We start from the raw sequence: 72,089 nt of genomic DNA on the forward strand, positions 1-72,089 counted from the left end.
TCCTATATGCAATATTTTGATCAGCAGTCCTACAGTGCACCACCAGCTCCTATCAGTGCACCGCCGCTTTAGAGTTTTTGGGGTGGTCATTCAGGTCGTCAGGGTTAGCAGTCTCAGCAGCCGAGGGCTTGTTACACTTGTGGTGACATGGGTTACATTGCTAGGTTTTGCCCTTGAGCATCGAGCAGCTCCCAGCATCAGGGTTCCCATTCCATGGTTCAGGCACCGAGTGTTCCACAACCCGCCCAGCTAGCTAGAGGTGGGGGTAGAGGTGCTAGAGGTGGAGGTAGAGGTATTAGAGGTGGAGCTCAGGTCGCTAGAGGTAGGGTCCAGCCAGCAGCAGGTCATCCCCGAGATGTAGTCCAGGGTTGTGGAGCCCAGCCCCGATGTTATGCTCTTCCAGCCATGCCCGAGGCTGAGGCTTCCGATGCAGTTATTATAGGTACTGTTCTGGTTTGTAGCAGAGATGCTTCAGTTTTATTTGATCCAGGAGCTACATACTCCTGCGTGTCATCTTATTTTGCACTGTATCTGGTAATGTCTAGTGATTCTTTGAGTGTTCATGTTTATGTGTCCACACCGATGGGTGATTCTATTATGGTAGATCGAGTCCATCGTTCTTGTATAGTTATGATTGGGGGTCTTGAGACTTGTGTAGATTTGTTTCTTCTGGACATAGTTGATTTCGATGTCATATTGGGGATGGACTAGTTATTACCTTATCATGCTATCTTGGACTGTCATGCCAAGACTGTGACCTTAGCCTTAACGGGTTTACCTCGTTTAGAGTGGAGAAGGACTCCTGGTCATTCTACCCACAGTTAGGGGTGTTCATAAAAATTAGAATACCTGAACCAAACCGAAACCAAACCAAACCAACCAAAAAAACTGATACATTTTGGTTTGGTTTTGGTTTTGAAATTTAAAAATCGATCAAATTTGGTTTGGTTTTGGTTTTAATTAAAAAAACCGAACCAAACCGAATATAGGAGTAGTTATTTTAAATTTATTATTATACCTATATATATGTATACTTTTATATAAAGTTTTGAAAATTTTATAGTAAATATTAATCATTTGCACTTTTAGTACAGTTCTTTACCTTTACATTCTAGTTTAATTGGTAGTTTTCTTTTGTTAAGTGAAAGAATCTATTTCATGTTAAAAATAATATATTTTTAATTGAATCCTTAAATTATTCATCACTATTTTATTCAATTATCATCAATATATCTTGGTAAATAATAGATTTCTCAAAGGGCAATTGATTTGATAGTGTTGTTGAAAATGTGGTTGCCGAAATGTATGTTTGGTAGTGTATGTCTTATATTTAAGAAAAAACTTACAAATAACCAAAAAATCGAAAAACCGACATAAACCGAATCTAGAAAAAAATGACTTAATTGGTTTGGTTTGGTTCTAATATTTGAAAAACCGACTTACTTGGTTTGCTTTCTTTTTAGGGAGAAACTGATCCAAACCGAACCATGAACACCCCTACCCGCAGTATTATCTCTTATATGAAGGCTTGGCGTACGGTCGAGAAGGGGTGTTTGGCCTATGTTCGTGATTCTAGTGCTGAGATTCCTTCTATTGATTCTGTGCCCGTTGTTCATGAGTTTCCTGAGGTATTCCCTTTAGATCTGCCGGGTATGCCACCTGACGGGGATATTGATTTTTGCATTGATTTGGCTCCGAGCACTCAGCCCATTTCTATCTCGTCGTATCGTATGACCCTTCCTGAGTTGAAAGAGTTGAAGGAGCGGTTGCAAGACTTGCTTGAAAAATGTTTCATTAGACCTAGTGTTTCGTCTTGGAGTTCGCCAGTGTTGTTTGATAAGAAGAAGGACGGATCGATGAGAATGTGTATTGATTACTGGCAGTTAAACAAGGTTATAATCAAGAATAAGTCTCCATTGCTGAGGATTGATGATTTGTTTGATCAGCTTCAGGGTGCCAAGGTATTCTCGAAGATCGATTTGAGATCCAGCTACCATCAGTTGAGGATTAGGGCATCTGATGTCCCTAAGACCGCTTTCCGCACTTAGTACGGGCATTATGAGTTCTTGGTGAAGTCATTCGGGTTGACAAATGCCCCAGTAGCTTTTATGGATTTGATGAACCGAGTGTTCAGGCCTAACTTGGATTCGTTCGTGATAGTCTTCATTGATGATATTTTGATCTATTCCCGTAGTCGGGATGAGCACGAGCAGCATTTTAGAGTGGTTCTTCAAACTTTGAGGGATAGTCAGTTGTATGCTAAGTTTTCAAAGTGTGAGTTTAGGCTGAGTTCAGTTGCATTCCTGGGTCATGTTGTATTAGCAGAGGGTATTCAGGTTGATCCGAAGAAGATTGAGGCAGTCAAGAACTGGCCTAGACCAGCATCAGCTACAGAGATCCGGAGTTTCTTGGGATTGGTAGGCTACTATTGTCGGCTTATGAAGGGGTTTTCATCTATCGCAGTCCCAATGACCAGGTTGACCCAGAAGGGTGCCCAGTTCAGATGGTCGGACGAGTGTGAGGTGAGCTTTCAGAAGCTCAAGACAGCTCTGACTATGACACCGGTGTTGGTTTTGCCCACAGGTTCAGGGCTTACACAGTTTATTGTGATGCATCTCGTATTGGACTTGGTGCGGTGTTGATGCAGGATGGCAAGGTCATTGCCTATGCTTCACGGTAGTTGAAGATTCATGAGAAGAACTATCTGGTTCATGATTTGGAGTTAGCAGTCATTATTCACGCGTTGAAGACTTAGAGGCATTATCTGTATGGCATGGCATGTGAGGTGTTCACGGATCACAAGAGTCTGCATTATTTTTCAAGCGGAAGGAGCTAAATATGAGGTGGAGAATGTGGTTGGAGATATTAAAGGACTATGATATCACCATCATATACCATCCAGGAAAGGCCAATATGGTGGTCGATGCTTTGAGTAGGAAGTCAGCCAGTATGGGCAGTCTTGCTTATATTCCCTTCAGTGAGAGATAGCTTGCTTTGGATGTTTAGGCTTTGGCCAATCAGTTCGTGAGGTTGGATGTTTTGGAGCCCAGCCATGTGTTAGCTTGCACAATCGCTCGCTCTTCTTTATTGGAGCGTATCCGTGATCGGCAGTATGATGATCCTCATTTGTGTGTCCTTAGAGACACGGTGCAACACGGAGGTGCCAAGCAGGTTACCTTAGGTAATTATGGAGTTTTGAGATTTCGGGGTCGAGTTCGTATGCCTAATATGGATGAACTCCGAGAGTTGATTTTAGAGGAGGCCCATAATTCCTAGTACTCTATTCATCCGGGCACCGCTAAGATGTATCAGGATTTACGGCAGAATTATTGGTGGAGAAGAATGAAGAAGGATATCGTTGCATATGTGGCTCGTTGTTTGAACTGTGAGCAGGTTAAGTACGAGCATCAGAGGCCTGGTGATTTGTTTTAGAGGATTGAGCTTCCCGAGTGAAAGTGGAAGTGGATCATTATGGACTTCGTTGTTGGACTCCCACGAACTCAGAGGAAGTTCGACGTAGTTTGGGTTATTGTTGATAGGCTGACCAAGTGAGCACATTTCATTCCTGTGGCAGTCTCCTACTCTTCAAAGAGGTTAGCTAAGATCTATATCTGGGAGATTGTTCATCTTCATGGTATGCTCGAGTCTATCATTTCGGATCGAGGTACGTAGTTTACCTCCCATTTCTGGAGAGCAGTTCAGTGAGAGTTGGGCACACGAGTTTAGTTGAGCATAGCATTTCATCCTCAGACAGACAGGAAGTCCGAGCAAACTATTCAAATTTTAGAGGATATGCTTCGAGCTTGTGTCATTGACTTTGGAGGCTCGTGGGATTAGTTTTTGCCTTTAGCAGAGTTTGCCTACAACAATAGCTACCAGTGGAGTATCCAGATGGCTCCGTATGAGGCTTTGTATGGTAGGCGGTGTCGGTCACCGTTGGATAGTTTGAGCTGGGGGAGGCTCGGTTGTTGGGTATGGATCTAGTTCAGGTTGCCTTGGACAAGGTCAGGATTATTCAGGATAGGCTTCGTACAGCTCAGTCCAGGCAAAAGAGTTATGCTGACCGTAAGGTTTGTGATTTGGCATTCATGGTCGGTGAGCAGGTATTGCTTCGAGTGTCACCTATGAAGGGCGTGATGAGATTTGGGAAGAAGGGCAAGCTTAGCCCTAGGTTCATTGGCCTGTTTGAGATTCTTGATCGAGTGGGAAAGGTGGCTTACAGACTTGCATTGCCGCCGAGCTTATCTATCGTTCATCCAGTGTTTCATGTGTCAATGCTTCGGAAATATGACGACAATTCATCCCACGTGTTAGATTTCAACACTGTCTAGTTGGACAAGGACTTGTCTTATGAGGAGGAGCAGGTAGTTATTCTAGACCGACAGGTTCGTCAGTTGAGATCGAAGAGTTTTCCTTCTGTTTGTGTTCAGTGGAGAGGTCAGCCTGCTGAGGCATTGACCTGGGAGTCTGAGTCCGATATGCGGAGCCGTTATCCCCATCTTTTTCACTACTCAGGTACTTTATTCTTCTGTCCATTCGAGGACGAACGGTTGTTTTAGAGGTGGAGGATGTGATGACCTTTTAAAAGTAAATTCTATGTTCTGAGGCTTTAAAAACCTCTTTAGTCATCATCTCGATTTGTGTGCGCAGTCCGGGTGCGTATCCGGAAAGCCATTTTGTGAAAATCTGTGAAAAATGATGAATTTTGCCTTTAAAATGAGTTTAAGTTGACTTCGGTCAATATTTTGGGTAAACGGTCCCGAACCCATGATTTGACGGTCCCGAGGGTCCGTAGGAAAATATGGGACTTGGGCGTATGCCCGAAGTCGAATTCCGAGGTCCCAAGCCGAGAAATGAAGTTTTAAAGAAAATTATTTTCTGGAATTATTTATGAGTATTGGAAATGAAATGTGTTTAAAACATGATGGTATCGGGCCCATATTTTGGTTCCGGTGCCCGGTGTAGGTCTTATATGTGATTCAGGATAAGTCTGTGAAATTTGGTAAGAAACGGATTTGAAATGACGTGAATCGGATCGTTTTTGAGAAAATTGGAAAATTTGAAGTTCTTAAGAAATTTCATGATTTTGATGTTAAATTCATAGTTGTTGATGTTATTTTAGTGATTTGAATGCACGAGCGAGTCCGTATGATGTTTTTAGGTTGGTGTGCATATTTCGTTTGGAGCCCCGAGGGCTCGGATGAGTTTTGGATAGGCCACGAGATGGATTTTGGACTTGGAGAATTGCAGGTTTTCAGCTGTTTCAGTGCAGGCCTGCAGGCTTCGTATTTGCGAAGCCTGGCTTGCAAATGCGAGGGCCATGTTGCAAATGCGAAATGTAGCCCAGGCCATCCTACCTCGCAATTGCGAGGATTCTATCGCAAATGCGATCCCCCCTGTTTTAGTCAGTCGTCGCAAATGCAACAGTTGTTCGCAATTCCCAACACGCAAATGCGAGAACTTTTTCGCAAATGCGAACTTAGCAGAAGTCTGGGTTCACAATTGCGAACCCTGGTCGCTAATGCGACATCTGCAACCTGCAATTTTATAACTTAACCGAAAATCTTTCATTTTTCACACTCTTTCAATACTAAAACACTCTTGGGCGATTTTTCAAAGACAACTCTTCTTCCAAATAGATTATAAGTCAATTTTAACTCGTTTCCTTCAATTGTTAACATCTTTTCACATGATTTCAACTCAAAATCAATGATTTTCATAGGGGAAATTGGGTGTTTTGGGTAGAACCTAGGTTTTTCAAAAATTGGGGATTTGGACCTCGATTTTAGGTCTGATTTCAAAACAAATTATATATTTGGGTTCGTGGGGGAATGAATAATCGGATTTTGGTTTGAACCTCGGGTTTTGACCATGTGGGCCCGGGGGCGATTTTTGACTTTTTGGGTAAAACTTTAGAAAACTCATTTTCATGCATTAGAATTGATTCATTTAGCATTTATTGATGTAATTAAGTAACTTGTGGCTAGATACAAGAGAATTGGTGGTGGAATCAAGAGGTGAAGTGATAGTAGAGGCTTGAATTGTGTTCGTGGCATCGAGGTAAGTGTTTGGTCTAACCTTAACTTGAGGGATTAGGAGTCGAGCCCTATTTGCTATGTGGTATTTGTCGAGTACGGCGTATAGGCATGGTGACGAGTATCTATACGTTGGTGTCAAGCATGCTCGTGAATCTTATATTGTGATTATTATGCCTTTGTTGTATTATTCATGCTTTGATGATGATTTCTATAATTGGGCAAAGTTCGTGGAAGTGATTTTGACATTTGAACATTGAGGAGCGTTGGCTCGAGTTGTACAATGAAATATGAAAGTATAAGTGGAAATTGAACCTTTTAGAGCATTGGCTCAAAGTTGTGAAATGAGTTGTGAAGTAAAAGTGAAAAAGAGAAGAGAATCATTATATTAACTCCCTTGTTAGGATATTATTGCTTTTGATGTTATCTCCCTTGTCGGGATGTTGATGGTTCTTTCGATATTGTTCCCTTGACGGGACTTGATTGTTGAACTATTGTTCCCTTGTCGGGATTCTTATTGTAATTTCATTTATTCCCTTGCCTTATTGTTTGTGATTGTTGTTTGGGTGAGGAAGAGTGTTAAAGCACGAAGGGTGATGCCGTGTATGATTTGTGAGGAAAAAGTGTAAAGTACGAAGGGTGATGCCGTGTCGCACAATGTACCATTTTGTGCTGATTATATTGATTATATGGTGAGGACGAGAGTAAAAGCACAAAGGGTGATGCCGTGCACATTTTCATTACTTGATTGTTTTGGTGAGGATGAGAGTAAAAGCACGAAGAGTGATGTCGTGCACTTATTGATTTTTGGTTCTTTGTTGATATCCGAGATATGTTGTTTCTTTCAATTACCTATTATCTTTCTATTCTAGATTGATAGGTCCCCTGCAGCATGTTACCCCTCCCATACTTGACTGTATATTACTGTTCTTCTTTTTCGCTGTATATAGTTGAATTGCACAGGTTTATTTGGTAGTTTGGTCATAGCTTCATCACTACTTCGCCGAGGTTAGGCTAGACACTTACCAACATATGGGGTTGGTTGTGCTGATACTACACTCCACACTGTGTGCAGATCCCGGAGCAACAACATTTGGTCTGTAGATTGGGTGGCTGCCTTCAGTCCACGCGGAGATCCAAGGTAGTCCTGCAGGCGTCCGCAGGCCCTAGCGTCTCCCTCTATCCCTTTACTCCTGTTTCATTTCCTTAATTCAAAATAGTGTATCTTTTATCTTTAAGACTTTGTATGTAGCATTCTTAGATCGTCTGTGAAATTGTGACACCAGTTCTGGGTGGTTGAGGCTCGAACATTTGTATTAGACACATATTTCAGATAGTTTACTGTATTTCTTCCGCTTATTGTAAATTTCCGTTGTCTACACGTTATTGCTCTATGATTGTTAAGGAATCTAAAATTGGTAAAAGGTAATTGATTCAAACAGTCGGCTTGTCTAGCTCGCCTGAGTAGGCGCCATCACGACCCCCGAGGGTGGAAAATCCAGATCGTGACAAAAGAGTACTAAGGTTTAGATCCAAAGGAATGAAGCACATTAGTCTGACTTTGTTGACCAGTAAAACCTCTGATTCAGTGGATATCAAACAATACACCAATGAAAATGTAGCAGACCATCAATAAGAAGTCAAATTGTATTGCAGAGGTAATAACTTAATAGTCTATATTGTATTTTTTTTGTAACACATAAAAGAGGTACCAATAAGAAGCAAAAATTAGCACCCACCATTAACTTTGTATTAATCAAACAAATAGAAGGTTGAGAGCCATACCTGACCCGACTACTTGTGCATCTAACCATGTATGCAAGTAAGAAAGACTTCTCCACCCCAACAGTCCACGATACAGCTGCAAGCTCTCATTTTTTAATCCCAAAGTTTATATTTTTTAATGCTTTTTCAGTACTATTTTCATCATCCCAGCAAAAAGCTCAATCTTTCACATCCATAGCAATTGTACCCCATAACTTTTCAGTTTTTCCATAGCTTTATTCACTAAATCCTTACTCATCATAGATCCATTAAAGTATGGTTGAATTTGATCCACAAGTTCATCCCACAAAGTTGTTGAAATCATATACTCATGTATGTTTCATGGTAATAGTTCAATTTTATTAAATATAAAAAGTCATATACAAAAGTGTAGGAAGTTATATTGTTAATGTATAGTTTCTATTACAAAGTTTAGTGCATACACTTCTGGTTGTGTTTATAATCTGCAGAATAGTTTCCCTGTGAATACAATTCTTATCTCAAAACTTTAGTCCAGGCAGAACAAAAGAGCTAACTCTAACTGAATGACTTGCATAGTTAAAAGTAATATCATGAATATCAGAAAGATCGGTTCATATGTACATATTGTCTCTTCCACATGCAAATACGCAAATTATTATTACTGAAAGTAACAAACAAATCTGGCAAAAGAAATTGAAGATACTGTTTTGATATTCTAAAGAGAGGAAGACGAAGAAAACTGCAGCAACAAATGGTAAGTTAATGCTAAATCTATATGTAAAGCAAATTCATTATATTGGAGGGCATAAGAAGCTTCATTTCAAACATACAGGCCTCAATGACATATTATCAAAGAAAGATGTACAATCATGCGTTAGAGATACATAAAGTTAATGTTTAAGTAATTCTACATAAACCATAAGAATCACTAAATTTTGTGCCAAGGTATAAACTCCATACCTTTGAAGAAAAGGAGAGCAAGGTAGCAGCGTAACTGTTTAAATTAAATGAGCAGAGCACCTGGCAAAATAAGGTTTGTGAATGAAAAAGACGACGCGAATTGAAATTAGTATTTCAATTATCTTTTAGAAAAAGAAGAGACAAAATATCTAGCTATATTATAATAAGGATATGATATCATAAGTACACACACAAAGTAGATATCCAATCACCTTTGAAAGCTTACGATGAACATCATCTCCAGTACTACTGCCAAATTTGAAGCAGTGGCTTAAGCAGTCCAACAGTTGATTTGGAGCAGCAGTCTGAATCTCAGATTCCAACAACATAGCATGTGCTACAAATTCAGCATATTGCTCCCTAGCTTGAAAAATAAAGCTATGATGCATCTCCGGGAGCTCCTTTTTGGCTTCAGCAATTGCAAGTTGAATCTCTAGATTATAGAAGTTAGTCAAATGTTGATCTTTTATTACCTTCAAGACCAATAAAGTTATATCTTGGATATGCACCTTATGATTGAGACTAATACACAATAACTTAATGTCATTATGTTCTGTTGCAGCTCTTTCCATATCACCTTGCAGAGTATATTTGTCGTGTCATGAGGGTGTCTCCTTTCAGGCACTACTGCGACATGATTTTTGAAGTCATGAAAAATGGTATAGCCTCCTATGATGTTAGTTCAGAATTGACTATTGAGGGTGTATTTTCTTTGGTCGAAACTTTAAGTATAGAGTCTGATGCGGATATACTGTATATCATACTTAAATATGTCCAACTTATGCAGCCCAAGTTGCTATTGCATTACAATTATAGAAGGAAAGCAAGGAGTTGTATAGATTAAGGCCATCAACATACCTTCAATGATGATTGAAATTTTTTCCCTTACTGTCATTTGCATCTAATTCGTCTGCAAAACAAAATAAATTGTTGACTATACAAACACATATCATTGTTAAAAAAGTAAAACATTCGATCTTTGTCAATACTCTATGACCAGACATCAAATTTCTTCATACTATCTCAGAAAATAAGAATGTCACTCTTTCAAATCGATATTACAAAACTAAAAAAATGCAGAAAATAAGAAAACCAAAACGAATTGCATTTACTTACTCGTTTCGAATAGAATGTCGAAAAATCCAACTTATAATCTGTTGCAATTGACATAACTGAACAGTAAATGGAAAAAGAATTTTTTTTTTGATTATAACCAAAATAGTAACGATTTTAGACCTGAGAATATTTATGCTTAACAAACGGAAAAATCGAAGCTTTCGCTTATTATTAATCGATTATCTGAAGATTTCACAATACATGAGATCTTTGTCAATATTGTATGAGAATATCTCGTCTTGTATAATAAAAGTCCATATAGTACTGGAGAAAATTATATAAATAAAATCAAATAATGAGATTGAAGAGATGAAATTCAATTATGTGAAGATGCATAATTATATAGGAAAAAAAAAACACAAAAATAGACAGTTAGTGATTCCTACTTTGAAAAATCTTCAAGAAGTAGCATCTGTTATGAGAACCAACAATTTGGCTGCTTAATGTCTAACAATTGGATACTTATTGACATCTTTAACAGATCTGGATAGTGCATCGATAGCGTTTTTAGTATGTAATTGACCCAATACATAATACACTTCTTGCTTTAGTAAAACAATCTTTGAAGTTACTGATTCTTTAATTACGAAAATTCTTCGTGTCCACCATTGTTCTAATGTGAAAAAAGAGCAGCATAACATTCATACATGCACCGTTCTTCACTCAAAAGAAATACTTCAGAGAAACGGAAGTTTAAAAATATGAGAAAGTTAAATATGTTACCTTCGAATCCTGTAAAGTCAATTCAATTGAATACGGTATTTCCGGCTTAAAGTGATCCGGCATTACCCATATTCAAACGCCTCTAACTTTGAGTTCCATTGCATCGAGTTACCTGAAATTTGTTTGATATCATGAAGTTGTGTAAGCATATTTGTAAAGCAATTGTAATCAGACTAATATACTGAGTAGATAAAATATGAAGTTGAAAAGCCTTTGAAAATATAAAGCGCTTAAATCAATCAGTTATGGAGGTGTAGATAAAATAGGGATTTTTGGTTGGAAGCTCACGTTTGGGAGCACAATCAGTCGTGGGATAAAATCCGACTGTTTTCCTCCTTTTTTTTTTAACTTTTATGTATAAAAAAAATAATTGCAAATTTGAGTGGGCAGTTGTTAAAGAAAAACGGCCAACTTCAAACATGACCGATTTTTTTTAAAAAATTGTTTTCCTCCTTTTTTTGTTAACTTTTATTTATAAAAATATAATTGCAAATATAAGAGGGTAGTTGTTGAGTAAAAATGGCCAACTAAGAAAGTGGGAGGATTTTTTTTATAACAGCCAACCAAAAAAAGGGGAAGGAATTCTCTTTTTAATAGGCAAGTCTAATAATCTAATATCTAATAATAATAATAATAATAATAATAATGAGATTAACTGCAAAAACACAATCGTGGGAGGATTGAAAGTTTTTGAAATTTGATAAATTTAACTTTATTTTCTTGATTTGTAGTTTGAATTTGAAACTCCAACTATCTTGGAGAGTTGTCCTAATTTTTGACATATGTTACAATTGTGGCTATTCCACTTGGCAGCCTAACATAGTTTTTTTTATTTATATTCTATGTAAATAGATAGATTTACGGTTGCGTTAAACATGTGTGACTACATATCAATACTCTCGTGCTTCTATTTCTGTTGAAGGTGGGTTGGGTTGATTTATTCTAAATTTTATGTATAAAAATATATATTGGGTGTATGTGAACATTGACATGTACGCAAATATATCGCTTTTTGTAAGTTTTACGTATAGAACTTTGAAAGAGACGATTGCTTGTGATATATTGAAAGACGACACACGGATAAATTAATATGAGAAAACATAGGGTTTTATGTTCATGCTCTTATCTACTATCGTCTTTTTACCAATTTTAATATAATAATTTGAAAGATATCTACTTGCAATAAATTTTATCCTTTAATTATCATAAAACTTTGTTAATAAGTTGGTTTCAATTATATATTAATATTCTTTTATTTCAAGGAACTAATTATTATTGAACTTATTACGTTAATAAAAAATAATTTACGCAATTAAAAGTGTATTACTTTTGGTACATGTTTAATATTTAGCACAAGATAACTCGTGCATCGCACGAACATAGAGACTAATATTATTATAAAATTGGAAAGCCCTTAGTTAAAAAGTTAAATTACTTAAATGCCCTTTTAAATATCCTGAATATTCTTACTTATAATTTTTTTTTTAAAAAAAACCTTATCCGAAAAGGTGCCTTCTTTTTTCCCCCAAAACAGGTGTCATTTAAGAAATGACTTTGGCTTCTTTAAAAATGAAACAAAGTAAAAAACTGGAAAAGGCTAAAAATTTGAGAAAAGGATAAATGTAGTATATGGCCGAAGAGAGGACATGCCACTTCACCTTCTTAATTTTCAGATTTCATATTTTTCAAAGTTTTTGAAACGGTACAACACAACGGCTAAAAACCAATAATGCAGGCTAAATTCATTTGCAAGTCTTGAGTATTGTTCCAACCAAATTAAAGAAATAATGGTCCTACGAGATTGTGGTATTCTTTGAGGCTTAGAAGTTTTGAAAATCATATTGTTTCCATACAACATGACAAATGGCATAGAGATCCAAAATTAAGGATGAATAATTTTGTGAAGAAAATTAAGTCAGCAAGCATGTGTGTGCGCGCAGTACTTTTCTTCTTTTCACTCCTTTATCTTTTGACTTCTTCCCTTAAAAATATAGAGATAAGAAAGCAAGTAAACGGAGGAGTGACGTATCAAATATTTTTCTTCGATCGGTAAGTTAATGTCCTCCCTATACAATGGTGCAAATTCTTCTCTCTTTTTGCATGCTAGTAGCTTTGTATTATTATTATTGAGTATTTTTCGTTTTGTGATAATAAAACTCTTATTTTCTTGTGCCTTACATATATATTGGTTTAGTTTAGTATCTATTACCATAATATTAAGTTTTTGGTTTAGTTTCTTTCCTTGGTTTATTTTGGATATTAAAAAAGAGAAACTATAATGATTTATGTGGGGTATTTTTTTCATGCATTTGTTAAAGAATAAAATTATCATTTTGTATTAAATATATTTACGAATTTAAAATATACAAATTATAAAAAGGCAATATGAAAAAGTTACAAACTATAGAAAGATATGCTCAACTTTTATTATTTTCTAAGGGTAAAGGCATGATAAAACGCCTTAATTAATAGTATGTAGTATAGCTTACTAGACAATTCTTACTTCAGGAGAGTTTCTGTAACTATATTTGTTTATTATTCTAGAAACAAAATGTACTTTAGTAAAAGATAAAGTTAAGTTATTACGAAGAGAACTCAATGTATAGTTTTACGAAGGTGCCTATAAGTGACTGAAATTTAGAATATATGAGTGATCCTCAAATTAAAGAAATCATAATAAAATTTTAAAAATAATTTAAAAGTGAATTGATTAGCAAGCTATTATATTATATTTTAGTGCAGAAATCTAAATAATATTAAAGCACTTACTATTTTAAGTGAAAATACAATAGTAAAAAAAAAATAATATGAAAGAAAAAATAGAAAAGAAATAGGCAGAGTATTTTTGTAATATATTTTTCTTAAAAATATCTTTAGAAAATACAAAAAATTAAAATATTTTATGCATCAAACAGAGCATATTTTTAAAAAGTCCAAATTTAAATAATAATTAATTATATATAGACACACACAAACTTAAACATTTATAAAAATTAATTGAAAGAATAAATTCTAATATGATATTAACATGTTTTTCATATTTTCACTGCTTCTCGGTTAATATTAACACAGTCCTTTCAAAATTCATCAATTGGAAGAAATTCAATAAGAATTATAGACTCTTGCCTCCATAAAAATACAATATTCAAATGCATGGTTGTGTGTTTCCACAGAGAAAGAAAATTCTCTTCAAAATATAAAAAGAGTAGACTAATCAAGATGTAACAGTTAGACTTTATTTTGCAATAATGCTTTATTCTTCAATATATTGGAATCACTTCCTATAGATTAAAAAAAGGACAATTTGTATTTTATGCATGTTGATTGTGAGAAAAAAAAAGACATCTTTCAGTTAGCTGACCATTTGTGTATTTATGAATAAATACTTTTTCAAGAAAATTTACACAAAAACTTGAACAATTTTAAGTTGAATATACCGATTGAGATTTGAGATGATTGAGGACATATCCGGTAGAGTTTCTTCCTTTATTAGACCGGATAAGTAAGAAGCAACAATTATTATTTTCTTGTACTTACATACTTTTGTTTTTAACTTTTACTTTATAACTCAAACAGAACTTTTAATATTATATTTATGTGATTGTTTAAAAATATAATACTTATTGAGATAGAGTACACGCGCAACACGTGTGCTGAAAAACTAGTTAAAAATTAAATGTGTATGCTTCACTTTCATTCATTCCGATAATATTTAAATTTCTTCCTTAATCCACTATGATATCTTATTATCAATCTCTTCCTAAATAAACAAAAACAAAAAGAATCAGCTAACAATTTGTCCTGAAAAATGTTTGTTAAAAATCACATTCATATTAACTTCGCTAGTTCACCAATTAGGAAGTCCAAAATGACGAATGCAATAAGTCCAGGGAGTAAATAACAATTATCCAAAAATGACAGCTCCCTCTATAAAAACCTAGTGCCCCCTTTCCTCCATTAGCTTTTGGTAACTCTTTAATTCTCCCGCTCTTCGACACAGTTCTTCGCACTCAAGTCTCCTTCTTCGAACTCGCAAACTCTCAGTCTCTGTAAGTATGTCATGTTAACCGTATTCACTTTACAAATCTCGTGTATTAAGTCTGTATTTTTCTCCGTGTACATAATTTGTAAGTTTAATGTTTAAAAAATTTGGTGTCAATTTCTTGTTTATGGGGAGGGTTTATGCTTTGTTTATGTGTTTAAGGAAGATGTTTTTTGTTCTGGAAAGATATGGTTCTAGAAGGTTCTGGAATTGCAGGTTTTGTCAATTAGGGATTTAAAACACCAGGGTTTTGGAGGTCGTAGTTGAAGTAAGAGAGTTTTCGGAGCTTTGGGTTAAGTTTTTTTTTTTGTGGGGGGTGGGGGGGATGTGGGGTATCTCAAGGTAATAGGGTTTTGTATTTTTGCAGTTTCTGGACTTAGTTCTTTGGTAACTGGAAATCAATGGTTTCCAGTCGATAATGTACCCGTCTCATCACTCTTCCCCACTTAAATGCCAGATTTAGTTCACCATTATGATTCCAACTTGTGAAGTGGCGAGATGCAGTAATACCTTTGCTGTTGAACCGCAGCCTTGGGGCTTCTGGACTTAGTAATAGAGGATGATTTGATCAAATAAATAAGTTGTAATGTGTAAGATGTTATTGGGTTTTGTGACTTTACACTTCAGTAAGCTATTGGGGGTTTTACTCTTTCTTTTTTTCTGTTGATAAAATCCAATCTAGGGATCTTACTTGAGCAGGCAAGGCGCGTGTTTGAGATTTTCTTGGGTCAGTGATGCCTTTATGGAATGACGTTGATAAGGCTGTTCTTTTAAGGCAAAAAGGAGTAATTATTTAAACTTAAACTTAAACATAAGTTTATTCTTTTGCTATAGTTTTGGTGTGGTTAGTCTATTGTTAATGATGGTACATGCTGTGTTAGACGTGCTTATACTTCTGCACAACTTGTTGTAAACCTATGTAGCACTTTCTTAGTGATTTTGTTCATCAATAATACTTTAACTTTATCAAAAAAGAAAAAGAAAAAGGTTGAATTTTGTGTGTTCGATGCTTTGGGGTTGGTGATGTCAGCATGGAGTTCAATTTATTGGTCATTCCCAATCCTTTTCTGTGACCCTACAGGGTCTGTTCTTGCATTTTGCCTAATCTTTTACCTTGTCACTGTTTTCCAGTTTTAATCTTCTAGTTTCTTGAAAATCTTTATGGAAAGAATATTAGAAAGGGTGCCTTTTCTTCTATCTCTCATTTTTTTCCGGGTGAGCATAGGGTACTGACTTCACGAAGATAAAACTGTTATGTCCCAGCTTCAGTACGGGTCAAATGCAGGAGGACATCAGGGTTCAATAGTTTATTTGATCAATCGGCTGTACTCTGGGTATTTTTCTAAATGTTTTATTTGTTTTTTCTTCCAGAAAATGGCTGACGAAAATTTTGAGCAACCTGAGATGGGTAACTTGCATGACACAGAAAACGTGGATAATAGGGACGGTGCTCAATTCAACAATAATTTGAATGGCACAGATAATGGCCATGGCTCTGATCATGTACACGATGCTGATCACGTGCACGACGCAGATCACGTGCACGACACAGTTCACGTGCACGACGCAGATCATGTGCACACCACAGATAACGTGAACCATGCAGATCATGTGCAAGACGCTGGTAATGTCCATGGTACAGAGGACGTGCATAACATGGATGATATTCATGATTCAGATGCTATTCATGGTGTGGATAATGCACCTGAGGAGACTCATCCTTCTGAAGAGGTACAAGTTGCTCGAATTGATTCAGGAGCCAGCGAAGAAAAACGATGGCCTGGCTGGCCAGGAGAAAATGTTTACAGGATGTTAGTTCCTTCTCAGAAGGTTGGTGGTATCATTGGCCGCAGAGGAGAGTATATTAAAAAGACCTGTGAGGAGACAAAAGCTCGCATTAAGGTTCTTGATGGTCCTCCTGGGACCACTGAAAGAGCTGTGAGTTGCTGAATCGATATTGTTATTTACACTTTTTAGTATTTACATAATTATGGACATTTTTGTATAATGTTATGCGCTTTTAATGATGTGAAATTATTTTTTACCTAGATAACCGGTGATGGTTTTGGTGCAGAAAGCTACATGCTCCATCTCTCTTCTTACTGTTTGTTAACTCTTTTTATGTGCTTGCACATGGTAATATAGGCATCCTTGTGTGAGCTTCACCCATCTTCATGCATGTAGGATTATGATTATTTTTCAATAAGGTAAATTGTATTAAATGATTATTTTTATTTCAAGTCTTGCCAACTTTTAGTCAATTCAGTGGTTGTCATGCTATAGCTTAAGGTTGATCTAGAAGTGTTCTTACAGCTAGTAGAACTGCTTGTTAATGGTGAGGTCTTCTTTTTTACAAAATGCTTGCTTATGGGCATGGTTTTAGGTATTGTTACTTATTTTTGTAGAAATCTGCATCAAGGATATTTCACTTGACTCATTTATTATTAGGTTGTATGAAGTAAAGATGCCTAACTCGTCCACCCACCACATATACCTGAAAAAGAAAAGAAGAACAGAGGTTCATGGAATCCCTTTAGGCTCAGCCCCACCCTGTGTCGATATGTTATTGCAAGCGAACTGAAGTGGTGATAACAGCACTGTAGTAATGATCAATCATACATGAAATCTATGTAAAGAAGCAGCAGTTAAAAGAAAGCAGTAATCATCAACATTGATAGTAGAATCTACTATCTCAGAAAATAAAGTGAGGGGAAAATGGTAGAAATAAGAATACTATACAGCTGCTTGAACCATAATAATGACTTAACGTCTTTTAACTTCAGAAGAGAATTTATTATTCAATTAATTGAACCATAACTATGATTAACTTCTTCAAAGTGGGCTAAAAACAATCCAGTAACACAACCAAAATGATCTCAGACAGTTTCTTTTTCATAGTAACCAACATGAGTGTGTGCAGGTTCTTGCCCCATATAAGGAAACATTTCAATGAAAGTGCGCTTTGTACTAGAAGAACCAAGATCCAGACTGCAGTCATCAGCATTGAGCATTACAAGTGCTGAAAAGTTTTTCTGACAATCCATGAGAATTGGCTTCATCCAATATGAGTTTCAAGAAGCATTGCACCATGTCTGGTAACTTCAAAACTTGGTTGGTGTCTTGCCAGAAGGTGTTCACTGTATGAAAGAGGAAGTTAACAAACGTAACTAACAATTTGCAGGACATAACTTCCAGATTAAGAACATTCAAAATCATTTATACATATGAAAAATCATAAAGTTGAAGTTTATATGCTGGGGTATAATCGAACATGAAGCTTGTAAAAGGAGTTGAGTAGAATTCATCTTTTTAATTTATGAGAAGTTGCGCAAAATCTAGCAGCAGTGTTTTTTCAATTGACTATACCAGAAGGATAAGAACTTGCTTCTATATTTCTGTGGGTATATATAGCTAAATAGTCTTGAAATAAATGAAACGTTGGATCTGTATTTTTTTTTTTTGAATTGGTAACTATTGTATATATTAAAACATCAGTACATAGGTTGCACTGAAAACCAAATTTACATGAAGAGGATTAGTAGATGTTCTAATTCGAGACCTAGCAAGATCCTAGTATGTCTATGATTGTCAATGTATCTTCTATGTAAATCTGTTTGCACCAAAAACAAAAAAGAAGAATACAGAGTTTGATCTTCTGCACTGGATTGCTTCTATCTTCAAAACATCTCGCGTTCCTTTCCCTCCAAACTGTCCACCAGATACAAGCCGGGACAGTCCTCCATCTATCTCTACTAGTTGCTTCAGCTTCAGCTTCTTCCCAGCTATAAAGGACATCTTTAAGCTTGTATGGCATTGATCATAAAATACCCCTAAGACTAATAAAGATTTTCCATAGTTGGTCTGTAATCTTGCAATGTAGAAACAAATGTGTGACAGTTTCAGCATTTTCCCCGCACAGAAAACATCTTGAGCACAGAGAAATTCCCCTTTTTATGAGATTATCCAGGGTTAATACCGCCTCATTTGCTAGTAGCCAAGTGAAGCAAGCTACCTTGTATGAAATCTTTGTTTTCCATATATGTTTCCAAGGTCATGGGTCCTCCTGTTGATTATTATGATTTAAAATCTTATATGCATCCTTCACCCGGTAAACCCCTCTGTTGTGCCTCTTCCACCAAAGTGAATCAAAACCTTCCTGTAATCCTTTAAATGCTTCCAGCTCTTTGTAAAGGTCAACTAATCTTGTTATCTCCCAGTCATTCAACTGTCTTCTTAGAGCGATTTCCCATCCTTGATGACTCCTCATATCAGCTACTGTTTTATGCTGGTTTTGTGCTAAACCAAACATATCGGGATATCTTTCCTTTAAGCTTCCGTTTCCTAACCAGTTATCATTCCAGAATGATGTGTTTCTTCCGTTGTTCACTCTTATGGAGGAGTGATTCTTCATTATAGGCCAAAGTTCTCTGATGGATTTCCACACACTTACTCCATATGATGTTCTGACTTTTTTTGACACCCAGTTATTTTCCTCACCATACTTTGCTTTGATCACTTTGCCCCATAAAGATTGGGGTTCTTGAGAGTACTTCCATAACCATTTCATTCTAAGAGCCTTGCTATGATTCTTCAAATTCCTTATTCCTAAACCACCTTGTTTTTTATCCATTGTGAGTGTCTTCCATTTAACTAAATGGAAGACCTTTTTCTCCTTATTACCTTGCCAAAGGAATGATCTTCGGAGTTTGTCCAATCTCTGCAAAATGCCTGCTGGAATTGGGAACAAAGACATCATATAAGTAGGAAGTGAGTCTAATACTGAGTTGACTAGAACTAGCCTGCCCCCCAATGATAGGTATTGTGATTTCCATCTTGACAGCTTCTTCTCACACTTTTCTATGACTGAATTCCAGATTTCTTTTGATTTGGATCTTGCATCAAGAGGCATCCCAAGGTAAACAGTTGGTAGGGACCCAACTTCTCCTCCCAATATCTGTGTTAGTTGCTTCATGTTGTTAACTTCATTAATGGGAAAAATATTGCTCTTTCTCCAGTTGATGTGTAATCCTGAGACTCCCTCAAATAAGACCAAAATGATTCTTAGGAATCTAAGTTGGTCCTTTTCGGCATCACAGAAGACTAGAGTATCATCAGCATATTGGAGATGTGTGATCTCTAGATTGTTTGCCCCACTCCTGTTTACCTCAAAGCCTTTAACCCATCCACTGACTTTAGCCGTTTTGATCATGTTGTTCAATCCTTCCATGGCTATAATGAATAGAAAGGGAGAAAGGATCACCTTGTCTTAGACCTCTGTGTGAATGGAAAAAACCTTTAGGAGATCCATTTATTAGAATGGAGAATTTTACAGTAGATATGCAAAATTTCATCCATCTATTCCATTTCTGCCCAAAACCCATTAGTTCTAACATTCTGAGTAGGAAGCTCCAATTTACATGATCATAGGCCTTCTCAATATCTAATTTGCATAAGATTCCAGGTTCTTTCTTTTTTATTCTTGAATCCACAGCTTCGTTGGCAATCAACACTGCATCTATTATTTGTAAACCTTTGATGAAAGTCATTTGTTGAGCATCGACAATTTTCCCTACCACCCTCTTAAGTCTTTCGGTTAAGACTTTTGAGAGCAATTTGTAGAAGCTCCCTATCAGACTGATCGGTCTGAAATCTCTCAATTCTTTCGCACCTGTCTTCTTTGGAATCAAAGCTATATATGTTGCATTGAAGCTTTTCTCAAACATCTCCTGAGAATGGAAGTTGTTGAAGGCCGCCATGATGTCTTCCTTCAAAATGTCCCAACACTTTCTGAAAAAACCCATTGTGTATCCATCTGGACCTGGGGCCTTGTCACTTGCACACATCTTCAGACAGGTCAAAACTTCTTGTTCCTCAAAGTTACTCTGTAAAAACTCCCTTTCTGATTCAGGAATTCTTGAGCTATTTTCGAAATTGACCGTTGGTCTCCACTCTTCAGGTTCTTTGTATAACTCCTTGTAGAATTCAGTTATCTCAATCTCTATTATGTCTGGATCCTCGACTACTTCATGTCGAATCATTAGTTGATCAATGTTGTTGTTTCTCTTGTGTGCATTTGCAGTGCGATGGAAAAATTTTGTATTCCTGTCCCCTTCTTTGAGCCACAGAGCTCTTGATTTTTGTCTCCATACAATTTCTTCATTCTTGAGTTGTTCCTCAATCTCCATTAGAGTAGCTGCTTTCCTCACTGATTCCTCCTCTGTCAGCGCTCTTAGTTGTTGTGTTGTCTCAAAACCTGCTAGTTGACTTAGCAATTTTGATTTTTGCAGTCCCAAATTACCTTCATAAACTCTGCTCCATTCTTTTAGCTTGCCCTTGAGAGCTTTTAACTTGCAAGCTAAAATGTAATCTGGTCTTCCTGAGAATTCAAAAGATGTCCACAAGTCTCTAATTCTGTCATCAAAACCTTCCACATTCAACCACCAATTTTCAAACTTAAAGTATGATTTAGCTTGTTCCCACGCACCACAGTATAGAGCCACAGGTGAATGGTCCGAAATCAACCTTAGTTGAATAGTTTGCTTGATGTTTCTGAAGCTTTCATCCCATTCTTCTGAAATGAGAAATCTATCAATTTTTGAAGCGGCTGTATGATTGTCCCCTTTGAACCAAGTATAGTAGCCTCCTTCAAGTCGTAGATCTATCAACTCCATATCTTCTATAAAATCCGAGAATTCCACCATCGCTTTGGACCTCCTTGAACTTTCCCGTTTTTCAGAAGGGTACCTTGTAACGTTAAAATCGCCACAAACTGCCCAAGGACCTTCCATCAATCCCCTCACTGCACCAATTTCTCTCCATACTATTTTCCTCTCTATTCTACAATTTGGGGCATACACTCCTGTTATGTGACATTGAAAATTCTGTAAAAGAGCCTCGAACTTGCAAGTCAAAGTGTATGCACCAGTCTGTAACACCTCCCCTTTCCATACTCTGCAATCCCATAATACCAAAATCCCCCCTCTCGTGCCGCTAGCTTCTAATCTTGCATACCTCACCCATCTACCACCCCATATTTGATTGACTATTTCCTTGATATCCCCCTCCACTTTTGTCTCTTGCATGCATATAATGTCTGCCCTCCAGTTCTGCACTTGACTTTTTATGATCTCCCTTTTCTTCTTGTCGTTTAATCCCCTTACATTCCAGGAAATTACTTTGATCTTCATATTGAAATGATTGATAGATCTCTTCCCCTACTCCTTTTCCCGTCACTCTTGAATTTGACATCAAACGAAGTTAAACCTTTTAATTCCAGTGATCCTTTGAATCTTTGTTTCTTCACCTCCAACTCTGTCTCCACCCTTCTAACCTGTCTGCAACTGTCAATTTGCATTAACAACTCCAATGCTTCTTCTTCATGGCCTTGAAAATCTACTCCAAACATTTTCCCCAATTTGATCATATTTTGATGGACCCATAGTGTTGCATCCCTGTCTTTATCCATTAATGGATTGTGTTGTTGAACTGCTATAGGATTCACCTCCTCGATTTCCCAATCTTGGATAGAGCTAAAGTGCTTTAGTTGTTCCAAAGCACTTCCAACTTGATCTTCCCCCATATTTGTGTTTATGCTCTGCTCCCTTGCCTTCTGTTCGTTGATCTTCCCCCAATCTTGCTATCTCTGCTCCACCTTCTGGCTGACTGCAACTGTTAAGTGTTGCCTTTGGCATACTTTCAAGGTTTTCATTGGGGATTGGATCCCCGGGAGTGGACTCTTTTGTCCCGAGGTAAGAAGGTCCTCCCATTTCCTCAATACAAGGCTTCAGCCTAATATCATCAGAAAGCTCACACGAGAGATCATTAAAAATGACTTGTGCAGCCAAGTCAGAGTCATAGGATTTCAGCTCGTTGTTTGTCACTTTACTGCTCTGATTCATCGAACTCGAACCTTGTGTAAGTTGCACACTTGCTTTCCTTTATCAGTGTTTTGCAATATGGTGCACCCCACTTGATTGTTCAAATATCTCTCTATTTCAAAACATTGTTCGTTTTCTTGCATCTTCAGCTCATATCTTGTCTGTCTTTCAGCCTAGATTGGGATGAAAAATTTGATACCGTCTCTTTCAATCCCAACCTCATTGGGAGTCTTTCTGCCATCACCAACAATTTTAATTCTTGCCCACTTATGATGATTTTTGAGATCAGTTTCTTCTTCAGTAGCTATCCATCCCCCACAGAGATCTCCTATTTCTTTGAAGATCTTTTGTGATCATAGATGTAAAGGAATCCCCATGTCTCTAATCCAGCATGTTTCCTCGATTTGTGAGTTTGGAATGCATCCAGCAGTATGACTCCACCATTCCAGATGAAGCTTGAACTTTTTCCCACTCCATTCTCCTTGCATAATCTGCTCCGCCATGAATCTGTTTGGAAATTCAAAAAGAAACATGTTACCTGTCATTTCATGCATGTTTACTCCATATGCTTTGTTCCATGACGCACTAGCCCATCGCCTTATGTCTGCTAAAGTGGGTCTCTCATTGATTTCTTTCCCAAAAAACCCGACAATGCATCTTTTTAGTAAACCAGAATCCTCGCTACCTGTCGGTTCCACAACAGAGATATCTCCATTGTTTATGCTGACCTTTGCCTCTCGAAGGGTATTGGATTGCCATTTACTCTCCTTGATTGCTTTGACATAAGGGTAGTTGTCCACAGTGATTCTAGGTGGGGCTGTGGGATTCATTTTGGGGGTCTGATGTATGAGTCTTTCTATCTTAGCTGCTATGTCTTTCCAACCTGCATTCAAAGCTAACTCTGGAATTATAATAACAGACCTCCCTTCTCCCTTCAGTGACAGAATGCTCATGTATCTTCCATGAACGTTGAATTTCGTGGTACAGAAATGTTATGTCATACTTCGTCGGAAAAATTTCAGTGGAGTGATCGGAATTTCGAGGGCTGGCTAATGGTGTTCATGGAAAGCTAAAAATTCTTGTACTCAGGCTCCTCGGGGAGTGTGCCTGAGAGCTTGTCGCAACTTACTATAAATAATGGCCAAAAAAAATTGGATCTGTATTTAACAATTCATATGGAATTAAAAAGGCGTAAAAAGGCATGTTAATATGTGGGCATATCTATAAGGCTGCACGCTGCAGACTCATTAGCTTATAAACGTGAATACACTTGGCACAAAATGCCTGTGTCCTTTGAAAAGACCTGTTGACTTAGAGATACTTATAAATTGTAGTTTACTCTGCAAGTCCTTTTATTGTAAATTGATTTAGAGCTACTTTATAGATGTGAGTACACTTGGCGCAAAATGCCTGTTGATTTAGAGCTACTACTTATAAATTATAGTTTAAATCTCCACAAGGAATCTCTTTTTTAAAGTTTTCACTACAAGGAATCTTTTTTTTTACTCCCCATTTTTGCTGGTAGGTTCTTTTGGTTGGTTGTTGGAGAATGAGCTAGCAGTAATCGTAATAAAACCGGCATATTGGACTCTATATTCTTGCTTGATTCCAGCGGTTTATCTTGGAAGCTATTGTTTTTTGCTTTTTTAATCTGCTTGTTATACCAGTATATTGATGCTGCATTATGTGTAATCAACTTTGATTCTGGTTGGAACCTAAACATACCGTGAACAGTAATTGTGCTTTGGCAAAAGTTGAATAAGTGCATATCTTTCTTTATATTGTGCTATCTGTGGATTGATAATTCTTTTCTGCTATAGGTGATGATATCTGCCAAAGAAGAGCCAAGCCTATCAATTCCGCCTGCTATGGATGGTCTTTTGAAGGTTCACAAGCGGATTGTTGATGTAGACACTGATTCAACTAGTGCTCCACCAGGCGCTGGTAGGCCAGTCACTACAAGACTACTTGTGGCAGCCTCACAGGCTGGAAGCTTGATTGGGAAGCAGGGTTCCACTATTAAGTTTATTCAAGATACATCTCATTGCACCATCCGAGTAATTGGAGAAGGTGCCTCACTTTAACTTAGATATCTGTGTCTTGTGTTGTTTCCTTGAGAATTTGTCAATCTCGCTACTGATCCACTACCGCTAGTCATTTGCAGTCCCTAATGCCTTTTAATGCTGTATTATCTGTAGGTATTTCAAGAGAAATTTGGGTCTGTACATATCCTTCTCTAATGTTTTTCTACAAGGAATAAATATATGTTAATCTTAAAATGACAGACGGAAGGGATGGCTTAATGGAAAGGGCCCTCCGCCTCCAATTAGGAGGTTGGTAGTTCTAGTCACTAAGGGAGCGAAGTATGAAAAGCCACACTTGGCTCCGTTGAGTGGTTTGGGGTGTGTGGGGTTTGCTATAGCAAAAAGTGAAAACAGACATGTGTTCTTAATATGGTGTAGGATTTTTGTGAATAAGCTGTAGGGTCTTTGATAGCCCTGGTGGACTTGCTAAAAAGTCTTATTCATGTTTGATTTATATGAACATATTTTTACTATAAACTTTGCTTCTAGGATCCAATTTGTTTTTGGACCCCTCGAAGGCTTCTTGGAAATCTTCTCAACCTCTACCCTTTGAACCTCCTTAAAAGGACCACGGAGATCTTTTAATATTTAATGGACTTGCTAGAGACTAGAAGTTCCTTAAAAATGAGAACTGCCTTGTCTTTTGAGTGTCTTTTGGACTATTGATTTATGTAATTGGAAATAACCAATTAGGTTTACAGCGAAACCTAGATTCCCCACCTTTTCCTGTCTTTATTTGAACCTCTGCGATCTCAAGCTGGCTTTAGGGGTGGGCACATGGGGTCCTAAGAGGATGTGAAGCTAAATAACACTGGTACAAGTTGATCTTTTATTGTTATTGGCAATTATTTTGCTTTTAGAAACTCTATTTTAGTAATTTTATTTAACTAGTGAGCACTAGAGAATTTTGTGCATATCATTTCTGAGTTATTGAAATAAACAAAAACCAAGATAAGGATAATTCCAGATGTTGAAATTTTGGAAACCTGGATTGGGGGAGTCAAAAGAGAGAAGAATAGATAGAAAAAGCAATGGAAGAACAATTGGAAGAATAACACATAAGTTTCTGGGTCCTTCTGGTTAGTTTTCCTTTGTCTATTGTTTACTTCTTGAATTATATGAATTATAAACAAAGGACTGTTTCTTATTAAAAGAAGGGGACTACGCTGTGAACTTGGTAAAGCTCAAAAGCTGACATGTTATGTTGTTTGTTCTGAAGTCAAATGGTACACAGTTGTGTCTGTTATTCTAACTTCTCATCTAAAATCCCTTTTTCCTTCTGGGTATGTAATTTAATGTTTAATTCCCATCAACTGGATTCTGCAGAGCACCTTCCAATTTTTGCCCTTCCTGATGATAGTGTTGTTGAGATACAAGGAGAGCCTGCCGGGGTGCATAAAGCAGTTGAAATGATTGCTTCACATCTCAGGAAATTTTTAGTTGATCGTAGTGTCATTGGGGTATTTGAGATGCAAGTAAGTCTACTGCTGTTTTCAGTGGATTTTGACCTTTCCAATAATACTCTTTGAAATTATGATTCTTTTTTTCTGCTCAGATGCAAATGCCAAATGCTCGTCCAAACCAGAACATGCCTCCATCTGGACCTTCTCAGTCATGGGCCCCTCCACCATCCGGTTTTCCCGCGAATGCTGGGGGTGGACCTGGTTTTGGGCTCAACCCTCAGTATATGCTGCCTCCACGGCAATTTGATAGTTATTACCCACCGGTAGACATGCCTCCTTTCGAAAAGCAGCCCCGTCAGGCCCCCCCTCTTTATGGTAGAGATGTTTCAATGGGAACTCATGGTACAAATGTGCAAACACAACAATCCATGGTTACAAAGGTGTGTTATTTGTATGCATTCAATCTGTTGAGTGCAACTACCTAATTTATACACTTTCTGCTAACTTAAGATAATTCGGGTAGGGGGATTCTGATCTTGATTAAATAAAATCACCCAACAAGGTACAGAAAGAGGTGGGCATATACGTCATGCTATATATGTTGCACTTATAAGAATCTGGTATCGTTTTAAGGATACTACCAAATAGAACCATCAAGTTGTTGCAAGTTTTGCTTTCTTTTTTGGCCTTTAATTCTTTTTATATAGAACTGCAACATTCTGATTTCTGATGCTCTTTTCCCTTAATCCTTTTTCTTTAAAGGTCACCCAAAACATGCAAATTCCTTTGTCCTATGCCGATGCTGTCATTGGGACCTCTGGTTCAAATATTAGCTATATTCGTCGGACCAGTGGTGCATCTATTGCAATCCAGGAAACAAGGGGTGTTCCGGATGAGATGACTGTTGAGATAACGGGATCTGCATCACAGGTGCAAACAGCGCAGCAATTAGTTCAGGTAGTATCTGCTGATAATTTGATATTGAACTTCAATTCACCTTTGCTGTGGGTAATATTCTGTCTGTGGATAGGGACAGTATGATCTTGTTTGGAATATCACTGGTGGTGCCCCTTTTTTTTTGTTTTGGGGATTGAGTTTTTACCACCTTGCTTATGGTGCAGAATTCTATTGCTGATGCTGCCAGCTCAATGCAGAACACTGCCGCTGGACCACCTTCCCAAGGCTATAATCCATATTCTCAAGGTCCTGTATACACTTCATCTAGTGGCACTGGCCATACACCTGCCGGGGATTATGGTTCCATTTATGGATCCAGCTATGGTTATTGATGGATATCTGACTCAGACCAGTCATGCTGACACAATCATGAGATCCAAAGTCATCTGCGGTTGGAAAGTTTTGTTGTTAGTTAGGAGGTGTATCATGATTAGTAGTAGTGGAGGATTGGATGCGTTAGGTATTGAGATGGAATTAGTGGTTTAGCATTAGTCTTTTACATTCGATTTTGAAATGTTTAATTACTGGTATATTGCACTCAGTACAGGGTTACATTTTACTCGGTTTGACAGACGCTATGGGATCAGTATAACTAAAACAAATTCACATATTAAATACTTGCCCAGCAGATGCTCGAGGTAAAAAGTTGTTTCCTTTTTATGGGCATGGTGCTCATCGGTGTGTTATTAATTAGGTAGATGGCATTCTCTAGTCTTTTGTAGCTATTCTAAGTTTACTTCATGTGAGTTTTGTGTTGTGATAGCTCTGTGCTGATGGCAATGTGGCGGGTGCAGGGCGGATATGAACCTATGCAGGGGGGTGCGGGTGCGGGGCAGGGTGGGTTGATTTTTTTTCTAAAGAAGTTCTTGCGGGTTGACGCGGTCTTGGTGCAGGTTTGGCAAGCTAGAAACATATACTGATCACGCAATAATGACTGGCTGGACAGAAGAACTTTGTTGCTTACAACAATACAACAGTCTAGTGTTGTACTATATAATCCCAAATATCATATTTGCACGCTTATAATTAATATCAGCTATATTTTGTGGTAAGTATTAATATCAGCTTAATTCTTGACTCCTCCTGCTGCTTCTTCTCTTGCAAATTTCAGTAGACTACCATTTTAGTACTAGTTACCTCTCAATTCTCATTATTGATGTTGATTAATTCTGAGTGACTTAAATTTTTGTCATTTTGGTTCGGTGATTTTGATTTATGTATTTTATCAATACAACTTGAATTATGAATTACTAGTTGAGAAGTTAAAGATAGAGTGTTGTCATAAAATTTTTAAACATCTCAAATGAAAAGACTAAAAATTCAGAAGAATTGAGACATGATAAGTAGCGTGTGACCTTAATTGACTCTCACCAGAAAAAAAATCCTTAGTTGACATGGAAAATTCCAATCAAAAAGAAATAAAACTGACAAAATGAAGAAAAAATTATGCGAGGCGGGGCGGGTGGACGCGGATAAAAATGTTATGCGGGGCGGGTTGAAATTTTGTGGGTTAAGATAGAACCCGCACCGCACCGCTTGCCATCCCTGTGCATGTGCTTTCGCATAAGGGTTTGCAGAATTATTTTAAGGGGTAATGCATCTGTATGGTTCATGATTGCTGTTTTATTGAATGACATGAAGGTTGGATGTTACCCCCCTCCAGTTCACAATAAGTGACCAGTTTCCTTTTAGCACGCCCATTAAGAAAATGCTAAATCCTATACAAAAATACCTAATATGACTAAACTACCCTTATTAAATATTGGTCACATAGTTATAGTGAGAAGTGAGAAAACTTTTTAGGGATATGCACATAAGGGTAAAAGAATAAAAACAAATTGAATTTTTTCTTGATTACCTAACTGGACACTTATTTTGAACCAAAATGAAGTAAACTGGTCACTTATTGTGAACCGAAGGGAGTAAGGTTCAGCTCACGCTTCTGTCAGAATTTTCAATTCTATGATACTACTAGTTGCTTCGACGTAATGATGGCACAAAGTATAGGGGGTTCACTGGACCACTAACGAGGGGAGCCTAAACGAGAAAGGCTGTATTGGAGATGAACCTCTACTTACAAATGGTTAAACGAGTGCAAGTTGATGCAAACCAGAAGAGTTTAATTAGACTAATGCAAATTCTTTTTGTGACTGACATAATTGTCGAATTTTTTATGCCTCCTCAACTGTTATGTACTAAAATCTGATTCGGTATTAATACACTCATATGCGACTACGCTTGTGGCCTCAATATATAGATGCTTGAAATGAAAGACAGGTGTTGCAAAAGATTATTCACTTGGATGACGCACTGATGCTCCACCCCCTGGGGGTTTTCCTACTAATAGCAGCCAGAATTCGGTTCTTTCCTCCCCATGCCTGCTTGCATCCACGGATACAGTGAATCTCTTCCAGTATGTCCTTTGGGTTTACACAGGTGTTACTTCACAGATTTTTCAAAGGGAAGAGACGTGACAGAAGAAAGGGAGGTACGAAAGAAGGGGAAAATTATACGGAAGGGAGACAAGACGGAATTCAGTGCCCAACAATATTAATCATAAATGGTGACAATGGCCAATTGATGTGCAAACAAAAATATGATGAACAAAAATTGGCTTCTCCTACACAACATTCTAAATTTGAAAAATATGATGAACAGAATCCATTGTAAGACATGGCTTGTGGTTCCTTCTGTAACATGTCAGAATAACATGTCAACTAACATCACCCCTGATATTCCAGGTGGTCACAGATGTTGTAAGAATAAAAATACAGGAAGCAAGGCACAGCTCCTCAAGCGTGCACGTTGGAGCAATCAGATCAAGCAGGACGATCAAATTTCCTGCAAATACTAATGCTCAATTGATGTGCTAATTTCCTCTCATGCATGCAGGCAGATCAACGGACAGTATCTGGGCACTTCTTATTTAGATCAAAACTGCCAATTCCACCACCGGCAAGGCAGCAACCATAATAATACTGTGCATATCATAATGAGCAGGCTAGACCCATCTCCAATTCAAGCATTTCTTTCCATGAAGGTACATATGCCACAATCAACGTAACAGCTACAAAAATCTATTTGTCCCAGAAGACCATTTCATCTCTTTGAAGGAACCGCAACCTTCTTTGCTGGTGCAGATTCAAGCTTAGGTAGCAGTTCTGATACCACCTTTTGAACGGAGACACGGTTCACCTGATGGTTACCATTTATAACCAATTTTGACAGCACAGTTAAATCCTGAGTGTTCACTTTATCATTCAGTACTTCATCCCAAAACTTATCATCCTCGTTCAAATTTGATTCCTTCAATAGTTCCAGGACCTTCCTCAAACTGGCAACATTTCTACCAGCACCACACCCCATAGCAGTTGCAGCGCCCACCGCATTCGCAAGGGTTAACGTATAACTCAAAGGCAAGTCATGTATGAAGCCAAATGCAATTGCAGCCACAAAACTATCTCCACAGCCCACAGTATCTATAATATTGACCTATTACAGACAATGGGTAGATGAATTGCATGTATCAGATAGAATAAACATTTGTCAACATGTATATATCAAATTTGGGAAAGATGCACTAAATAGAAACTGTACGATTCCCACTTATTCCGAGTGGGAGAAGGAGGAAGAAAGTTATGTTGTTTGGTCATTAGTCAAGTGCTGCACCCTCTAAGTGGGGGTCTCTGAAGAAAGACCCCAAAGTAAAACAGAAATATCCACAGGATATGCTAATTAATGCCAGAGGGAACAAGTAAACTTTTGTTAAGAAGATGAATCGAGTAATTTTTCACAAGAAACAACATTTCCAATGGGTCACGAAAATTGATACCTTGAAACCAGGTGCACAAGTTATGCTTGATTTGGTGATTAAAATTGAACCCTTCGGGCCCATCTTAACAATCACCCACTTAGTACAAGCTCCATTCTTGAGCAACTCCTGGCCCGCCAAGATTGGGTCATCAATACCAGTTAAAGATACTGCCTGGAGAAGACAGTGATTCAGATAAGTAACAGATATAAAAGAGTGAAGAAAGGGAAAGAGGTGATTGCAGTAAAACCGTCCACTGATTTTCAGGAAAGGAAGTCATAATTTCAGCAACATGACCAGAATATACAAAGTATAAATTCAGCAACGAGAACCATATAATATAGCAACAAGGAAAAAGCCAGCAAATCAGCTCGAACATCATGTTACCGTTGTTCTAGAGGTCAACTTTACAACTACAGCAAACCAACTCTTTGATACTAGGGATAAGGCTATATCCATGGCTTAACCAAATCCTAGACCCTGCCAAATGGAGCCCTTTTTGCCTTCCTTTCTGTTCTCACACTTCCGCTTTGTTTCCTCTACAACTTATTAAATTTAAAATGTATATGAAAACGAAAAGTAGAAAGAGGTGGTGGTAGTGCAAGGAAATAGGTGCAAGGAAATAGGTGCTACATAAAAGTGCTTTTCAAGTAACCGTGGGTAGTTTGCTTTAATTTTCCCCTTTGTACAGGCAATTTCTAATTTCTGATACAATTAAAGGTGCTTACCAAGTAACTGATCATTGTTTGGGTTGAAAATCAAGAGAATTAATACAGTTATAGTTTAGAGTATATCTAAGTTAGTAGTATAGAACATTCTAAATAGTTATTTCACAACCAAGGAATATTGGTAGATGGGAAAAGCTTCTTAGCCTACATTTTCCTTGTTTAGGAAACTTAACTTAGTCTATAGTTTCCTTATCTCATTGAGCTCCTATAAAGCTTTTATGCATTTTTTTAAAACAAGTACAATTTCATTGATAATGGGAAAGCTCCTGTACAGAAGAGGCATGCCAAAAAAGTAGGGAATCTACTAGAGATATGATTCTCTATGTAATGGTCCACGCAAGTGTGAAGATTTGACCGAGGAAAATGGCAAATGGGAATATCACCCAGTTAAACCAATTTTCCCGCTCCCTAACCTTGTAATAGAATCAGATAAATTGTGAAAAAAGGAAGATATCATGCAAAGGGAAAAGGGGGCTACATTAGCCTACAAATGCAAAGAACTACACAGCCTAAGTATAACTTTCTTGAACTTGTTTATACCATAAATATTAGCTGCTTCTGAGCTGCATAAAATTTTGTAAATCAACCCAAATTTCAAGCAGTACTCCAGATTCCAGTATATACCAGAACCTAGCCAAATATCACATGTTCAGTAAGATAGCTTTTAGCTATCAGAAGAGCTCTTTCAAAATGAATAATTTAACTCATTAAACTCGTAGGAAGAACTGCTTATATTTAGCATCTTCAAATAATTGGGTTATATCCTATTAGGGCACCAACCAAGATGCAGGACAGCAGAAGGCACGAGCAATAAACTGATCGATAAAAAAAAGAAAAAGAAAAAAAGAAGGCACAAGCAATAATAAGTTACAATGTGACCAAACAATTTTTAGAGTATGACATACAAACCTCCTCTGAAGTCAGGAGAAGCACTTCACTCATCCTCAACAACTTGCCAAGTGCTCTTTTTTCTTCAGGTCTTCCTGCAAGAAGGCTCTTACCTCGTGGTCCAGGGTCAAAAAAGATAGATGTCCCAGATTCAACAGCACACTCAATAGCAGATTCAAGAAGGTTCGGGGAGAGCTCATCAAAGTCATAACCATTGCAAAACAGGATCTTCGATTGTCTAATGGCCATCTTTACCTCAGTAGATAGTTTGTTCATCCAATTGAATGCAGGATCCACATTAAAATCTGCACGACTGGAAAACATTAAACATCTTAAAGGTTAGACTACTCTGAGGAACATCAAGTGGCCCAGACACTGAGCAAGCAAAGACACCCCAGATGGGAGGGGGAACAAAAAGAAGTAAAGGAAAAGAAAACTGGGAAAAGCAAGATGAAAAGGACCTGCAAAAACCATGTCTCTGCAAAGGGTCCACTAACACCCAGCATAGTAGTGTTTCATAGTCAGAACTTGGAAGATTAAGTACTTCACTCTGCTCATTCATCCCAACAATACTAATCCCCTCATCACTAAGCACATCAATGAGGAAGCGTCCATATATTTCATCGCCAACATGGCCAATTGTGATACAGTGAAGGCCAAGCCTTGCAGCTGCTATAGCCACATTACAGTTTCCACCTGCCTCCCAATACCGCTGAAGCAGAATTAAATTATCAGGATATCATTTTACATGGTTATGCAGATACAAGAATTGGAACAATATAAGCGGATTGATGCCAGGCAAATACCACCCATTCTTCAGTAGCGCTATGCAATATGTGGACAATGCTTTAGTATTTCTACATCGCACTTAATTGAGGAGAGGTCTAAACACCATATATAGGACTAGATATCAAGAACTAGTGAATTGCAAATAAGTTATACATCCCATAATTTTGCAAATGTTAAGAGATACAACTGAGGAGATCATGCAAGCTTTCAATGACGTGGATATCCAAGCACATAAAGTGCAAATTTTACTTTGTTAAAATTAGTTGGTCCGAACCCAAACGCTGGTACCTTGAGTTAATCATCAAGGTAGTTCATTAAAGCTGCAAAGGAGCTCAACCATATTTGATCCACGTTTTCATTAGATGCCTTATTAAAGTTTTGATGCTCTAATAACTAGAGTTTCACAACTTAACAGTGTCTCATTGTTGATAAACTACTCGCAGCTAATGCCGTCCATTCACCATATTAATAGTTTTAAAGTATGAAAATTATATATAATCATCAACATAGATTGATTATTTGTTCAACAAACCAAAGATCCATATGGAAGGACTTGTTTGGTAATAAGCATAAATAGGGGCTTTTGTGCTAGACAAACTTCTCGAGTTTCATAGTACTGCTTGCATCCTAATTGTTTTTTCTGGGAGCTTTACAGGCTTTCTGATAGTATGATTGATATCGCTTCATTTGTATAAAATTTTCACAAACTTTCAAGACTTCAATTTTTTTTTAATAATCGAGAAAACCAAGCAACCGGTGGCGCATGGTTGAAACCCAGTGGATAAAAGCCCCCTCTACCCTTCTCCACTTAAATGCCATGCCTTGTTTGCAACAAGGTTCAAAATCTTGATGTGCACATTGTGTTATCAAAGCCGCACTTAAAGCGCGTTCAAGCCTTGGAGCGAGGCTCAAAACATATTCAGTGTGTCGCCTCCCTGAGCGGGCGTTTTAGTGTTGCCATCAAGACTCTAAGGCATACTTTTCCTTGCCAATGAGCATAATACCGAAGAGACGATGCTAACCAATTGATATTTCATTTAATCATAAATTTTCTTCAATTTCTTTCTCCATATATTTGGTATTCATGCTTATAGATATTAGTCTTGGACTACCCATACATATTTGTAGTTTTTCTCCATTTGCGTCGTTCTTCATCAAAGCTCACGCTTTATTTGTGCTTAAAACCCCCAACAAACCTTAGTGCATTTTTGCGCTTTTCGCCTTTTGATAACACTGTGTGCACCTAACTCATGCATCACCTAGCTTGCGGGCAAGAATTCAAATTCATTAAATTATTTAAAATTTTAAAACTTGAAGCGATATTTTCTCTACCAAACAAACTTTTCAACCATTAATTTTAATATTTTCTTCTATTGTCCTAATATAATAAATAAAGTCAAATTCATATATATAAATAGCACAAAGAGAATACTTGGTTTCTACAGTGGCAACAATATCCTTGTCAACAACAACAACAACAACATCCCAGTATAATCCCACCAGTGGGGTCTGGGGAGGGTAGTATGTACGCAGACCTTACCCCTACCCCGAGGGGCAGAGAGGCTGTTTCCAGGAGACCCTCGGCACCAATAGCCTTGTGAACCCAAAAAAGTTTTTGTTGCTACCAACCCATAACAACAAACAAACAATAACAACTACGCCTTAGTCCCAACTTGTGGGTTCAGCTATATGAAATCCTCACTGATCATGTTACTTCGTACAAACTCATCTCAGACTATTATTAAAAATAAAAAGTATTGTAGAAAGTTGTTGTATTTTGCACTGACATATAAATCTCTGGAAGTCTAATCAACTCCTAGAAAAGGATAAGGCGTAAAGTAGAAGTACTAACATGACTAAAACTCAACAACAACAACAACAAAAAACCCAGTGAAATCCCACAAGGAAGTTATGAGGAGTGTAAAGTGTACACAGACATATCCATATCTTGTGACGGTAGAGGGGCTGTTTCCGAAAGATCCTTAGCTCAAGAGAAATAAAAATGAAGCAATAAGCAGACAGTAGCAACAACAAGGTAATAAGACATAGAAGCAAATGGTGCAACGTGCAATAACGAAGATCTAAGAATACGATACTATATAGAGCTGGAAATAATGACACACCATGTAATAGCTAGGGGCTATGAAAAGGAAAATACAAGACTAGTACTAATACTACTGGAAAGACTAGACGAAACTCTAGACTGCGTGTCAACCCACAACCCTAATCATCTACCTCCACACCTTCCTATCGAAGGTCATGTCCTCGGCAAGCTGAAGTAGCGTTACTTGATAGGCCTCCCTCTACCCCTCTTTTTACCCGTCATGGTCAACCTCTTACACCTCCCAACCAAGGCATCGTGGTCTCTCCTCTTCACATGTCCGAACCATCTCAGTCTCGATTCCAGCAACTTATCTTCTACGGGAGCCACACCCACTTTGTCTCCAATATACTCATTCGGTCATTCCTAATCCTATATTTCCTGGTATGCCCACACATCCATCTCAATATCTTCATTTCCGCTACTTCCAACATTTGGACATGAGATTTCTTGACTGGCCAACACTCGGCTCCATACAATATGGCCGGTCAAACTACTGCTTTATAGAACTTGCCCTTAAGTCTAGGTCATGCAGACATATTTCTTCCACTGAAGCAACAAATACGAATTAAAGTCTAATTAAGTAAGAAAAATCTGGAGAAAAAAAAAGAAGAAGCAGAAGCAATCTCCTTTCTTAATTTAAACTTGTATGTTGATTAATGAAAATAAAAACGAACCTTATCGGGAGGGGATTTGGATAACTGTTCCATATAAGCCTTGCGCTGGTCTAAAGGCTTAGGAGGTAATTGAGGGACATTGAGAACAATATCGATACAGAGATTCCCAAGAGTGGCAATATCAACATCTTTGACAGCAGTGACGCTTCTGAATTTGTCATCGCCATTGTTGAGAGAGTTAGGGCGGAGTTTAGGGACGGTAATTTCAAGGCCTTTGCAATTGAAATTGGAACAACGAAGCTTCTTCCTGAGTGGGTGAACTACATAATTAGGGTTTTGGGGAAATAGGTTTGGAGATAAAAAGGCATGGTGGTGGGTAAGGGTTGCAGAATTGGAAGAAGAAGGTGGTTTGAGGGATATGTTGGCGTGATGATGCATTCAGCTAACTCTCTCTCTCAGCAAGTGCTCTCAAACTAAATTTCAGAGGTATAAGTTTTTGACATTTGTAGGAAGAGAGTAACAAGTCAAAAAATGGAGATGGTACTACTACTAATGAACAAGAATAGTGTGTAGACAATAAGGCAAAAATGGAAATGGGATTAGGGGGATTGGATAATGGAGTGTGGAGGGCTAAATAAGTGACGGGACACCGGGCCCGGAATAGAAAAAAAAAAAAACTTAAGACAAGAGGGTGCCGTTTGTACATAGTGCCCCTTTATAACTAAATCTCTGTCGTATATGTTTTCCTACTTATTAGAAGAGGGAACACAGACACCTCTCCGTCAACGTGTGTGTTCCCTTAAATTTTCTAATTTGTCTGGGGTATTCCTGTAATTTCATTAATTTACAGCTCACACTTATAATTGCTGACTCTTTCTGCGGTCGCCGAATGCGTGGACTCCCAATTCCCATAACTTGTTACAAGCATCCACTTCCAAGTTGAGCATCCATGGCCCCAAAATCCAGCAGACCTCACTTGCTAAGTCAACAAATTCATAGAAGTTAGCCCTTTTCGATTCACCTATACCATAAAGAGCATGTTTATTCCAATCACTCCAGCATTTCATTTTATTTATGCTTTCTGTTCTACTTTTTCTTCTTCTGCAAAAAGATCAGATCTTTGTGGTTTTGGCTTGATTAACAATCTTTTCTTCAGTTTGGTCTTAAGATCCGTTTCAGAAAGCTGAAAACAAACTGAGGTTGGGTTCTGATTTGTTCTTTGTTTTTATTAATTTGTTTTGGATTTCTTATGTGAATTCTAAGTTGTCTTCATTTTTTCCCTGATGTTCTACTTTCTTTAAATCTTTAAAAGATTTTGGGACCATGGGAGTAAAATTAAAAATGGGACCCAAATAACCAAAAAGGGGAAGAAGTGAAGTAGAAGAAGAGTAGCGGAAGTTGCCATTGCCATATCCTCGATCCCCACGGACCCCCTTCTCTCAAATCACATATAGGTACTATTTTTATAATTCTGCAGATTCAGATTCAGGAAAATAAATAAAGAAAATAAATAAACAAACGAATACAAAAGCAAACTCAAAGCGTCATTCAGATTCAGATGGTATGATTTGAAGAACCATTCAATAGTTCTCTTTCTTCAATCTTAGGTAATGAAAATCCTACAGTGTTTTTATAAAATAATTTTCTTAGTTTCTTTTATTTTGCATTGTCGTTCTTTATTTACTGTATTTAGATTTTACAGTTTTTTGGATTAGTGAAATTGAGTATAATGTTATGTAGATTTTGGTTATGTTAATTAGTATGACTGTCATTGTCAAATACTTAGCTGATCAAGTTTAAGCTATTTGGTGAGATTCATAGTTAATATTTCTGTGTAACTGTACAAAATATGTATTTAATTCTTCATCTTTAATATCATAGGAAAAAACCTTTTCTGTTTACTATATGGGGGGAATTGGCTGACAACGATGGAACTGAACTACTACAGTAGCTACATAGATATCCTGTCATTGTTGCAAAACGAATAGCTGTTTCTAACTTTAAACAAGGTATTCACAAGTTACTTTACATCACACATGTACATCAATGTTTAGATTTGTTAACTTATTCATTAACAAGTACACTATATGATATGCAGAGGCTCGCCTGACAACAAGGTTCAATTCATCAATCTTAATCGATCCTTTGTACCCGCAGACAACAAATTTAATGAATTGGTATGAAATGTGTTTTATTTGCTCGCCAATACATTCCATTTTTTAATACTATATGATTCCAAAAAAAAAACCTATAATATCTCCTATTACATCGCAGGACAAAGGAGAACAAACATATGCTAATTGAATACACTCTCAAAAGTACATCAGAATCGCCTTCGACACTAAATGTTGCACCTTTTGAAGACCAAATAGTTCTCATTTCAACCATTCCTTCACAGTCCACTGTAAGTATATTAAAACATATGACTTGGGCTTACCATCGATTGTTCTTTTGCTTCTACATCGTATTAAAAATAGCCTTCTGACAATTATTGTTTTCTACCAGAAATCAACATAGAAACTACGTAAACAAAGAGAAATATTTTTCACCAGCAAACAAAGGAGTACCCCAAGACAAATAAAGCTCAAGAAAATTAGCCGAATATTTGTATACCTATAGAGATTTAACTCCAATAAGTCATAAAACAAATGCAATAACACATATATTAACATGAATATAGAAACTAAACCTCTGTCGACGTTTTATAACACAATTTTTAGCTAAATGAACTTCACATAACTTCACATAGCGGATACGCTTAAAATATTTTCTCAGTATATTCTATTTCTGCTATAACATTACCAGTAACGTAACTCTTAGCAGTAAGACAAATAATATGGTCGCAAGAAATAAGAACAGAATGATACACCAATAACTGAATAACACCAATATTGGGATCGCCATTTTATCTTGCGAATTATTCTATGTTGTGATTACTAAGTAGTATCTTTCTATTATTTTCTCAACAGGCACAAAGTTTTTATGTTGAAGGAGAAATATCATTACCAAGTGAGTTCCAATTTTTCTTCGTACTTCTATGCTCTGAGTGTCAACATCTAGCACGAATCAAGCGCAAAAAGAAAGTTCTTTGTATCAACTGCAAGCTAGAGAGAATGCTGATTCCAAGGTAATAATAGCTCTTACCATTGACACACTTTCAATAATGACATCTGACAGCTAAAACCTTATCATCGCACAAACACAATATTGTAGATGTGAATTTGAAGTTGAAATCACAGACGAGAGTGGAACAATAACAACAATGGTGTCAGACAAAGTAGCTGAAACAATGCTTTCAATGACAGCAGAGAAAGTATATGAAACTACCATTGCCCAGGTGTATATACTGCCAACTCTAGAATTATTTTGCGTGACTCCAAATTAGTTTAAAGTCTTCACTTAACTCAATCTATAGCAAACTTATTCCCACAGAAACAGTTGTTACCTGTTGAGCATATCAGAGAGCACTTGCTAAACAAGCTGTTCAAAATTCATTTACAAAAAAGACTACTTCGAACACCAGATAGACCACCTGGCACCTTTGCTATCATATCTTACACGCAAAAACAGACTGTGTTCGACTCGGCACAGTCTTCAACATCAACTACTATTGGTGAGGGAAATAAAAGAAAGGTACAATCCATCACTTCTGCAGAAGCAAATCGCACTCCATCGGCACAAGATGGAAACCCAACCAAGAAACCACTCATAGACTCAACAAGTCGTCGGCAAAAATAGTCAAGGTTAGAACTGATACTTCAGAGACCCTATTTTTTTAAGACCTTTTAACTAAGTTACTTTATATGTAAGCACCAAACCAAAAAAGCTGCATCTGCTAAACAACTGCAAATACAAACAGTAATTTCATATATAATAAAAGTTTTGTCGAGTAACAACATTGTTTATCCATCCATTCATGCATTTTAATTCTTTGTTAAATTATTTAGCTGGATGACATTTGCAATTCTCAATAGAATTTCTGTTGTCTGCTTTTAGACTACTAATTAATGAACACTTACATTTACTTCTCTCAATTTCTATCCATTACAATGCTTATTTTATGTCAAAAAGTAACCTTATGGATTTTGCTTATACTGTAAAGCCTATAGTTCTCACAGTCCAGCAGAATTTTGGAATTTTTTAACAATCCAAAACAAAATTTATGTACATATTCTCAACTACTATTTTACATTTAACTCTCACTTTGTTGTTCATACATGTGCCTCATCAGATTTGAAATGCAACAAAGGTCGCTCCAATGTATTTTGCTAGCCCACCGCTGTTGTAATACTTACATTGAAGGCAGATTTTGGTGTTGTTGTTTACTACAGTACATTCTTCCACATTTTGTGTAAATAGTAGATTTTCATGAACTGTCTACTGCAGTACAATGTTTCACATTTTGTATAAATAGCTTGGCAAACTGACTCTTACCAAGGCAGATTTTGGTGATGTTGTTTACTGCACTACAATCCTTCCACATTTTCTGTGATTAACTATGCAGGTTTTCATCAACTATTTACTATTAGCTATACAAACTAACTCTTTTCATCATAACTATAATCCAACAGTAAAACCATAGCCACATACCTATACAAAATAATATGCAAGCTTAGCTTAGTACTAACAAATTTACTTCCAAAAAGAAAAATTTACTATCAACACCTTTATGTTGACAAAGTAACATAACATATAACTAAAAGTATAACATTGTTAGTGTTGGGCCCGGGCGAAGCCTGGGCTTATCCTACTAGTATATTAAAAAAAAAAGAGTTAGGGTCATAAAATTAAAAACAAGTTTATAAAGAGCATTTGAACCAATTGACAATATGTCAGGATATTGTTAATAAACCAAAATTTATCGTAATATTTAGGGCCTGTTGTCCATAAGAAAATTCACTTTTTTCGATTTTTTTTTAATTTTTTAAAAATTAGTATTTGACCATGAAAATTTAAAATTTCACTTTAAGTTGAATTTCAGAAATTTAAAAAACTCCAAGAAGTTATTTTTTAAAATTTTCACTTCAAACCATTCACAACAACAACAACAACAACAACTCGGTATAGTCCCACAAGTGGGGTCTGGAGAAAGTAGTATGTACGCAGTCCTTACCTCTACCCCGATGGGGTAGAGAGGTTGTTTCCAATAGACCCTCAGCTCAAGAAGACGAAAAGAAAAAAAGAAAAAATATATCAGTACCATCATGGAAATAATAACACAACATAAGAACCAATGAATAGATGAAAGGTATAAATAATGACCAGTAAATAATGCACGACACTATAAAAATGGAAGAGTAGTGTAAACACAGCCCTGACCACTAGTAGTCTAAGACTAAATCCTATCAGCCTAACCTCACACTGGAAGACAAAATATGCTCAACTACCTCCTAACCCACAACCTTAATGCTCGACCTCCAAAGCTTCTTATCGAGTGTCATGCCCTCGGAGATATGAAGTCTCACCATATCCCGCCTAATTACCTCTCCCCAATACTTCTTAGGCCTCCCTCTACCTCTCCTCGTATCCACCAACGCCAACCGTTCTCACCGCCTTATCGGGGCATCCAAGCTCCTCCTCTGAATATGCCCGAAGCATCTGAGTCTCGCTTCCCGCATCTTGTCATCAATAGGAGCCACACCCACTTTCTCCCGAATATCTTTATTCCTAATCTTATCCATCCTACTGTGCCCGCACATCCACCTCAGCATCCTCATTTTTTCTACTTTCATCTTCTAGGTATGTGAGTTCTTAACTGGCCAACACTCAGCCCCATACAACATGACCGGTCTAATCATCGCTCTATAAAACTTACCTTTGAGTAGCAGAGGCATTTTCTTGTCACATAGGACTCCAGATGCTAACCTTCATTTTATCCACCCTACTCCTATACGGTATGTGACATCCTCGTCGATCTCCCCACCCCCATGGATAACTAACCCAAGGTACTTGGAAACTACCTCTCTTGGAAATGACCTGTGATCCAAGCCTCACGTCCATGCCCTCCTCCCTCGGCTCGGCACTGAACTTACACTCAAGGTATTCCGTCTTTGTCCTACTTAACTTGAAACCCTTTGATTCAAGGGTCTGTCTCCAAACCTCCAGCCTCTCATTAATGTCACTCCGTGTCTCATCAATCAGAACAGTGTCATCAAAGAATAACATACACTATGGCACCTCTCCTTAAACATGGTGTGTCAGTGCATCCATCACCAGAGCAAACATGAATGAGTTTAGCGCAGATCCTTGGTGTAACCCCTTAACAACCGAAGAATGCTCGGAGTCGCCTCCCATTGTCCTAACCTGAGTTTTAGCTCCATCATACATGTCCTTAATCGCCCTAATGTAAGCAACCGGCACACCTTTAGCCTCTAGTCATCTCCAAAGAACCTCTCTAGGAACCTTGTCATATGCTTTCTCCAGATCAATAAACACCATGTGCAGATCCTTCTTCCTATCCCTCTACTGTTCCACCAACCTCCTAATAAGGTGGATAACTTCCGTAGTAGAACGACCCGGCATGAACCCGAACTAGTTGTCTGATATAGACACTGTCTTCCCCACCCTCGCTTCTACTACCCTCTCCCACACTTTAATGGTGTGACTCAATAGTTTGATACTCCTATAATTGTTGCAACTCTGGATGTCACCTTTATTCTTGTACAAAGAAACCACTATACTCCACCTCCACTTGTCCGACATCCTCTTCGTCTTGAAAATAACATTAAACAGCCCTATCAGCCACTCCAGACTTGATCTACCCACACACCTCCAAAATTCTACCGGAATCTCGTTAGGCCTGGTAGCTCTGCCCCTGCTCATCTTTCGCATAGCTCCCACGACCTCCCCAACCTTGATGCGCCTACAGTACCCAAAATCGCGGTGGCTCTCGGAACGCCCCAACTCGCCTAACACAATATCCTGGTCCCTTTCTTCATTCAGAAGTTTATGAAAGTAAGTTTGCCATCTCGCTTAATTTGGACCTCTCCCATCAATACTTTACCGTCCTCGTCTTTGATACACCTCACTTGATCCAGATCCTGTGCCTTCCTCTCCCTCGCCTTAGCCAGCTGGAATAGTTTCTTTTCCCCGCCTTTGGCCCCTAGATCCTCGTACAAACGACTAAAAGCCGCAGTTTCAGCCTCCGTGACCGCCATTTTCGCCTCCTTCCTAGCTACTTTATACCTCTCCCTGTTCGCACTCCTCTTAACCTCGCATGCGCTCCCTACTAACTTCATGTCCACTTTACCTTGGACCACTTCATTCCACCACCAGTTATATCCATGTCCAAACTATGGGTGTTTAATGAACCGGGTTGACCTAGTTCTGGACTGGCCTAGACCGGTATTAACCCGGACTAGCCCGGACTGGTGGTAGAGGGTCGGGTAGGGCTGGGTTGGGGGGTTAGGGGGTTGATCTGTATATATTTTCCTTACCGGTTAACCGAGCCAGTCAAAATCGGTCAAGGAAAATAACTGTTGAACCGATTAATCGGCCCGACCCGGACCGGTTCAACGATTATTTTCTGAATATTTATTTTTTATTTTTTAAATTCATTTGACCATTGGCAATGGTTAGCTTCCAATTTGACCCAACGGATATTTTGCAAGAATAGCCCTTTTTGGGCATTTTTTTTAAAAATAACACTTTTAGTAATTACTAATTTAGCCTTTAGAAAGCTATAAATACACCCCCCTTCTTCATTTCTTCGCTCATCTCTTATTTCTCAAACTTAAATTCTCAATTCAAGTTAAATCATGCCTTGTGCTTCTAGAGTGTGCTCATATGTTTGGGAACACTTTGAGGTGGTAGAAGAAAATGAAGAAGTTCACAAAGTAAACTGCAAGAATTATGGTCGAGTCTTAAATCTTCGTCGAAAGTGGGAGGGCACATGCTATTTAAGGAGGCATATGAAGAGTTGTCTTGAGCGTCCTCCAGAAATTCGTATTTAAGTTGATTTGAGACAATTTGTGTTATTTTATAATTATTAGACGTATTTATGCTTAATGTTTTAGTTTGTTAGATTAATTTGAAGTATTATTATGTAATGAAAATTTGAAATGAAACTATGAAAGCCTATGAATTTAACACTTCAGAAGATGACCAAGAAGTTCATATTGATTATGAAGAACTTACCAAGGCAATGCAAAACCTTTAAAGTTCTGGATTTATAATTTTGTATTTAATAATTAAACTTTAAATTTATTATTTTTTCGTTAATTTAGTTATTGTTAAATGTAAACTTTAATTTGCAAGTTTGAAATAAAAAAAGAACTTGCAAATTATAAGTGCAATTTTTTTCCATCTTTATTGTATTCTATTATCTTAAATTCTTAATGAAATATTTAAATATAAGGATTTTAAAACCTTTGTGTCCTTTGTTCAAACACTCTTTTCATAAGATTTTTTTGTTTTATATTTTTACTTTATATTAATATAAATTACGATAGTTATACAAAATATTAAAAAAAATAAACCCGGTTCGGCCCCTTAGGCCCGGAACCGTTCTGATTCAATATTTCATGGGATGGGCCCGGACCCGTTAAATTCGGTTTCGAAAAATCGATAACTGGCCCGGATTGGTGACTGACTGATCACTTTTTTACTCAACCCGGACCAGCCCGGCCCACCCCTTTGACACCTTTAGTCCAAACACAACTCTAATTTTCAAATACCATTTTCACTATAATTTTTTCCGAAATTTTACAATTCTTATGTCCAAATTCCAACTTAGAGTGTAGTCCGGCAAAAATATTAACTTGAGGTTTAATTAAAAGAAATGATGAAAATTATTATATCATTTCATATTTTATATTATAAGTGTGAAGACCCTCCATTAAATTTAAAAGGCTAAAATGCTCGTATAAAATTAAATGACTATTTTGCCCTTCAATCAAAAAAATATATTTTTGTACAAAGATGTAAATCCATATTCTAATAAAATATTAACAAATTGAAAATGTTTAATTGGGTAATTAATAATTTCTGAATTCTTCGAGCACATGAAATTAAAGTTGAACCTGCCGTTTACACAATATTAACTAAAAATAGTTTGGTTCTATTTCACTTCTCGAATTAATGTTTATTAATATGCATTAATACCTTATAATTCGAGGTAAAATACTTTGCCAACTATGTCTTATAATTTAGAAAAATAATTTAGAACTCGATCATCCATCCCCACTTTGCTAACACTATGACTAATCCTTATACTTCGTCTTGCAAGGTCTGTTTTTGGGACAACATGTAAAATATTGTTGAATTTTATTAGATTTTTTTTTTTGGCAATATTGTTGATTTAGTCTGGTGATTTCAGATGTATCAAATGTTCCAAATGTGAATTTTTGATCAAATTTTACTTCTGTGCAGGTACGTCAAATCCAAAATACTTCAAAAAAATATTCTCTGCAGAATTCTATGTAATATAAATCTCTCAGTAATTTTTGGGTTGCTTAATTAGGATGTATACTTTAAACACTAAAACTCCAAAAGGTAATCGTCCCATAACTTGATTTGTTTTTGTAAGCTCTTGAATATGGTGCTTGTACACTTATTAATTTAGTATTAATACTAATATTTTTCGGAAAAAAATGCATCTGTTAAAATATTTTTAGTTAGTCGGTAAAATTTCCTTTTTGGTTTTTAGGCGAGCAACCGGTTCTTATTGCATTCACCAAGATAGTCTTGCTCGCTCTTAAATTTTGCGGCGCAACATTATAAAGCACTTTGGCAATGAGTTTTATTTTTAAACTTTCACCTATTTGAATTATCCATTGATCTTTATCGATACTACTTTTAGGATTACATATAAACCAACCTATTTTGTCTATTGATTTGAACTTCTACACAAATACATAAAAAATCATATAGCTTAGTTTTACAATTTGAATCGGAATATCCAAAGGATTTCACATTAGGGCAAGATTTCTCTCCTGACTTAGCTATGATGAGCAACTTATCATTATCATGAACTTATATTTAATTATTTTAGAATTAATATATATGCCATTTTTTAAAATTTTATATTCACCGGTAAGGGGTACGCTCGTGGCTAGAGACCAGTACTGCTAATAGACAGAGGCGGACCTACAATCATACTTGAGGGGTCACGTGAACCTGTTAACTTCGGCAAAAACTCTATATATATATAGCTGTATATACGTTGGGGACCCCTTAAATATTTTTCTTGACACCCTCATTAACAAAATTATGCTTGCAGCAATGGTCCGCTTCTAAGAATAAACCTTGCTTCTTGTCACAAGACGCGGGTTCGAAACTCGCCTGCTAGAATGTTTTTGATAGTGCCCCGTTATTCTCAAATCCTGGGTCCGCCTCTGTCTAATAGACATGGGGATAATAGTTCATGTAATACGTCATCCAATGGGATAGTCCAATGTTAATACACCACAATTCAATTGTGTACACCAATTAGTATTATAGTAATTTTATGGTGACTGTTCTTTAGTTAAATATTCCTTATTCTCTGATAATTAAGTATGTGAAGGAAAAAAATAGAGTAAATTTAATAACACATCAAGTCGAAGGTTTAATTAAAAGGCAAAAGTGGACATGACACTAATGAAGTAATGGACAGGCGGAGAGGAATGCCAATAGGAATAATTTGATGGAATTTGGAAGAAACTTTTACTAGTTAGATTCCCAGAATCTTTGGACCCAAAATGTGACTATCATTAAGCTAAAGATGCCTGAGAAGGTTGTTAATCAAATATTTCTTTTCTTGATGCAAAATTTGGGACTGGTTGTGCAGTGATATGACGGAACCAATTTGCAATGCGATTTGCAGCTTAAAATGAAATTTATTTTTATTTTTTAAATTTTAAATATAGTTAACAATAGAGTAAGAAAAACCCAACTGCACAATTCAAAATGTTTAGAGAAAAAAAAAAAAAAAATCTACAGCCTGCGCAAGTCATTGCACTACCGCAATGTTGCGTGAAAATGAAAATAGTACAAAAAAAAATCAAATAAATTAAAAGTTGTACAAGAAATCGAGAAAACAAAACATTCATTCAGTCAAGCTGTTAAGGTGAAGTTAAGTTATAATAATGATGGTATCAACAACCATTTATGGATATATTTAAGTATACATACTGATATACAATAGAATGATTTATATTTTATCTTTTATACACACTGATATAAAATATTAATCATTATAATATAGAATGGTTTGAACTAACTCCACCACTACACTTCAAATTAAGAGGTCGGGCTCCATGCATGATTTGTTCTTGACAGGAATTCATTGTCCACAAATTCATAGCGAGTAGTCGCACTTAAGCAAAACTACTCTAGCCGTTGTTAGCATTGTCACCAATGTGAAAGATATTAATTTCTCGTGGTTGCTAAAATCAATACCTTATGTTCTAGGTAGCAAGTGGGTTAAGCCAGTATACTTGCAAAAAGACAACCAAGTGTCTTTTCAAGCTGCAGTGCAATCGATCTCGGCCTTGTTAACAAAACTTTTTAAAGTTAGAGATACAAGTAAGTCCAAGAAAGATGAGATAATAAAGAAAGTACTAACATCAGCAAAGTGTTGATTGGTTAAAATTACACTCATGAAGGAATCTGGTCAATGTCCAAATCGCCTGCAAAAGATCTCTAGGCTATTCATCCATTAACTTGTTACCCAACCTTCTCAATCTACCAAGTGCAGGCAAATTGTTACACCCCACACATAAATAAGTATGGCGAGTGTGGATTCTAGTGTGGCCAATCAGTTGGAGACACGTTCGAAGCCAGAAGGTGGTCACACATTTCAGTAGGTCTGCGCCAAATGTCTCACCTAACGCGACAATCGGGGCAAGGCGACCCATTTTGCATGTAAAAGTGGTGAAAATTCCAATGCTTGGTGATAATATAAAATAACATAAAAGTTCTTTCTTTTTTATTCTTAGAAGTATCACCGGAACAAGTCCTCTCAAATACTCTCAATGCCCCTTTAGAATTTCCTAGCAAATCAAGGCAAAGTCGAAGGTGAATATGAATTTAGCAATATTTAGCTTGAAGGGACTTGGAATCGTTGATGTAACACCTGTCGCCTGGTGACATCGATTCTGAAGATTCCTTAAAGGCAAAGTTAACCACCACAGGAGTATAAGTAGATCTCTTATCAGGTATGTAGGACAATCTTCTTTCTTGGTATGAGTTAGTGTAAGTCTCTCCTTCTTTCTAAATGACTCCTGCACTGTAAGGTTTGGTAGTTCTAAGTCCTCTTAATGATGTTATCTTGTTCTTGTTCGCTTTTGCTGATATCATGTATTTTAAAGTCTATATTATTCCGGTTGATATCCCGTGATCGGAGAGTATGATTCATTCTGATGTTTAAAGTTGTTACCTCTTGAACTTTTACTGTGTTGCACTTATATATATATATATATATATTACTCTACCGAGTCGCGCTATAGTCGGCCGGGTACGACACTTATTGTGCAACCACTAAAGTTAGGTATGTTGATGCATGATATAAGATATTACCGATTCCTTGTGTGGCCGAGTACGATCATGTGTGATTTGAGGCTATCGCGTCCTCTTGAGGCCGACTATGCCGAGTTTTTGTTGAGACCGGGTACAACCGATATCTCCTGAGGCCGGGTACGACCGAATCCCCTATGAGGCCGGGTATGGAGTGATGATGCATGATTTGAGGATACCAAGTCCTCTTTGGCCGGCTACGCTGAGTTCTATAGAGACTGAGTACAATCGAGACCCCCTAAGGCCGGGTACGACTGAGTCCTCTATGAGGCCGAGTACAAAGTGATGAAAATTTACCCCAAAGAGTGGCTAAAGGTATGTATGTATGTATGTATGTATGTATGTATGTATGTATGTATGTATGTATGTATGTATGTATGTGTGTGTGTATGTGTGTGTACATATATGTGTGTGTGTATGTGTGTATGGTATCAATTAATGCATGGCCTAATGAGAGGCTGGGTTTTACAAAGTTTGCATGCATTTATGATCCATGGTCCATAGTTTTCCACAGTTTGGTTTACGCCCCCGGTGGTGTGTCTTTGGTATTCAGGTTGGAATCGCGTACTCACATTTCTTACGCTATGACTATGATGTATTTGTGCTTTTTATTTCTTACATACTTAGTACATTATCCTGTATTGACGCCCCTTCCTTTTTGGCTGTTGTGTTGATGCCCATAGTTACAAACAGACCCAGTGATGCCCCTCCTAGTAGGTGGATGATTCAGTTGTTGGTTGTTGCTCTCCACTCCTTTGGAGTAGCTGTTCAAAAGTCAATAGGTAAGAGGGCAGATGTTATAAACGTTTTGGGTATGATGGGGTCATGTCCTGATCTAGTTGTGTATGTGTATGTCTCTTTTGGTACTCTTAGAGGCTTGCAGACTAGAGTTTGGTTGTATATTATATAAAAGGGGCAGTTACGACTGATAAGTGGTGATTTTACCACTCATTCTAGTCCCTTTTCGTTAGTTTTGTGTCCTTTAATTATAAAATAAGGTGATTTATGGTATGCATGGTTAGATTTTCAGGTAAATGATACCATGAAGTGGTTTGAATTCAATTGAAGTGGAATTGAGCAAAAAAAGGTGAAAACAATGCAAAATTCTTAAGGGATTCCGCATCTGCGAAAGATTGGTCACAGAAGCGACCTTACATCTGCGAGAAATGGCCCACATTTGCAGAGCTGAGCCACCTTGCCTGGGTTCGCATCTATGAGGCGAGACCCACTTCTGGGATTGCACATCTGCGCTTGAGAGTCCACATCTGCGGAGCAAGAGTTCCCTTCAATTTCCGCATTTGCGGAGCCGCACCTACATGGATTCTTCCGCAGGTGCAGTCAACGGGCATCAAACCTAGATTGGAATGACATTTCATATTTTCTCAATTTCAAACCCACAAATACACGACCTAGCCTATTGAAAACATATCTTTGGCTTATTTTCAGTCTCTAAGACTAGAGAGAACAAGTTTTGGGAGCTAGGGTTTGCACACACACTTGAGTTTTGAAGATTTGAAGATTTTGTATAAGAATTTATTACTCATTTGTACTCATTTCTTCATTTCCTTGCTTTGTATTGAATATCTAAGTGTGTAGTATTTATTTCAACACTTGAATCTTGTTTATAGGAATATTCATAATTAAAGTGTGGATTAAATATCTTGTTGTGCTTATGTATTAAATGATTTTTTATCTTTTATGAAGTGAGTTATTATTTCTTTAATTATTCTTGTTCTTTAATGTTTCCAAAGGGATTAGCTAACCTTAGGAATCGCCCATTAATTTTGAATTAATTTTGGGAAAGATTATTTGATGTTAAGAAAGATTAATTAACAAGAACTTGAGGTTTTAACCCTCATTTTACAGATTCTACCTAGGGATAGGATTGAACTGCTTGTAGCCATATCCGGATGTGCTTAGTCTCTTAATTAATTTAGGAATAATTCAATTGGGAAGTCTTGTTAGTCTTTGGAAGAAGCTAATATAGAATTATTACTTGTGGCTAATTAATATAAACTCGCTCATATTTGTAAAATCGTGAAATACATTGGATTGTTACTTGAGTGTAATTCCCCGCGTATCTATACTTGTAACCATTGATCGTTTTACTTGCTTTCTAGGTTAGTTTACATTTTCGCATTTAGATATAAATATTTTCAAAAACCAATTCTAAGTGTTTGGCATTGCATAACAAGTGATAATTCTCTTACATTCCTAATTGCCTACATATTCTTCTCTGTGGGATTCGACCCCGACTCATAATTGAGTAAATTATATTACATGCGACCGTGTCCATTTACTTTTTAGTAGTGGATTTGGACGTCATCAAAATTGGCGCAGTTGCCAGGGAACAATTTGGCATAATTTAGGTTGTTTGAGAAATAAGCGTAAGTGCTTTGGTCCAAACTTGTGAATATTTGTGTAACTAATTTTTCTTACCTTGGTCTATTTTTCTTGTTTGTTTCTTGTTTATTTTCTTAATTAAAAAAATGGCATCATATAATGAAAATTGGTCGGATGATAGTTGTTCATACTTTGATGAACCTTGTCCTTATTGTGGAGGACCACACTCGTGGCAGAATTGTTTAAATTCTCCCGGGGGCGGATTGCGCGCACAATCTCAAACCCATGAGTGGAGCTGTTGTGATAAGTGTGATCGTCAAAATGGTTATTGGGAGTATTGTGCTTATTTGTCCTTCCCTTCCCCAAGCCCCCGCTATGATGATTCTACTTTTTGTGATGACAAGTATGGGGGCATGGAAGTGGAAGAAGTTGAGCATGGTCAAAATTGAGAGTTCAAGCTCATGTTAGAATGCCTACTTGAAGGAGGAAACCAAGAGTAAAGTGCCTTGGAAGAACTTTTGAAAAATAGTCTCTAAAATGACTTGGCGCTTGAAAGGTTGAACTTACAAATGAGAGAAATGCTTGAAGTCCAAAAAGCCTCGAAAGTGAATGATAGCCAAAAATCCTCCTTAGAGGTTGAAGCCGAAAATCATTCCTTGGCACTTGATCAAAACCAGGAAGTACTCTCAAATGCTCAAATGAGATGTGACAACCCGGCCAGTCGTATCATGAGTTACCGCTCAGTTTCCCCCATTTCTACTTCATTATGCTTCTTTATCCGTGTTTCTTTGTGGTCGAGTTGGTTGATTTGCGTTCGGAGTGATTTTGGTAGGAAATGAGACACTTAGTCTCTTTTAAGAAGGGTTAAGTTGGAAAAGTCAACCGGATGTTGACTTATGTGTTAGAGGGCTCGGATGAGAGTTTCGATGATTCGGTTAGCTTCGAGAGGTGATTTATGGCTTAAGAGTGTGATCGGAATTAGTTTTGGAGGTCCGGTGTAGAATTAAGCTTGAATTGGCGAAGTTAGTATTTTGGTGATCTCCGGCCGATAGGTGAGATTTTGATCCGAGGTTCGGAATGGAATTCTGAGAGTTGTTGTAGCTTCTTATGTCATTTGGGATGTGTGTGCAAATTTTCAGGTCATTCGGACGTGGTTTGGTTGGGTTTTTGATCGAAAGCATGTTTCGGAAGTTTTTAAAAAACTTAGGCTTGAATTCGATGAGTTTTGGGAAATTTGATGTTTTTGAGATGTTTTGATGATTGGAACAAGTTCGAAGAAGGTATTGGGTCATGTTGGTACTTTTGGTTGAGATCCCGGGGGCCTCGGGGTGATTTCGGATGGCTAACGGGAAGTTTTGGAACTTGAGTGATTGCAGATTTTCTGGTGCTTCTGGTGTTTTCGCACCTGCGGTTTGGGGACCGCAGGTGCGGTCTTGTAGATGCGTTGTTTGGGTCGCAGAAGCGGAAGGCTGAGGGAGGCCTGGTATTGCAGATGCGGAAAAGGAACCGCACCTACGAAGCCGCAGATGCGACGAGTGGACCGCCGATACGGTGTGGATCTGTAAGTGAAATTCCTAAGATGCGGTGAAATGACCGCAGAAGTGGTACCGCAGAAGCGGCTATTGGACCACAGATGCGGTTATGTCTGGGCAGAAGGTATATATGTTTCTTCTTCGCGATTTTTGAAGGGATTATTCATTTCAACTTCGGACTTAGAGTTTTTGGGCGATTCTGAAGAGAGATTTCAAGAGAACTTCGATAAGGTAAGGATTTTGGACCTAAAACACACTTCTATGGTTATATTTCATGGATTGGGACTGAAATTTAAGAGATTAAAGGACTAAAAATGGAAGTTTAGGGCTTGAGTTTAAGAGGGCTTAAATTAAGGATTTGAGGGGTTAATTGAACTCCGATTCTTGTGTTTTTGATATGTATGAACTCGTGGGGAGACGAGGAATCTAATGATGTGAAAAGTTTTGAGTTTCGAGAAGTGGGTCCGGGGCTCGGGTTTTGCTAATTTCGGGATTTTTGATATTTTTCGAATGTTTTCGCTTGGGCTTTGTTCCCTTAGCATATTGTGATGTATTCGTTCTGATTTTGGATAGATTCGATGCGCGTGGAGGCCGATTCGAGGGGCAAAGGCGTCGCGAGCTAGAGTTGTAGTCGGTTCGAGGTGAGTAATGATTGTAAATGATGTCCTGAGGGTTTGAAACCCCAGATTTGCACATCGTAGTGCTATATTGAGGTGAGACACGCGCTGGATGATGAGCGTGGGGTCTTTTACTACTGGGGATTATGACTTGGTCCGTCCCGATTGATGATTTTACCGCGTATTTGACTAAAATTTATTTGTTATCATCATGATTTGGGCTGATTGCCATATTTGGGCTTTGTGCCAACTATTTGAACCTTACGGGGATTTTTATCACTATTTCCTCACTGCTTTGACTTATTATTTGAACTCAGTCCTATTGATATCTACTGTTTTACAAACTCAGCCACTGTTACTCAGATTTGAAACTTATATGATATTTATAAATGATGTTTTGGGCTAAGAACTACTGTTTTACTAATGCCCGAGGGACTTGTGATGATTTTCAGACTGAGTGAGGCCGAGGGCCATATGTGAGGATATGGTGAGTGATATGAGGCCGAGGGCCTGAGATACTTTATATGCCACGAGGTGGCTTGTATGATGTGAGGCCGAGTGCCGAGTGATGTGAGGACGAGTGCCGAGAGATGATGCCTTGAGGTGGCTTGATATAGCGCTTGGGCCATAAAGGGGCCCCTCCGGAGTCTGCACACCCACAGTGAGCGCGGGTACCCATTATGATCTGAGAGTGAGCCCGAGGGGCTGATACTGTACTGAAAGTGAGCCCGAGGGGTTGATACTGTTCTAAGTGATTGATACTGTGCCCGAGGGGCGAATTTCTACTTGTATTTACCTGTTAAATTACCTGTTTTACTTTTTTTAAAAGGGAATTTCATTTGATTTCTTTACTGATTTACTGCCTTAAGTGATTTTACTGCTTGATATGGAATTGCTTTGTGCCTTTACGTGTTTTCATACTTTCAGCCATTATTTATAATTATTACTTACTAGGTCAGAGTGCTCACATTACTCCCTGCACCATGTGTGCAAATTCAGGCATCGCAGAGTCCGCTCCTGAGTGCTGATCCTCCCAGTCCAGGTAGTGATTCGGAGACTACGAGGTAGCTGTTGGCGTCCGCAGCTCCGTGCCTCCCTTATCTTATCATTTTCATGTTCGTAGAACTATTGTATCAGATTTACTGTTTAGTAGACTTGTATCTGGAGTTCTTAGTTGCTCATGACTAGTGACACCCTGATTTGGGCTGTGTCGGAATGGTTCTTACTGATGTTATTATTAATTCCGCAAATTATGGATATTATATCATGCTTTAGAACTATTTATGATATTTAACTATTTAAAAGAGGTGTTCTGTTTGGTCTGTCTGGCCTTGTATTCACGAGAGGCGCCATCAGGACCGAGTTCAGGAATTGGGTCGTGACAAGTTGGGATCAGAACCTAGGTTACATAGGTCTCACGAGTCATGAGCGGGTTTAGTAGAGTCTCTCGGATCGGTACAAAGACATCTGTATTTATCCTCGAGAGGCTGCAGAACCTTTTTAGGAAAAACTTTATATTCTTGAAATTCTTGTCGTGCGGTTTTGTTGATCTGAGAACTAAACTTCTGTTATTCTATCCTCTTACAGATGGTGAGGACGCGAGCTACCGGATGAGGTGGACGACCACCAGTGCCACCCACTGAGGCCACCAGAGGCCGTGGACGCGGTCGTAGTCGTGGCAGAGCAGCGAGGGAAGCACCTGTTGATCCTCCAGCTGCCCTAGCTCTAGATCAGGCTCCAGCAGTACCAGTTCAGGCACCAGCTGTGCCCATCGTGATCCCGGGTCTATAGGAGGCCTTGGCACAAATCTTGACAGTTTGCACAGGCCTGACTCAGGCAGTTTCAGCCACCACAGTAGCAGCTACTTCACAGGCCGGGGGAGGCAGTCAGATCCCCACTGCTCGCACCCCTGAGCAGATAATGCAGGGACTATAGACACCGGGAGCACCTCCAGCCCAGTCGGTTGCGCCAGCTCAGGAGTTTATAGTACCAGTTATGCCAGAGGATGAGCAGCGTCGTCTTGAGAGGTTTGGTAGACTCCAGCATTCGTCATTCAGTGGTGCTGAGGGCGAGGATGCCTAGGGTTTTCTTGATAAGTGTCAGTGTATGCTCCGTACAACAGGGATTCTTGAGACTAGTGGTGTGGCATTTAGCACCTTTCAGTTTACTGGGGCTACCTTCACATGGTGGGAGGCGTATGAGAGGCGTAGGCCAGTTGGAGCAGCGCCCCTTACTTGGCATGAGTTCTCCATTCTCTTCTTGGAGAAGTATGTACCGTAGTCCCGCAGAGAGGAGCTGCGTAGACAGTTTGAGTGGTTGAGGAAGGGGGATATGACTGTGTCACAATATGAGGCGAGGTATTTTGAGTTGGCTCATCATGCCGTCTAAATGGTTCCGACAGATCGTGAGAGGATTAGGAGATTTGTTGACGGCCTTAACTACCATATCCGTATTCTTATGACTAGAGAGAGAGTATTGGGTGCGACATTCGAGGAGGTGGTTGATATCACTCGCGAGATTGAGACAGTTCGCCGCCAGGATCGAGAGGAGAGAGAGGCCTGAGGACCTGGCAGTTATAGTGGAGCTCCTTCGAGGGGCCAGTTCCAGCATGGTAGAGGTCGTTCTTTCAGGCCTACTCAGTCAGCCCATCCAGAGTATCGCGGGGCATCTTCAGGTCGTGGTTATCATGGATCTCAGCAGGGTCAGCCTTCACTCAGCGCCCTTCTAGCCCAGAGTTCATCTCGTGCCCCATCAGCTTAGGGTTCTTCTATGCCGAGTGCATCAGCTGGTCACTTTGATGCGAGGGGTTCCCTTCAGTCCTCTTCTCCAGCACCTGGGAGTTGTTTTGAGTATGGAAAGTTTGGACATGTGTGGAGACATGGTCCTCGTCGTGTTTCTAGCTCATCTCAGCAGAGGGGTCAACCCTCAACTTTTGCTATAGTTACTTCCCCACCTGCTCAGCCAGCTAGGGGTGGAGGTCAGGCAGCCAGGGGTCTCCCCCGAGGGGAGGTCGATTAGGTAGTGGCCGGGCTCATTTCTATGTTATTCCAGGCAGGGCAGTTGCTATTGCTTCAGATGCTGTCATTACAGGTATTGTTTCAGTCAGCCACAGAGATGCCTCTGTATTATTTGATTCCGGATCTATCTATTCTTATGTGTCCTCGTATTTTGCCCATCATTTGGGTACGCCCTGAGAGTCTCTTGCTTTACCTGTTCATGTATCTACCCTAGTGGGCAATACTATTGTTGTAGACCGTATGTACCGGTTATGTGTGGTAACTATTGGGGGTCTGGAGATCCGAGTGGATCTATTACTATTGAGCATGGTGGATTTTGATGTCATTTTGGGCATGGATTGGTTATCTCCGTGTCATGCTATTCTAGACTGTCATGCTAAGACAGTCACTTTGGCTATGCCGGGTGTACCGCGGATCGAGTGGCGTGGTGTGACTGATCATGTTCCTAGTAGAGTAATATCTTTCTTAAAGGCCCAGCGTATGGTTGGGAAGGGTTGCCTTTCATATTTAGCGTTTGTGAGGGATGTGGGAGCTGAGACTCTTAGTATTGATTCTGTTCCAGTTGTGAGGGATTTTTCGGATGTTTTTCCTGCAGACCTGCCGGGCATGCCACCGGACAGGGATATTGATTTTGGTATTGACCTGGTGCCGGACACTCAGCCCATTTCTATCCCGTCGTATCGTATGGCACCAACAGAGTTGAAAGAATTGAAGGAGCAACTTCAGGGACTCCTAGATAAAGGGTTCATTCGGCCTAGTGTGTCACCTTGGGGTGCACCGGTTCTGTTTGTGAAAAAGAAGGATGGCACAATGAGAATGTGCATCGATTATAAGCAATTGAACAAGGTAACAATCAAGAACAAGTATCCCTTGCCTTGCATTGATGATTTATTTGACCAGCTTCAAGGAGCGAGGGTGTTCTCCAAGATTGATCTCCGTTTGGGTTATCACCAGTTGAAGATCAGAGATTTAGATATTCTTAAGAATACTTTCAGGACCAGGTACGATCATTATGAGTTTCTTGTTATGTCTTTCGGGCTGAACAATGCCCCAGTAGCATTCATGCATTTAATGAACAATGTATTTTGGCCTTATCTAAATTCATTTGTTATCGTATTCATTGATGATATTCTGGTGTTCTCGCATAGTCAGGAGGAGCACGCGGAGCATTTGCGAGTTGTGTTGCAGAGATTGAGGGAGGAGAAGCTTTATGTAAAATTCTCCAAGTGTGAGTTCTGGCTCAGTTCAATGGCTTTCTTGGGGCACCTGGTGTCCAACGAGGGTATTCAGGTTGATCCGAAGAAGATGGAGGCAGTTTAGAGTTGGCCTAGACCATCCTCAGCCACAAAGATTCGTAGCTTTCTTGGGTTGGCAGGCTATTATCGCCGGTTTGTTTAGGGATTCTCATCCACCGCATCGCCCTTGACCAAATTGACTCAGAAGGGTGCTCTATTTGTATGGTTGGTTGAGTGTGAGGAGAGCTTTCAGAAGCTCAAGACAGCTTTGACCACAACTCCAGTATTGGTTTTGCCATCAGCTTCATGTTCATATACCGTATATTGTGATGCCTCGAGAGTTGAGATTAGTTGTGTATTGATGCAGGAGGGTAGATTTATTGCGTATGCTTCTCGTCAGTTGAAGCCCTATGAGGAGAACTACCCTGTTCATGATTTGGAGTTGGCTGCCATAGTTTATGCATTGAAGATTTGGAGGCATTATTTGTATGGTGTATCTTGTGAGGTATTCACTAATCATCACAGTCTTCAGCATTTGTTCAAGCAAAAGGATCTTAATTTGAGACATTGGAGGTGGTTAGAGTTGCTTAAGGATTATGATATCACCATATTGTATCATCCGGAAAAGGCCATGTAGTGGCCGATGCTTTGAGCCGAAAGGCAGTGAGTATGGGGAGTTTGGCGTATATTCCAGTTGGGGAGAGACCACATGCAGTTGATGTTCAGGCTTTGGCCAATCGGTTTGTGAGATTAGATATTTTGGAGCCCAGTCGGGTGTTGGCCTATGTGGTTTCTCGGTCTTCCTTGTATGATCGCATCAGAGAGCGCAAGTATGATGATCCGCATTTGCTTGTCCTTAAGGACAGAGTTCAGCATGATGATGCCAGAGATGTGACCATCAGTGATCATGGTGTGTTTAGGATGCAGGGCCGAATTTGTGTGCCCAATGTGGATGGACTTAGAGAGTTGATTCTGGAGGAGGCCCATAGCTCGCAGTATTCTATTCATCCGGGTGCCGCGAAGATGTACCAGGATTTGAAGCAGCACTATTGGTGGAGAAGAATGAAGAAAGATATTGTGGGATTTCTAGCTCGGTGTCTCAATTGTTAGCAAGTGAAATATGAGCATCAGAGATCGGGTGGCTTGCTTCAGCAGATAGTTATTCCTAAGTGGAAGTGGGAGAGGATCACTATGGACTTCGTTGTTGGACTTCCACGGACTTTGAAGAAGTTCGATGCTATTTGGGTGATTGTGGATCGGCTGACCAAGTCCGGACACTTCATTCCTGTGTGTACTACCTATTCTTCAGAGCGGTTGGCAGGGATTTATATTCGGGATATTGTTCGGTTGCATGTGTGAGCACGTGATTTTTGCCCTATATGAATTACTCCCACAAATTCAAAACAAAATAATTTTTCCATTATTTGCAATTCCGTAGATTTTCGTAGCATTTTTTTGTTATTGTTTGCATTTGTTTGTGCATGTTTATTTTATTTAATTCATGAAAATACAAAAATACACTGCATTTGCATTTAGGATCTAATTTTGCATTCTTGAATTAATTAGTAATTTAGTGTTTTATAAAAATGGAAAAAATCACAAAAATAACTTATATTTGCGTTTTAAATTATTAGTTTCGAATTTTGGTAGTTTTTCTTTAATTTGGTATTTAATTAGTTGTGGTAATTATTATTTAGAGTTAGTTTATCTAATGTGATAGGATAATTTGATTAGGAATTAATTTAGGTTTTATTTTAATTTTAATTTAGAAGAAATTAGAAAAATTGAAAAAAATTGAAATGAAGAAAAGGAATTTGGGCCAAATTAATTGAATTATATCCAAGCCCAAACCCCTCCCTAATACCCGTCCAAAGTCCCAATACCAGGCCCAAAGTCACACTGACCCGGTCCACCTCCTCCCCTCACCATCCACATGACATCGTTTCATCCAAAGTAATCAGGACCGTCGAGGTAAGGAGATCCAACGGCCCTGAAGCGGGTTCTACTTAATATAAATCTGTCCTAACACGTTGTCCCCCCTACCCCCTCTCATCGTCCCCACACATACTCAGAGAACCCCTCACCGCCTCCGCCGTGAGCCGCCTACCAGAAATCGCCTCCGCCGGCGGCGTTGCTCCAATCGACCCCATTTTACACCATAGATTCCTCTCCTTCTCCTCTTTCCAAATCCCCAAACCCCCTCCCTCGAATCCCAGCCTAACCACTCGAATCTTGAATCAAAGAGAATGACCAAAACCTTAACTTATCCAATTGGCCCCCAAATAACACCACAAGACCACTACGACCCCCTCGTTCCAAATCCCTGATTGATTTTCCTCGAATCTTCACCAGACTCATCGAATCTGGATTTGAAGATGAGCCCTAAAAATTCAAAAATCCCAAATCGAGTTTCTGTGAAAGATTTAGGTCTAATATGACATTATTCGTGTGTTCGTTACAAGAACACACGATTAATATTAGATTTGGCCAAAAAATCCGAAGATTTGAAGAGTCGGGTTCCATTCTACATTGTCCGAGCTTTGGTAGGTATTTTCTTCATTTTTTCTTTTTCTATCTTTCTACTTCTTCTCTTTTCTGTTCGTTCTTGTTGTCTCTCTCCCTTTCCTCCGGTCTCTCCTTAGTTAGATTTCTTGATTTGAATTTGGTAAAGTATTAAAGCATTGATTATAAGTTTCTGTGTTTATATGGTGTTTGTATTTATGCCGTGAGCTTGCAAATTTTCTCGTAGAAGTTCTTGAAGATTCCGTTTTAATTTCTGCATGTTGCCCATTCGAGTTTTGTTCTGCTTGTCCAGTTATATGATTGGCTCAGGTTGATTCGAATATGTGGTTTATTTGTAGCTCGTCGTTTTAATTTAAAAGAAGATCAGTCTGTTGAGCTTATTTTAGTTATGAAAATTCAAGTAATTTTGTATGAGCTTTCGATATTGTTTGGGCTTTGAGGACATTTTCGAATCCTTCATAGGGGCCTGTTAAGTGTTGGGGTCAAACTTGACCCATCAACATTTCAAATGGGGTAAATTTGATCCATAGCTCTGCCTGGGCCAGGGGTAATTAACAGGGTTTAAAAGGGTAAATTGGAAAACCTAGGTAGGGAATCTTTTGATAACTGTCTAGGAAGCTTCCTAGAAGCTGAAAAAAGGCCTTACTTGGCCAGCAAGCCAGAAGTTTAGGGATTAAGCAACAAAAATGAGAACTGGAAAGGGACTAGGGGAGTGAATATTAAAATCTGAAAGCTGCCCTACTTCCTGGCCTATAAAGGCATGCTTTCTTGCATTGAAAGGGGGGCTTAATAGATAAAATTCTAAAAAAATACAAACGGCTGTAAAAATTACTGTTTCATTGAGTTTCCTTGGTGATTTCTTAGATTTCCCACTCATGAATTGAGTTCTGACTTATCCGAGGGTTGAAATGACTTGATTTTGAGAGTTTTAAGAACAAAATACAGAAATACAAAACGGCTGATTTTTACTGTTTCATTGGGTCTCTCCAGTGATTTGTTTTGAATTCTGTTCAATTTCTGAAGCAATCTGGACTCATCTAAGTATAAAAATGGTTTGAATCTGGTCGTCAAAGTTGGTTTAAAGCTTGCTGGGCTACTGTTTGATTGGAACTGTTGTTGCTACACCTCATTCTTGGTTGGAGTTGATTTTAATGATTGTTTTGCTGCTTAACTGATGTTGATCTCACCATTCCCTTGCTGAAATTCTGTATTTCTTTTGGCTATATCTAGGTATCTACTTTGAGCCTCAATATTGTGAAGTGAACTTGAAGATTGAAATGAAAAGCTGAATTCGAAGCATGGCATTTTATACTTTGCTGATTTAATGATCTTCTGATTTTACATCTGAAATCTGTTTGTTGTCTTAATAGATTGAATTCTGTTTTAAGTAAATGAGTGCTATTAGTATGTTTTGCATAAGGCTATTATGAAATTTGGATCACACTTTGGCCATTTGAGTTAGTAGTTAGACTTTGGTATTGTATAATCGAACTTTAGCATGATTCTGAATTATTATGGATGTCTGGTTAGCATTAGGTTTAGTCAAATTTGCTTATATGTTGTGTTCTCATTATTCTGAGTTCTAATTGAAACTTCTGCCTACGTTTAAGTTTAGTCATCAGATCTCTTTGCTAGGAAATTTATTAAGGTTGTTGTCAGCTTATTTCAAATGCTGAAGTCGAGCTTTGTTTGAGTATAAAAGGCTACAGAGTAAGTTACAATGGGTGTTTGCATGTCAACTCCATCTTTGATTCTGGTACTCACTGCTTGAAGAATAGTTTAAGTTAAATTTCTTTTAGAAATTCAGATAACTAGCATGTTGTCTTGTGTGGATTGAATGGTGCTAGTACTAAAAGGTCTTGGTTTGAATTTCCATGAGGAATAGGCAAGTCCAGTTGTATTCGAATCCAAAATAGGCATATGATAAATCTGTAATCAAACAGCTGTACCTGATAGTGTTAAAAAGTAGCTTGATATATTGATTACTGATTGATAGGGAAATCTGTTAGCTCGTGGCTAAATGTGAAAGCATCACTTGCTTTGGCCAGGGACTCGATCTGGAGTCTTACTTTCCGTTGATGCCCAGTTTTCCCCAAGAACTTGGGCCCACGATTGGGCCTAAGTTGGAAATCAGCTGCTTCTCTTATGTTCATGCATCCGTTCTTTCTCGCTACTGACCCGCCTTTTAAGTAGTTCAATTTTTGGAAATCCGTTCTTTCTCTTATGCTTGTTCTTTAGAAATCGAGGCGTGCCATTTAGCAAATTTCCATAGCCCTCGCAAATTTAAAAATGCGCTAGTTGCTTTAGGCGCGTATTTTAATAATATTACCTTCTTAAACTCGGGTGTGCATTTATGTGACCCAAATCCAAAGCTCAGCGATGTTAACATATGTCAAAAATCACGGGTGCATTTATGTGATATGGTTCGAGACGCGTTTTAATAATGTTGCAATTTTCCTTAAAAAATGAATAAAAGCTGTTAAAACTAAAATTTGCACATGGGATAAAACATGTGCTAAAATCAAGTAATTAAACCGAATATAGTAGTTGAGCGACTGTGCTAGAACCACGAAACTCGGGAATGCCTAACACCTTCTCCCGGGTTAACAAAATTCCATACCCAGATTTCTGGTTCGCGGACTATAATACAGAGTCAACCTTTTCCTCGACTCGGGATTTGAATCAGTGACTTGGGACACCATAATTATCCCAAGTGGTGACTCTGAATTTAAATAAATAATCCCGTTTCGATTGTCACTTTAAGTTAGAAAAAACTCCCTTACACCCTCTCGGGGGTGTAGGTAAAAAGGAGGTGTGATAGCTCTGGTGACTCTGCTGGGGATCGAACCCAGAATCTCTAGTTCAGGGTTCAGAATTCGAGCTTAGATAAATTGTTATATTTGGCTTTATCTGACTTTGTTACATGTTTGGGCCTAATTTGCTAAGTGATGCTTTTACCGCTTTGATATTATCTGAAATGTATATAAACTGCTACGAAACCCTTCTCTTCTCATCTTCGGGGATATGCTCACTGGTCGAGACTCTCTATTTTGTTACTGTCATACCTTGAAATAAGAAAGAGGCTCGGACAAGTTACTAAGCCGAATGGCCTTTTGGTTCCCGATACGTAGCCCCCTCCTCGGCTCGAGTTGTCCGCTCGGGTAAACAGTCTAGCACACATACCTAGGTTTTTGAACCTAGAATAACTCAGCCTCATGCCAGATCCCTAGTAGGCACGTTTGTTTGCATCATATGCATTTGACTTTGGAGACTCAACACAGGGGTTGGGTCTGTCTAGGACAGGTGTACCCGAAACGTAAAGACAATTATGATGCATCTTACTTGCTACTTGTGCATTCATTTGCTTCGGATTTGTATGTTGACCGGCTGATAAGGAAAATTTAGAAAGGTTAATGAGATTGTTGAGAGGGATAAGTGACTGTTTTCAAAAACCAATGTCCCAAAACATACCAATACTCTGCCAAAATTTTGAAAAAAAAAAGAAAAAAAAGGAATTTTGTGGTTTTTAAACAAAAGAAAAAAAGAAGGAAAATCTTTGTGTTTTTGGAAAAGAAAAAAAAAGAAGTTGGTTTATTCTTTTTTAAAATTGCCCGAACTACGCCAGTTTGATTCTCACAGGGTGTGAGATACGTAGGTAACCTCCATCGGGTCCAACTTCCTTTTTTGCAAAAAATAGCCCGATAAAAAACAAAATTTTTATTTTTATGGTTAAGGTGATGCCATTTTTGTCAAAATAGCCGATTGTCCTCGAAGAAACGTCGGAAGGCTGTTTTTGCAAGAACAGCCGCCTTCAGTTTCTTTTTCAAATTTTTAGCCGGTCAGCGAGCACAGCCTTAAAATCTTTACCCAGAAGTGCTGAAAGGCCGTATTTGAAAAGATGGGTTTTTACTTTTGAAATGAAAATCTGAAAAGTGTCAGCTTTGTTTTTGAGTCAATTGAATCGTGATTTTTGCCTAACCACCTTAATAAATGTGCAGAATGAGCACACGTTAGAATTTTCCAATAACAATCGTGAACAAGATCTCTTTGGAGTTTCATATGTGGTGGGATGATCTGGGTAAATCGGAACAAGACACGGTCAATCTATACTTGGGAGGCCTCACTGGGTTGCTGAAGATTAATCTTAGGGGAAACATCATAAAGGCGTTGGTAACATTTTGGGACCCGACCCACAATGTATTTTATTTCTCAGATTTTGAACTTACCCCAACATTGGAAGAAATAACCAGATATATTGGGGGTCCCAAAGTTCCCCTGAGACACCAGTACCTTATTGCTCCAAGGGTCGTAGCCGTACACAAGTTCCTAAACTCTTTGAAAATAAGCAGGGGGTCCACAACCCAGACTTGGCAGTTAGTTTTTGTACTTTACAGTTTATATACAACATATATGGTCATATAGGGGGGTTCAACAAGCCAGAAAACAAAATCTGCAGCAAAGGAGACCGCTTTAAATGGGAAGAACATAGGTATTTTGCTTTCATGGTGGTCTTTTTGGGACTTTTGGTGTTTCCTAGAAAAGATGGAAATATTGACATACGAGTACTCGGGATTGTCAGCACTTTGCTTACTCAGGCCAACATCACCCTCGCACCCATGATAGTAGCCGAAATCTTCCACGGTCTCACAGCCTGCCAAGCCGGAAGAGACTTTTTCGAGGGGTGCAACGTGTTGCTGCAGATGTGGATGATTGAACACCTATGCCATCGTCCTCAATTTATGAGTTATGGGTCGACAAAGAAAACATGCATAGAGGAATTTTATATGAGGGTTAATGGGATCAGCTTGCCATAAGGGGTCACAGAGTGGGTAGCGCGCCTCTGTTCCATTACTATAAACCAAATAAAGTGGACATTTGGATGGCCGCCTGTGGATGAAATCATATACATGCCAGCCACCAGGCCTCATTTCTTCTTGATGGGACTTAGGAATATCCAGCCTTATGCCCCATATCGGGTTTTGAGACAGCTGGGGAGATGCCAAATAGTTCTAAGATATGAAGATCTTAGTGCCCAAGTAGTCGAGATCGGACCCAACGGTCAGTTTCATGAAGCAGCAGTCCGCCAAATTTGGAGTGAATGTCAATACTTAACAGCAAGTACTTGTGTACGTGATCGATCCAAAGGTGAAGTTTCAGCAGGGTACCTGGCTTGGTATATAAGAGAAATTGAGTTTGGGAGGCCGGCCAAAAGACCCCACCTTCAAGAATTCGTCAAGGCGTCACAAGAACAATGGGCTTGGTTGGCCAAGTAGAATGAGTACAGGGCCACAATAGGAAAGTTGGAGAAACAAGTCAAAGAACTTCAATTCGAGAATAGCTTGCAAGTCGCGGCGGACGAAGGTGAAAAGAAAAAACTAGCTAAGGAAAACGAGGCCCTTCGAGCCCAAATTCAGGAAATGAAAGTAGCGGCAGAAAACCCCGCCCGAAGTGCCAAAGATGAAAAACTTATAGGTAACCTGAGGCAGAAAGTGAGTGACTATAGTTTTGATTTGAACAAAGCATAAAGTGAACTAGCCAGGGCTCGAAAGCAATTGGCTAAAATGCGGATGAACGAGCACGCTTGGTTAAGCTATTGAAAGAAAAGTATGACGATGAGGTTGCGGGATTAAAGAAAAGAATCGTTGCCGCAGAGAACAAAGTGATCAAGCAGGCAAAAGACTTTAAGATAGAAAGAGAACATTGTTATACAACATTGGCACAATTAGAAATAGATTTACAACAACTTCAGGAGCAGAATCATGTGGCCGAGCAAACTTTGGAAGCCAGGGCCCAATAGAACGGGCACTTGTTGCAAGAAAAAGGAGTCATAAGAGAAAGAATTAGAACCATAGACGATTACATTGTTGTGAAGTGCCAAGTCTGTGAGGACATGACTCATACCACCTTCTTCGCGGCAGTGATGACATTTATTAAACAGATAATGAGTGACTTAGATCGACTTCAAAGGGATCTTGCATATAGGCCCGCGACGAGACCGAATGATGTCCCGCGAGCACCAGGAACATTAATGTATTCATGATTTTTCATTGGAGTCTGTATTTCCTTTTCCGTTAAGAGTCTGTAAGTTGTTTTGAGTTTGTATTTTCTTTCTGCTGGAGTCTGTCGGTTGTTTTCGAGTCTGTATTTTCTTTTGTTGGAGTATGATAGTTTATATTCGAAGTCTGTATTTTGTCTTTACATCCGAGTCTGTTAGTTTCTTTTGGAGTCTGTTGGTTTTGAGTCTTTGTATCAAAGCATTTGCTTTTTATGAAAATTGAAAATCCCAAAATGTTTTATTATTTACTTTCACACTTATCTCTCAGAACTACGCTCGGTATAATTAATGTGGGGTCATGATACGTAGGCAATCTCCATAGGATTCGACCATAACCAAAAAAAAAGAAGAAAAGGAAAAAGAGAGAGGAAAACCAAGAGAGAAAAAGAAAAGAAAAGAGAGAAAGATAAGAAAACCAAGAGAAAGAAACAATGGCAAAACAAGAGGGAAATGAGAGGATAAAAACAAAGAAAAAGCAAAGGCCAGAATGAAAAGAGAGAAAAAGGGGGAAAAGAGAAATTGCAAATGGAAATAAGGAAAGGCCGGGATGACGCAAGCAGCCGATCAAATGCATAATAGAAACGGTTAACTGCTTAGGTGCATTCATTCCCCAAATGTGCGGTTACCAATTTGTTAAAACCCTAATCACTAACAAGGTTGTTGTTGATATACTGAGTTCAGGCAGGTGGTTAGTTGATTGGCATTCTGGAAACTCACCCCTACAACACCCGATCAAAAGACAAGCTGAATATGGCCAACCAAGAACCGGAGGCAAGTATTGTTGATCCGTCAAAAGAGGTGGAAGAATTGGATGTTAATGCGATGAAGGAAGAAATGTATAAGTTAAAGCAGCAAATGGCTGAAATGTACCAGGCCTGGGCAAAGGGGCATCCACCACCGCTCTATCCCACCAACCCTGCTTATATCCCACCATTGGCTCAACCTCAGGAACCTCCCAATGTGAACTCGTCTCCGGCCTTTCCTCTCTACCAACAGTGCTATGGAACCACTTCCCATACATCACAAGCTCCACCACCCAAACAAGTCCCATACCCTCCTCCACCAATCACGCCCGTCTTTGTGGCACCTCCACCTGCTGCATTACATCGGTCTTCCAGTGAGCCTCTGTTCAAGACTCACGACAACCAGTATTATCCCCTTGAGCCCACCTTCAAAGTTCCAGAACCGTATTCTTACACCCCTTATCTTGATCTCCCGGCAGAGATCGAGAAGCCACCCAAAAATCCCGAACATGAGGAGATGATCAGAAAGGTCAAAAGCTTGGAACAATCATTCAGAGATATGAGGGGTTTGGGAGGTCAAGTAAGCGTGGCCTATAAGGATTTATGTTTGTTCCCAGATGTTCAGTTACCAGCAGGGTTCAAGATGCCTAAGTTTGATCTGTACGATGGGCATGATGACCCAGTATCACACTTAAGAGGATTTTACAGCAAGATGAGAGGGCAGGCGGAAGAGATGAATTATTGATGGTATATTTCAGCCAAAGTCTGAGCGGATCGGCATTGGAATGGTATACCAGACAAGATCACAATAGGTGGTACACATGGGACGATTTGGCCCAAGCCTTCGCCTGTCATTTTCAGTACAATCTTGAAATTATCCCAGACCGTCTGTCATTGACGAAGATTGAGAAAAAGCCTGGTGAAAGTTTTAGGGAATATGGATTCCTTTGGAGGGAGCAAGCAGCGAGGGTTGACCCTCCGATGAAAGAAAGCGAGATGGTTGATTATTTCTTGCAGGCCTTAGAGCCCACTTATTTTGGTCATTTGGTGTCAGCAGTGGGCAAGTCCTTTAATGAGGTTGTAAAAATGGGAGGCATGGTAGAAGAGGGACTCAAGTCTAATAAAATCATGAGCTACTCAACAATTAAAGCAACCACCCAGGCCATTCAAAACTGTACTGGGGGTGTACTCGGGAAGAAGAAGAAAGAGGATGTTGCGACAATTGAGTCGGGAGCTTGGGTCGGATCCAGGGGCCCTTCACATTACTACAACCAGCTTCGACCCTATCACCAAACTTACCACCACACTCCATATAGCCCACCACGACACTACTACCCACCGCCAGATCCCCATTTTTCTGTCCATTATGCACAAACATACACTCAACCTCCCGCTCACGTGCAATGGCGTGGACCAGCTCCACAAAGTATCTACCCAGCTCCACAAAATGCCTATCCACCCCCAAGAGCCTACCAAAATCCCCCTGGAATAGGTTTCCGGCCCAATCAGGCCACCAAGAATGAGAGGTTGTACAAGAAGAAGACTTTCACTCCATTGGGAGAATCCTATACCAGTTTATTCCGTAGGTTGAGACAATTGGGCATGCTGAGTCCGATTGAACCAAAATTGCCAAATCCTTCCCCGAGGAATCTTGATCACTCCGTGAGTTGCGAATATTGTTCTGGTGCCCTGGGGCACGACACAGAGAAGTGCTGGCAATTGAAAATGGCTATTCAAGAGCTCATTTTACTAATTGGATTGAGGTCCAAGCTCTGGAGGCACCTAATATCAACCAGAACCCATTGTCAGCTCATCAAGAGACGAATATTATTGAGATAGTGCATAAGGAAGGGGAGCCTAAGAAGCCTTCACAAACTGTCATGATGATTCGGTCCAGTGATGCTAGGCCGTTCGAAAAGTCAACAAGTGAGAAGTCTGCGATCAAGTTGAATGGGGCAAATAGTGAACCATCTGTGGTGGTCAAGAAGGGTTCCTCAAGTGACGCGCAGGGAAACATGAAAGTGCGAAAGTGGTTGTGCTGGGAGCGGTGAACAATCCTGTTGTAATTGTGGAAGGTGCCCGCATAGACCCTGTCATCATCAAGCCGGTAACTCAATTACCAATAGTCAACAGCAGGGCGATCCCGTGGAATTATGAATGAGTGACAGTGACTTACAAGGGGAAAGAAGCTAAAGAAGAAGTATGTGAGACCCATGGTTTGACTCGATCAGGAAGATGCTTTGCCCCCAAAGAGTTGAGAAAAGCTAAAAGTTCCAAAGATAACCCGGTATTGGCGAAGAAAGTTGTGACTGAGGAAGAAGCAGAGGAGTTCTTGAGAAAGATGAAAGTGCAGGATTATTCCATTGTGGAGCAGTTGAGGAAGACACCGGCTCGGATTTAATTATTGTCATTATTGATCCATTCAGACGAGCACCGTCGGGCTTTGATGAAGATCCTGAATGAGGCCCACGTTCCTGACAAAATCTTAGTAAACCACTTGGAAAAGATAGCTAACAAGATATTTGAGGTGAACAAGGTCACTTTTTCTGATGATGAGTTGCCCATGGAGGGTACCGAGCACAATAGAGCCCTCTATCTGACAGTGAAATGCGAAGATTCCATGGTCACTCGGGTACTGGTTGACAATGGTTCCAGTGCGAACATTTGCCCTCTCTCCACTCTGAACAAGTTGAAGGTGGATGATGAAAGAATTCACAAGAACAATATCTGCGTTCGGGGATTCGATGGTGGAGGGAAAGATTCAGTCGAGGACATAGTGCTTGAGCTTACAATAGGGCCAGTTGACTTTACCATGGAGTTCCAGGTGCTCGATGTGGCTATTTCTTATAATTTGCTATTAGGTCGGCCCTGGATTCATGCTTCCAAAGCGGTCCCGTCTACTCTGCATCAAATGGTCAAGTTTGAATGGGATAGACAGGAAATCGTTGTGCACGGCGAAGATAATTGGTGTGTTCCCAGCGATGCCATTATTCCGTTCATAGAGTTCGAGGACGATAAGGGACCATGGGTTTATTAGGATTTTGACACGGTATCGGTAGAGAAAATTCCAAAAGGGAAGTGTGTTCCAACTCTGAGGGTAGCTGCCACATCAGTCATGGTAGCTACCGAAATGTTGAAAAATATTTTTGTACCGGGCAAGGGTTTGAGTGCATCTGTGCAAGGTATCGTACAATCGGTGTCTCTCCCCAAAAACGTGGATATGTTTGGTTTAGGGTTCAAGCCCACAGCTGCGGAAGTGAAAAGAGCTAGAAAGTTGAAACAGAGGGCTTGCGTCCTCCCAAAGTCCATCCTATGGCTCTTCAGATCATTTGTAAGGCCTGACACCAAGAAACGCCCAGTGGCAACAACTCCCAATCCAGTGGTTGATGTAGATGGAGATTTGATTGAAAAGTTCGAGAGGTTATTCGCCAAAGTGAACATGTTGGAGGCTGGAAAGGGTTCGAGTAAGGCGAATGTGCAATTTGTTGGGCCCAGTGCAAAGATTAACAATTGGGAAGCTACTCCTCTCCCCCCAGGAAGGAGTTTTGGTAGTTTGCTTTGATTTCCTTTTAGTTTATCTGGATTATTCCAGGGTTGTAATTTAGATTCTATGTTCCGTATGTTTGGATGTATAAACCTTGTTATCTTTAATTTCAATGAAATGCAATTTCCTTTTTTTTTCCTTCCTGATAGTTTTATTTTTGCTTTTCTTTTCTTCTTTGTACAGTTCTTTTTATGCTGGCTTCAATGATATGATATGCATGAGGAATCTCCGGCCTAGTCTTAAAAGCCAATCTAATTTTGAAATAGTAATTTAAGAAATAGAGTGTGATGGTGAATCCGAATATGACGAGGATGAAGCCTTTGAAGAGATTAGTAAAGAATTAAGCCATTTTGAAGAAAAACCCAAGCCTAACCTGAGTGATACAGAAGCAATCAATTTAGGGACCAAGAGAATGTCCGGAAAACTAAAATAAGTGTCCATCTTGAACCACAACTCAGAGAGGAGATAATTAAAGCACTGTTCGAGTATAAATACGTTTTTGCATGGTCCTATGACGACATGCCGGGTCTAAGCACTGACTTGGTGGTTCACAAATTGCCCACCGACCCGATATTCCCCCTGTCAAGCAGAAGCTGAGGAAATTTAAAACTGATATGAGTGTGAAGATTAAGAAAGAGGTCACCAAACAGTTTGAGGCCAAGGTCATTCGGGTCACCCGGTATCCCACCTGGTTAGCCAATGTTGTGTCTGTGCCGAAGAAGGATGGTAAGACCAGGGTGTGTGTTGATTATCGAGATCTCAACAAGGCAAGTCCCAAGGATAAATTCCCACTGCTGAACATCCATATATTAATCGATAATTGTGCCAAACATGAGATTGGTTCTTTTGTGGATTGTTATGCAGGCTACCACCAAATCTTAATGGATGAGGAGGACGCAGAAAAGACGGCATTCATCACGCCCTAGGGAACGTACTGCTATCAGGTCATGCCATTTGGTTTGAAAAATGCTGGGGCAACCTAAATGAGGGCAATGAGACCATATTCCACGACATGATACACAGGGAGATCGAGGTTTATGTGGATGATGTGATTGTAAAGTCTAGAAAGCAGTCTGACCATGTTAGAGATCTGAGAAAGTTCTTCCAAAGGCTTCGTAGGTACAATCTCAAGCTCAATCTTGCAAAATGCGCGTTCGGTGTTCCGTCTGGAAAGTTGTTGGGATTCATAGTCAGCCGCCGAGGTATTGAATTAGACCCATCAAAGATCAAAGCTATCCAGGAATTTCCACCCCCAAAGAACAAGACTGAGGTGATGAGTCTGTTGGGGAGATTGAATTACATCAGCAGGTTTATTGCTCAGCTCACGAAAACTTGTGAGCCTATCTTCAAATTGTTAAAGAAAAATGTTGCGGTCAAGTGGACAGATGAATGTCAGGAATCTTTTGATAAGATAAAGGGGTACTTGTCAAACCCACCTGTGTTGGTCCCGCCAGAACCAGGGAGACCTTTGATTCTGTGTTTGACGATCTTGGACAGTTCATTTGGTTGTGTGTTGGGTCAGCATGACGTTACCGGCAGGAAGGAGCAGGCCATTTATTATCTCAGCAAGAAGTTCACATCTTACGAGGTTAAGTACACTCATCTTGAGAGGACGTGTTGCGCCCCTCACTTGTGTGGCACAGAAGTTGAAGCACTATTTGTCATCTTACACTACGTACCTCATCTCTCGTTTGGATTAGTTAAAGTATATCTTTCAGAAACCTATGCCTACAGGGAGGCTCGCCAAGTGGCAAATCTTGCTCACAAAATTTGACATCGTCTATATGACTAGGACTGCAATGAAAGCCCAAGCATTGGCCGATCATTTGGCTGAGAAACCAGTGGATGAAGAATATGAACCTCTAAAGACTTACTTCCCTGATGAAGAGGTAATGCACATTGATGAGTTGGAACAAGTTGAAAAGCCAGGATGGAAACTTTTTTTTGATGGGGCTACTAATATGAAAGGCGTTGGGATAAGAGCGATACTTGTTTCTGAAACAGGGCATCACTACCCTGTTACGACTCAGCTTCGGTTCTACTGTACTAACAACATGGCTGAGTACGAGGCATGCATTTTGGGTTTGAGGATGGCTGTGGATATGGGT

The 72,089-nt window shown here is 38.9% G+C and overlaps 3 protein-coding genes across 7 annotated transcripts; 2 read left to right on the forward strand and 1 right to left on the reverse strand.

The window, feature by feature from the left end:
- Positions 1-14,494: 14,494 nt before the first annotated feature.
- Positions 14,495-27,568, forward strand: LOC107785154 (flowering locus K homology domain). Of its 2 annotated transcripts, none has more exons than XM_075244134.1 (7): positions 14,495-14,629; positions 15,994-16,560; positions 24,320-24,569; positions 25,910-26,058; positions 26,139-26,426; positions 26,749-26,943; positions 27,108-27,568. In XM_075244134.1, the coding sequence occupies exons 2-7, from the start codon at positions 15,997-15,999 to the stop codon at positions 27,273-27,275; spliced, it is 1,614 nt and encodes a 537-aa protein (XP_075100235.1). In that variant the 5' UTR covers positions 14,495-14,629; positions 15,994-15,996; the 3' UTR covers positions 27,276-27,568. The 2 variants fall into 2 exon arrangements, with proteins under 2 accessions (XP_075100235.1, XP_075100236.1); XM_075244135.1 differs by having other exon boundaries at positions 14,517-14,633.
- Positions 27,569-29,476: 1,908 nt separating this feature from the next.
- LOC107785156 (putative fructokinase-4) lies at positions 29,477-36,601 on the reverse strand. Its single transcript, XM_016606388.2, has 5 exons — positions 35,938-36,601; positions 32,832-33,082; positions 32,392-32,683; positions 30,776-30,928; positions 29,477-30,435 (listed from the first exon to the last, which is right to left on the reverse strand). The coding sequence occupies exons 1-5, from the start codon at positions 36,313-36,315 to the stop codon at positions 30,043-30,045; spliced, it is 1,467 nt and encodes a 488-aa protein (XP_016461874.2). The 5' UTR covers positions 36,316-36,601; the 3' UTR covers positions 29,477-30,042.
- A 10-nt stretch (positions 36,602-36,611) lies between these two features.
- Positions 36,612-40,318, forward strand: LOC107785157 (uncharacterized). 4 transcript variants are annotated; one of them, XR_001647813.2, is made up of 9 exons: positions 36,765-37,076; positions 37,190-37,331; positions 37,759-37,886; positions 37,976-38,054; positions 38,152-38,281; positions 38,847-39,004; positions 39,091-39,214; positions 39,293-39,620; positions 40,109-40,318. XR_001647813.2 is itself a non-coding variant. In XM_016606390.2 (9 exons), the coding sequence occupies exons 4-8, from the start codon at positions 38,047-38,049 to the stop codon at positions 39,613-39,615; spliced, it is 726 nt and encodes a 241-aa protein (XP_016461876.1). In that variant the 5' UTR covers positions 36,765-37,076; positions 37,190-37,331; positions 37,759-37,886; positions 37,976-38,046; the 3' UTR covers positions 39,616-39,620; positions 40,109-40,318. The 4 variants fall into 4 exon arrangements, 3 of the variants coding, with proteins under 3 accessions (XP_016461878.1, XP_016461876.1, XP_075099838.1); XM_016606390.2 differs by having other exon boundaries at positions 39,310-39,620; XM_016606392.2 differs by lacking the exon at positions 37,190-37,331 and having other exon boundaries at positions 36,612-37,076; positions 39,310-39,620.
- The last annotated feature ends 31,771 nt before the right edge of the window (positions 40,319-72,089 follow it).

The sequence above is a fragment of the Nicotiana tabacum genome, chromosome 22 (genome assembly GCF_000715075.1).
Source record: "Nicotiana tabacum cultivar K326 chromosome 22, ASM71507v2, whole genome shotgun sequence".
Taxonomy (NCBI): domain Eukaryota; kingdom Viridiplantae; phylum Streptophyta; class Magnoliopsida; order Solanales; family Solanaceae; genus Nicotiana; species Nicotiana tabacum.

Excerpts from the sequence above, each read along its gene's own strand:
- LOC107785154 (XM_075244134.1), top strand. The coding sequence starts at position 15,997 with ATGGCTGACGAAAATTTTGAGCAACCTGAGATGGGTAACTTGCATGAC. Across the intron at positions 16,561-24,319 it reads CTGGGACCACTGAAAGAGCT|GTGATGATATCTGCCAAAGA; the intron begins GTGAGTTGCTGA and ends TTTCTGCTATAG. Across the intron at positions 24,570-25,909 it reads CATCCGAGTAATTGGAGAAG|AGCACCTTCCAATTTTTGCC; the intron begins GTGCCTCACTTT and ends TGGATTCTGCAG.
- LOC107785156 (XM_016606388.2), bottom strand. The coding sequence starts at position 36,315 with ATGCATCATCACGCCAACATATCCCTCAAACCACCTTCTTCTTCCAAT. Across the intron at positions 33,083-35,937 it reads CCAAATCCCCTCCCGATAAG|CGGTATTGGGAGGCAGGTGG; the intron begins GTTCGTTTTTAT and ends ATTCTGCTTCAG. Across the intron at positions 30,436-30,775 it reads CTTGTGCACCTGGTTTCAAG|GTCAATATTATAGATACTGT; the intron begins GTATCAATTTTC and ends TGTCTGTAATAG.
- LOC107785157 (XM_016606392.2), top strand. Across the intron at positions 38,282-38,846 it reads CCATTCCTTCACAGTCCACT|GCACAAAGTTTTTATGTTGA; the intron begins GTAAGTATATTA and ends TTTTCTCAACAG. Across the intron at positions 39,005-39,090 it reads GAGAGAATGCTGATTCCAAG|ATGTGAATTTGAAGTTGAAA; the intron begins GTAATAATAGCT and ends ACAATATTGTAG.